Source organism: Coffea arabica, chromosome 10c (assembly GCF_036785885.1).
Source record: "Coffea arabica cultivar ET-39 chromosome 10c, Coffea Arabica ET-39 HiFi, whole genome shotgun sequence".
NCBI classification, from domain to species: Eukaryota; Viridiplantae; Streptophyta; class Magnoliopsida; order Gentianales; family Rubiaceae; genus Coffea; species Coffea arabica.
In genome coordinates this window covers 38,264,489-38,336,577 of record NC_092329.1, presented here as the reverse complement: position 1 = coordinate 38,336,577, position 72,089 = coordinate 38,264,489, and the positions used below count along the sequence as shown (strand labels likewise).

General features: G+C 38.2%; 1 protein-coding gene and 1 long non-coding RNA gene across 3 annotated transcripts; both read right to left on the bottom strand.

The window, feature by feature from the left end:
- Positions 1 to 17,594: 17,594 nt before the first annotated feature.
- On the bottom strand, positions 17,595 to 20,295 carry LOC140016206 (uncharacterized). 2 transcript variants are annotated; one of them, XR_011822549.1, is made up of 2 exons: positions 19,936 to 20,295; positions 17,595 to 18,705 (listed from the first exon to the last, which is right to left on the bottom strand). It is a non-coding gene; the product is annotated as an uncharacterized lncRNA (long non-coding RNA). The 2 variants fall into 2 exon arrangements; XR_011822548.1 differs by having other exon boundaries at positions 17,595 to 18,694.
- A 14,342-nt stretch (positions 20,296 to 34,637) lies between these two features.
- On the bottom strand, positions 34,638 to 36,351 carry LOC140015921 (uncharacterized mitochondrial protein AtMg00310-like). Its single transcript, XM_072068754.1, has 3 exons — positions 36,136 to 36,351; positions 35,896 to 36,014; positions 34,638 to 34,713 (listed from the first exon to the last, which is right to left on the bottom strand). The coding sequence occupies exons 1-3, from the start codon at positions 36,349 to 36,351 to the stop codon at positions 34,638 to 34,640; spliced, it is 411 nt and encodes a 136-aa protein (XP_071924855.1).
- Between the last annotated feature and the right edge of the window lie 35,738 nt (positions 36,352 to 72,089).

Here is a 72,089-nt window from a genome sequence, read left to right as displayed (position 1 = left end):
TTGCCAGGCGCACAAGGAGACCTTCAAGAGGATCTCACAGTGGACACTTGAACTCCCAGAAAATAATTCTTATTGAATTGCTCGGTGAGTGTCAAGTGTGTGAATTTTTGATACTTGCTTATTGTGGTATTTGTTGAAGTTTTAAAAATAAGGGCGGTGTGTACTTTATCGCACTCGTTCTAATTTTAAATGAATGAATGAAATGTATTGAATGAATGAATGAAATGCAATGTTATGTCATGAATGCTTGTGTCGTTGGAGTGAACCTCCTCGACTTTCAAATGAATGGGGGACGCCCAAACTCATAGGCCGTCCTTAGACTTGAGCCAGCAATGGGCTTGGTCGGGGATCTGGGCGAGCCATGAGATACATATAAGCTCGACCTAATAAGAGGTCTTGCTTGGCATACTCGTCGAGTATCGCCTTATACTAGACTTGTGGGCCCTTGGGGTGTACGGTGGACGGAGGGAAGTAAATGGTGATCTACGGAAATGAAAATATCGACCCGGTTGACAGGAGAGTTAATGCGGGAAGGTATACGAATGTCATCGGCAGAGCGAGTGGAATTTAGCTCCTGAGAGCTACGATATTCTTGAATTGTTTCTGATTACTTTTCCTGTATGAATAATTGATTGTTGAAAAGACGTGATTTTATTTATTAAATTTGGGATTGTTATTTGACTAAGTGCTTGCATGTGTGTTCTTGGCCTCACGAGCGTTCAGCTCACCCTATAGTTTTGTTTTCCTTAACAGGACCGAATCTTGGAGAAATATGAAGGAACCATCCGTTGTACTTTTGTTAAGACTCCTGTTATATATTTTGACTAGGCCCTGGTTTGGGTTGTACTTTTGGATATTGTAAACTTGAAAAGTTTGGGCCCTGGTGTGTACTTTGAATTTAAGTCGTTTCATGATTACCCGATGTACTGGTGATACATTAAGTGACTTGTTAAGTTTGAACGCTTCCGCATTATTGTATTCGTGTTGCTCTCATCGAAGTGTTTAGTTCGTTTTTAAATTGAATGGAATTGCTTGAGTCCTAGCGTGAGCTAGGCAGGCGTCCGCGGATACCCTTTGGTCCGCCTTAGGGAGATGTGGGGCGTCACAGTTGGTATCAGAGCACTAGGATAGAGGTCTATATGGGAGACATATTAGATACTCTACCTTTAAGACTCGATATGGGATGACTTAATCCTACCCTAAGTGATACTTGAGGCGAGCTAGCAACTAAGTTAGTCCTACCTCAGGTGACGAATGGGATGAACCAACGATTAAGATAGGCATGCATTACAGGATATTGGAACTGAGTAGTGATTTAAGTTTCTAACTTGAAAAATATTATTATTGTTATTATTTTTGCAGGGATGGCTGATGGAAACGGAGCCCCGGCAGCTAATGGGAATGGCCATGCGAATGGTCATTACGAGCCTCTTAGGACTATCTTCTACCGAGCTCTAGCGGGAGGAGATCGATTACGCTACTCACCGTATGATAGATACCCTCGATGTTCATGTAGGTTGACTTTCGCCTACCCGAACCACTTGGTGCTTGCTTTGGACGACGAGCGTCGTCAGTTGGTGAATGCCAACCGCGATCTACAGGCTGAGGTAGACGCGCTTAGGCAGATGGTTAGCGCTCAGGGTGAGCGGATTGCTGAGCTTGAGGAGGTGCTAGAGGGTGAGGTAGCCACATCTGCAGTGGTTAATGAGGAGCTTCGGGATACTAGGGCTCGACTCATTAGGTTAGGACGGGATGTCCGTACTCGGGCTTCCGAGATCCTGGTTGATGCTACTAGTTTGGTTGAGGACGCTACTGCGGTGATTCCTGATGATGAGGAGGAGGATTCGGAGGAGGTTCCTCCTGATAGCTCTGCTATGGACTAGGATCTTGGTCGTTGACCTCTTTTGACTTTTGACTGGTACAGTTAGGACTAGTTAGGGTGACGCGAGTGCTGAGGCCATTGTATTTTGCATGCTTGTGTGGCCTACTTTTGGCACTTGTTCTTACTTTAGTCTTCTGTGACTAAAAGTATACTTTTAAGCACCTGTGTGCTATATTTTTGTGGATTGTCCCTAACTTGCTCATTGTACGAACTTGACATGCTTATGAATGTAAATTATTGCTAATTTTAATGCTTTCTTGGTTAGTTCTAAATTCGATATATTTCTTGTTTTCTGCTTAAATTAATCTATTTCTTGCACTAGGCACATTTAGACTAATGGAAGGATTAAGGAGTGGTTGAGGCCGTGGGCGAGCGTCTAGACAGGCCCAACCTCAGGGGGATGACCAGGGATCGGCAACTGGACCGACCCAGGGACAGGAAAACGTTGAGGGTAACCAAGTGGCTACTGCCATCAATAGGATGGCTGATATCCTAGAACGTCTAGCGGAGAGACAGGGTCCTGGACCATTTAACCAACCTGGGGGCCAGGATAGAGGAGAGGATAGAGCCTTGGAAAGATTCCTAAAGTTTAACCCGCCTAAGTTTATGGGTGAACCTGACCCCGAAATAGCGGAGAATTGGTTAGAAAGGATGACCAATATATTCACCGCCCTAGACTATACTGAGGATAGGAGAGTGAACTTTGCTGCTTTCCAATTTGAGGGAATAGCCCGTTCTTGGTGGGATTTAATAAAAGGAAAATGGGAAAGAGCTCGAACCCCTTGGACTTGGGAGAATTTCACAAGGGAGTTTAACGAAAAGTTTCTTCCGCCCTTGATCCAAGAGAAAATGGAGGACGAATTTATTAAGTTGAAACAAGGAACCCTTACTGTAGCAGAGTATGAAGGGAAGTTCACTAAACTTTCCAAATACGCTTCTGAGTTAGTAGCCGATGAACGGAGGAGGATTAGAAGGTTCATACAGGGACTTAATGTGGAACTTCAGGAGGGCCTGGCTGCAGCCCAAATCTCTACTTTTACTGAGGCTTTAGAGAAAGCGCAAAGGGTTGAGAATGCAAGATCTCAAGTGAGGGATTTTCACAACAGAAAAAGGAATTTTCCTAGTCGCACTACTGGGCAAACCAGTAAGTTTGTACACCCTTCTAAAAAGGGAAGAGGGGAAGGAGGAACGAGAACTACTGGAGCTTCTAGGGGAGCTCTATCGAGGGGAGGTCGTAGCGGAACGACTCAAGTTAGGGGGGCACCATCTGTTGGATCGACTGTGACCCCTCAAGTTACTTGTGGGTACTGTGGTAAATCCAACCACTCTGAGGATGACTGCTGGAGAAAGCTGGGAAAATGCTTGCTGTGTGGGAGCACTGAGCATCAGATCGCAAATTGTCCGAAATCGTCGAAGTCAGGGGGAAGCCTGCAGAGGCCTGAAAAATCGACGTCTAAGCAGACCAGTGCCGGAGGGAGTCGACCGAAAGTACCGGCTAGGGTCTACGCATTGGACTATCCACAAGTTCCAGAGGCGACCGAAGTGGTCGAAGGTACAATTCCAATCTTTCACCGCCTAGCTAGGGTTTTAATTGATCCGAGTGCAACGCACTCTTTTGTAAACCCTGATTTCATGAGTGGAATAGACTTGAAGCCAATTAAGTTACCATATGACTTGGAGGTTAAGACACCCACTGGGGACAAAAGTCTAATTGCTAATCTGGTGTATAAGAATAGTGAAATCTGCGTGAAGGAAAGAAAATTGCTGGCCGATTTGATAGGCCTGGCGATTAAAGGATATGATGTGATCCTAGGGATGGATTGGTTAGCCCGATATAATGCTCAGTTAAATTGTAGGACGAAAATTGTAGAATTGTGTATTCCATGGGAGGCAACCTTGAAATTGGATGTGAGGGGTAAGTTAGCCTCGTCTGCACTTATTTCGGGAATTCGGGCTAGAAAATTGTTAAGTAAAGGAGCTCAAGGGTATTTGGCTTTTCTTATTAATACCCCTAGCGATAAGGTGAATCTGGAGGACACACTGGTAGTGAAAGAATTTTCTGATGTTTTTCCTGAAGAATTGGAGTCTCTACCCCCGGAACGGGAAATAGCTTTTAAAATTGATTTAGCTCCGGGAATAGCACCTATATCAAGGACACCATACAGGATGGCTCCGGCTGAGTTGAAGGAGTTGAAGTTACAATTACAGGATTTGTTGGAACGGGGTTTTATACGAGAGAGTGATTCCCCGTGGGGAGCCCCAGTTTTGTTTGTAAAGAAGAAAGATGGGAGTTTGAGGTTATGTATAGATTATCGAGGCTTAAATGATGTTACGGTTAAGAATAAATACCCACTACCCCACATTGATGAACTGTTTGACCAACTGCAAGGGGCGGTAGTATTTTCAAAGTTGGATCTAAGGCAAGGTTACTATCAATTGAGGATTTTGGAGAAAAACATACCTAAGACTGCTTTTAACTCGAGGTATGGGCACTTCGAGTTTGCAGTAATGCCTTTCGGGTTAACCAATGCACCTGCCGCTTTCATGGATTTAATGCATAGGGTTTTTAAGCCTTACTTGGATCAATTTGTAGTGATCTTCATTGATGATATTTTGGTGTATTCTAAGAATGTGAAAGATCATGAGAAACATTTGAGAATTGTTTTACAAATCCTGAGGGAACATCAGTTATATGCTAAGTTTAGCAAGTGTGATTTCTGGCTAAAAGAAGTGACTTTCCTAGGGCATATAATTTCTAAGGATGGGATTAAAGTGGATCCAGCTAAAGTGGAAGCTGTTTCGAAATGGAAACGACCGGAAAACCCAACGGAAGTTCGGAGTTTTATAGGATTGGCAGGGTATTACCGGAGATTCATCCAGGATTTTTCGAAAATTGCTGGACCTATGACTGAGTTGACCAAGAAAAATGGAAAATTTATTTGGAGTTCTAAGTGTGAAGGAAGTTTTCAGGAGTTGAAAAGACGGTTGACTAGAGCGCCTGTTCTAGCTCTACCAAATGGACATGATAGTTTTGTGGTTTACACAGATGCATCTAAGGAAGGTTTGGGATGTGTTTTGATGCAAAATGATAAAGTGATAGCTTATGCCTCTAGAAAATTGAAGCCGCATGAGGGAAATTATCCGACCCATGATTTGGAGTTAGCGGCTGTGGTCTTTGCCTTGAAGAAATGGAGACATTATTTGTACGGAGTAACATTTGAGGTTTTTACAGATCACAAAAGCCTTAAGTACTTATTTTCTCAGAAGGAGCTGAATTTGAGGCAACGCAGATGGATGGAATTTCTGGAAGATTATGACTGCATTATTAAGTACCATCCTGGAAAGGCCAATGTAGTGGCCGATGCTTTGAGCCGTCAGGTACAAATGGCTGGATTGATGGTTAAGGAATTTCGATTGTTGGACGAAGTTAGTTATTGGAATCCTCGATTAGAACCAAGGAAAGTGATTTTGGGGAATATTGTGATAACCTCCACTTTATTGGAACGTATTAAGGAATCTCAGGAAAAGGACCCTGAAATGCAGAAGTTGGTGGAGAAAGTCAAGATGGGAGACCAGACCGATTTCACTTTGGGATCAGATGGAATATTGAGATTTCGAAATCGGGTGGTTATGCCAAAGAATGAAGAGCTTGGAAAAGAAATTTTGGAAGAGGCACACCGATCAAAGTTTACAGTACATCCAGGAGGGAATAAAATGTACCAACACTTGAAAAATCTATATTGGTGGAAAAATATGAAGAAGGAAATTGCCCAATTTGTTCAGACATGCTTGGTTTGTCAACAGGTTAAAGCTGAACATCAGAAACCATCTGGACTTTTGCTACCTCTAGAAATACCTGAGTGGAAATGGGAAAATATTACCATGGATTTTGTATCAGGCTTACCAAGGACACAGAGAGGCCATGATGCCATTTGGGTGATAGTGGATGGGTTGACTAAATCGGCTCACTTTCTGCCGATTAACATGAAATACCCGTTAGAAAAGCTGGCCAGGTTGTACTTGGATGAGATCATTAGACTACATGGTATACCTGTGAGTATTGTGTCGGATAGGGATCCAAGATTTGTTTCGAGGTTTTGGCAAAAGATGCAAGAAGTGTTGGGGACTAAGTTGAACTTTAGTACCACCTATCATCCCCAGACTGATGGACAATCTGAAAGAACAATTCAAACTCTTGAGGACATGTTGAGGACTTGTGTACTGGATTTTGGAGAGAATTGGAGTAAGTTTTTGACTTTAGTGAAATTTGCCTACAATAATAGTTTTCACTCTTCTATTCAGATGGCTCCATACGAAGCACTTTATGGTCGGAAGTGTAGATCCCCAATTTGTTGGGACGAAATAGGTGAACGGAAAATTTTAGACCCGACAACCGTATCTTGGATTGAGGAGGCTAATGAAAAGGTGAAATTGGTACGGCAAAGAATTCAAACCGCTCAGAGTAGACAAAAAAGTTATGCCGACAATCGGAGAAAGGATTTGGAATTCACTGTTGGAGATATGGTATTTCTCAAGATTACGCCTTTAAAAGCAAGTTTGATGTCCGAAAAAGGGAAGAAACTACAACCATGGTTTGTAGGGCCTTATAAGATTATTCAGCGAGTTGGGAATGTAGCCTATAAGTTGGAATTACCACCGAGCTTATCTCGTATTCATAACATGTTTTCATGTGTCCATGCTTAAGAAATATCATCCAAACTCCTCTCATGTTTTACAACCGAAGAATATTGAGATTGATGAAACCCTGACTTATGAGGAGAGACCGGTAAAACTTCTGGATCGAAAAGTGAAGGAATTGAGGAACAAGCAGATACCACTAGTGAAAGTTTTATGGAAGAACCATGGAGTAGAGGAGGCAACATGGGAGGTTGAAGAGACAATCAGAGAGAAGTACCCAGACTTGTTCATCAACCAAGGTAAATTTCGAGGACGAAATTTTCTTAAGGGGGAGAGGATGTGAGGACTCGTAAAAACTATTATTTTATGCCTAATTTATGGTTTAATAAATTATTTAATTGGATTTTATTTTCAAGGAATATTTTCTAGTCTTATTAGACCTAAATACATGGTAATATAACTTCGTTATATTTTTAAAATGATTCGTTTCGAAAATTAATTTCCTAGAGCGCGTTTAGTAAAAATAGTGAATAGTACTTGGAGATTTTATCCGCGTAGTAGCACAATAAGCTTGGAATATTGGAGACTTGTACCATGGTCCTAAAATAGGTAATCTTATGAAAAAAAAAAATTTCAAATGATAGTTAATAGTGCAATCGTTATAAGAATTTCTCGGAAGTTTCGCGTTATAGCGTTAAATTTGACGGTACGCGTTTTCACACGCGCGACTTCAATTGAGGGACTTTAGACCCTTATTTCAGGACAATTAAGAGTGGATAATGTTTACATGAATATATATGCCTTGGAGGTTTAGTGCACTAGTGAACCAAACGCGCGAGAAAATCGAGCCGTAATCGCACCAAATGGCCCCTAATGAGAGTTGACTTTTGGGTGAATTACCACCACTTATTTCACCTTCTCTTGGAAGCTAAAGCAAATCAGATTTCCCTCCACCTTCTCTCTCCTCATTGCCGACCAGCTCCCTCCTCTCTCTAACTCATTTGCAACAAAATTTCTGCTCACTAATCTCACTCAAAACCACCCCAAATCATCTCCAAATTTAACCAAACTTGCACCACACCTAGCTTGACACTTGAGGATCATTTTGAGCTGCAAACAAGGGCTGGAAATCACGGTTTTTCTGGGGTAATAGAGGGCCAAAAATTCTGCTAAACATCAACCCAAAGTAAGTGATGATCCACTCTTGAAAACTTGAAGTTTGGAAGCTATCTTACCTTGTTAAGTTCATGCATGCATTTGGTTAGCTTGTGTATGGTGTAAAAATGTGATAGTGGGCTCTTGGAATTCCCACACTTGGGTTGTTGTTGCTGATGTGATGATTGATGGTGATTATATTGTTGGTTTAGTGGTTATAATGATGCATTAGTGGTGGGTAATTAGTAGAAACTTCATTGGGTGTAAGAAGCAAAAACTTCCGATTTTGCCCCTGTCATGTTCGGCCATTTCCAGGCCAATTTTTTAATGGTTTAATGGCTTGAATTGGATGTTTATAGGATGTATTAGATGTGTGAAAAATTTCATTGGAAAATATTGAGGTTTGATTGAGCAAATGAATTTTTCTTGAGAAACTAGCAATCTGGAAAACTGTTCGCGTATGATTCTGACCAGTGGTAGTATTTTGGCTATAACTCTGTCCTCGGATGTCAAAATCATGTGCCGTTGGTGGCGTTGGAAACTAGACATTCCTGGCTTTAATTTGGTATATAATGTATGTTCTGATTCTTTGTGAGCAAGCCGAACCAAATGTTTTAAGTTCGCTGTCCTGTTGCTCTGTTTGTCTGGAATGAAGTGTTCAGGCAGCAATTTGATGCCCGATTTTGAACCAGATTGGTGCCGAATTTGGGAACGATTTCTTCTGTGATATTTTAACCCTATGAAGTTATTTTCCAACGGCATAAGCCATGCTCGATTTCGAGTTAAATTGACTGAATTGTGACCAAAACAAGTGGACTGCTCTGTTTTGGAAAAACCCTAATGTTGGACTGGTTTGGAACAAGATATTGGAGTGAACTTGTTAATTGATGTTCTTGATACTAAACACTTACCAAAGGCATTATGAATGTTTCTTAGGCCTTTATTTCACAAATGAACCATGATTGGATAGTTTGCTTGATTAAACGTTTTGAAATGGGTAATGAAAGTCTCAAGGCAGATTGCCTTATAATTTTCTCGAACTTTGGTTGACTAATTAACTATCTTACCGAAGGTATTTTTCCCTGAAATTTGGTAGAGTGGTACCTTTCATATGGGAGTAAAATACTGCCAATTTTGGTACCAATCCAAGTCCTTTTCGATAACCAATTAAATTCCTCATGTTGGAGGTTCAAATCTGGAAATTCTTCTCCAGTCTTGAATTTCCCTATCTTCGGGCTACCGTATCTCGGTACTCGAAACTCCGATTCTTCATCCGCTTGTTTTGTTATAAACCTCACTTGTAACACTAATTGAGCTACAAATTTCAGAGGCCGGTTTGCAACGTGTGAATCGTGCCGAATTTCCAAAGTTGGCCGAAATCCAACTTAATTCTGCCATAAAAAAAAAACCAACCCTGCGTCTTCAAGCTCATTTTTGACCACTTTTCACTTCGATTCATGGAAAAGTGTCTTCTAGGAACTTATAGTACTTTCTAAGAGGTTTCCAACGGTATAAAGTTTTCCAATTCTCGACTTATACCGAGCGGGTTACGATTTTACAAAGATTCATCGTAAAACTGAAAATTTTCCAATCTCAAAGAAATAGAGTTTTCTCAAGAACTCTTTATTCTTTTAATATTTTTAAACGTTTTGCTCACGATTTTCATGATACAAACTCAAATAATATTGTACATAATAAAAGACAAGTTGAACCTCGATTTACGTGTAATTGAGGTTCCTTTTTGCAAAATAATCCTTAGATTGTACTAGTGTACAATCTTCTTGATGAGTGGATTAATTGTGTGATTATCCACTGTTAATTGCCAGGCGCACAAGGAGACCTTCAAGAGGATCTCACAGTGGACACTTGAACTCCCAGAAAATAATTCTTATTGAATTGCTCGGTGAGTGTCAAGTGTGTGAATTTTTGATACTTGCTTATTGTGGTATTTGTTGAAGTTTTAAAAATAAGGGCGGTGCGTACTTTATCGCACTCGTTCTAATTTTAAATGAATGAATGAAATGTATTGAATGAATGAATGAAATGCAATGTTATGTCATGAATGCTTGTGTCGTTGGAGTGAACCTCCTCGACTTTCAAATGAATGGGGGACGCCCAAACTCATAGGCCGTCCTTAGACTTGAGCCAGCAATGGGCTTGGTCGGGGATCTGGGCGAGCCATGAGATACATATAAGCTCGACCTAATAAGAGGTCTTGCTTGGCATACTCGTCGAGTATCGCCTTATACTAGACTTGTGGGCCCTTGGGGTGTACGGTGGACGGAGGGAAGTAAATGGTGATCTACGGAAATGGAAATACCGACCCGGTTGACAGGAGGGTTAATGCGGGAAGGTATACGAATGTCATCGGCAGAGCGAGTGGAATTTAGCTCCTGAGAGCTACGATATCCTTGAATTGTTTCTGATTACTTTTCCTGTATGAAAAATTGATTGTTGAAAAGACGTGATTTTATTTATTAAATTTGGGATTGTTATTTGACTAAGTGCTTGCATGTGTGTTCTTGGCCTCACGAGCGTTCAGCTCACCCTATAGTTTTGTTTTCCTTAACAGGACCGAATCTTGGAGAAATATGAAGGAACCATCCGTTGTACTTTTGTTAAGACTCCTGTTATATATTTTGACTAGGCCCTGGTTTGGGTTGTACTTTTGGATATTGTAAACTTGAAAAGTTTGGGCCCTGGTGTGTACTTTGAATTTAAGTCGTTTCATGATTACCCGATGTACTGGTGATACATTAAGTGACTTGTTAAGCTTGAACGCTTCCGCATTATTGTATTCGTGTTGCTCTCATCGAAGTGTTTAGTTCGTTTTTAAATTGAATGGAATTGCTTGAGTCCTGGCGTGAGCTGGGCAGGCGTCCGCGGATACCCTTTGGTCCGCCTTAGGGAGATGTGGGGCGTCACACTTCTTAATTAATACTCCTGGAGATAAAGTGAAGCTGGAGGATGTTTTAGTAGTGAATGAATTTCCTGATGTCTTTCCCGATGAGTTGAAATCGATGCCACCAGAAAGGGAAATAGAATTTAAGATCGATTTAGTACCTGGAACTGCTCCTATTGCAAAAACGCCATACCGAATGGCCCCCGCCGAACTTAAGGAGTTGAAACTGCAGTTGCAAGATCTGTTAGAGCGAGGGTTTGTTCGAGAAAGTGAGTCACCGTGGGGAGCACCGGTATTATTTGTTAAGAAAAAGGATGGTAGTTTAAGACTGTGCATTGACTATCGTGGCTTAAACGATGTTACGGTGAAAAATAAATATCCCTTGCCACACATTGAAGAATTGTTTGACCAACTACAAGGAGCAGTAGTTTTCTCTAAGTTGGACTTGAGGCAATGTTACTACCAGTTACGAATTAGGCAAGAGGATATACCGAAGACTGCCTTTAATTCCAGATATGGTCATTTTGAGTTCGCAGTGATGCCCTTTGGTTTAACAAATGCCCCTGCTGCATTTATGGATTTAATGCATCGAGTCTTTAAACCCTACTTGGATCAATTTGTTGTAGTATTTATCGATGATATTTTGGTGTATTCCAAGACTCGAGAGGAACATGAACGGCATTTGAGGATAGTTTTGCAGACTTTAAGGGAACATCAGTTATTTGCCAAGTTTAGCAAATGCGAGTTTTGGTTGGAGCAAGTTTCTTTTCTAGGACATATAATATCTAAAGATGGAATTTCTGTGGATCCAGTAAAGGTGGAAGCTGTAGCTGAGTGGAAGCACCCGGAAACCCCGACTGAGGTCCGTAGTTTTCTAGGTTTAGCCGGGTATTACCGTCGATTTATCAAAGACTTCTCCAAGTTAGCCGGTCCTTTAACCGACTTGACCAAGAAGCATGGTCAATTTGTCTGGAATTCTAAGTGTGAATCTAGTTTTTGGGAGTTGAAGAAACGGTTAACGTCGGCACCTGTTTTAGCTTTACCAAATGGGAGAGATAGTTTTACTGTATATACGGATGCCTCAAGGGAAGGTTTGGGATGTGTTCTAATGCAAAATGGGAGTGTAATTGCCTATGCCTCTAGGAAATTAAAACCCCACTCATGATTTAGAATTGGCCGCTGTAGTTTTTGCATTAAAGAAGTGGAGGCATTACTTGTATGGAGTGACTTTTGAGGTGTATACCGACCATAAGAGTTTGAAATACCTATTCTCTCAGAAGGAGTTAAACTTGAGACAGCGTCGATGGGTGGAATTTCTTGAGGATTATGACTGTACAATTAACTATCACCCAGGCAAGGCTAATGTTGTAGCGGACGCTTTAAGCCGACAAGTGCAAATAGCTGGATTGATGGCTAAGGAATGGAATTTGCTGGAGGAAGTGAGTGAATGGAACCCGCGATTAGACCGACAGAGGGTAATTTTCTGCAATATTACAGTAAGATCTGAATTGTTGGACCGCATTAAAAAGGCTCAAAGGAATGACGGGATGGTGCAAAAGTGGATAGGAGAAGTACAAAAAAAGGAGTTACAAGACTTTAACATAAGCTCTGAAGGTATCTTGAAATTTCAAGATCGAATAGTGGTACCACAAGATGAGGTGATAAAAAGGGATATTTTGGAAGAGGCACATCGGTCCAAGTATACAGTACATCCTGGAAGTAATAAAATGTACCAAGATTTGAAAAGGTTGTATTGGTGGGATAAGATGAAGAAAGAAATTGCTCAGTTTGTCCAAAAATGTTTGGTGTGCCAACAAGTGAAAGCTGAGCATCAAAAGCCTTCAGGTCTTCTACAACCTCTGGAGATCCCTGAGTGGAAATGGGAACATATTACTAAGGATTTTGTATCAGGATTACCCCATACCCAGAAAGGTCACGACGCCGTTTGGGTAATAGTAGACAGGTTGACCAAGTCTGCTCATTTCTTACCCATAAATATGAAATATTCTATGGAGAAATTGGCCCAACTTTACATGGATGAGATAGTGAGGTTACATGGGATCCCTGTAAGCATTGTGTCTGATAGAGACCCACGATTTGTGTCTCGTTTTTGGCAACAATTACAAGGAACTTTAGGGACCAAGCTGAATTTTAGTACTACCTATCATCCCCAAACTGATGGACAATCGGAGAGGACCATTCAAACACTTGAAGATATGTTGAGGACCTGTATTCTAGATTTTGGTGGAAGTTGGGGACAATACATGGCTCTGGTTGAATTTGCATACAATAATAGTTACCATTCTTTAATACAAATGGCACCGTATGAACCTCTCTATGGAAGAAAGTGCCGATCACCAATATTTTGGGATGAAGTAGGAGAGAGAAGAGTTTTAGACCCAGTTGCAGTACCATGGATCGAGGATGCGTATGAGAAAATGAAAGTGATACGTCAGAGGCTTCAGACAGCGCAAAGTCGACAAAAGAGTTACGCTGATAATCGACGAAAGGACTTGGAGTTTGAGGTTGGGGACAAGGTATTCTTGAAGGTTATGCCACTTCGAAGTCTCACGGCAGGAAAAGGAAAGAAGCTTCATCCAAGATACGTAGGACCCTTCAAAATCCTTCAACGAGTTGGAAACGTGGCATATCGATTGGAGTTACCAACAAGTCTATCCAGGGTTCATGATGTATTTCACGTGTCCATGTTGAAAAAGTACCATCCAGATCCCACTCATATACTGAAACCAGACGAAATTGACATTGATGAATCTCTAACCTACGAGGAAAGACCAGTGCAAATCTTAGATCGAAAAGTGAAGGAATTGAGGACTAAGCAAATACCCTTGGTAAAGGTCTTGTGGAGAAACCATGAGATGGAGGAAGCTACTTGGGAAGTGGAAGAGGACATTCGCGCCAAATACCCTAAGCTATTCAATGATAAAGGTGAGAATTTCGAGGACGAAATTCTTTAAGGGGGAGAGAGTGTGAGAACCCTCATTTTTAAAACACAATTTCCTCAAATTAATTGCCTTATTCTAGAATTTAAATCATATATTATATGCCATTACATTTGCTTTTCTAGGTGTTACAATAATTTTCATGCACTACACTTCATTCCTTTTACTTGTAGTAAAGCATTTTTTTTAGAGTTAATTTTAAATATACACCACTTACATTTTACCAAGTGTCTTTATATTAGTGGTAGAAATCTTACATGTAGGATTATAGGTGTTAAAATATGATTGGTGCACTTGGAAAGATTAGTTAGAAGTGTTAAAATATGATTGGTGCACTTGGAAAGATTAGTTAGGAGTGTTAAAGTATTATTGGTGCACTTGGAAAGGTTAGTTAGAGGTGTTAAAATATTATTGGTGCATTTGGAAAGGTTAGTTAGAGGTGTTCAAATATTATTGGTGCATTTGGAAAGATTAGTTAGAGGTGTTAAAGAATGATTAGTGCATTTGGAAAGGTTAAGACACCATTAGTCAAAGATTAAGAAAGAATTGGACAAGTAAGTGGACATGTGGCTAAACTTTAGCCAAGTATCTTATTGGAACCAAGATTAGAAGACTATATAAACTAGCCAAAGCCTTCCTTTTTCTTGAGTGCTGGCCGAAATTCTGGTTCAAGAGAGAGAGAAAAAAGTGAGCCACATAATCTTGTTTTCTTACTCTAGCAAACCAAGAACAACAATCAAGAGAGAAAAATCTGAATTAGTGAGAGAGTTCCTTCAACTCCAAGTGTTTGATCCAAGCTTGAAGACTTACTTTGGTGAAGTGATTTTGGTGGTGCAAGCTCACTATAAGAGAGGTATATGTCCTTTAAATCTTGGTTTTTGATGATAGAACATGCACTTGAATTGTTAATAGCAAAGATATAAGTTGTTTGGTTGAGATGTTGAGTTTGTTTCTTGAAGTAAACAAGTAGTAGCTAGGTTTCTTAGTATGTATACCAAGTGTTTGATGAAATGTTTGATTCTTATTCATGTTTGTTTATGAGGTATTATTATGTTTTAAACCTCTTTTGAGCTAGAACTACCACTTGATATGATGATTGAGTAGAAAACATGTAAGGATGAAGATTGAACAAATGTTGAAAAGGGTGGGCTGGTTGCTTTGTCTAGGCTGGCCGGTTCTTGTAGGAGGGATTTTCCCTCAATCTTGTTGTTAAATTTTGTCCTCATCAAGCCTAATAAACTAGGTTAACTATTGGTTAAGCCTATGAGCAAGTTGGAATGGAGTTGAAGCAAGTAAAGTGGTGATTTTGAACCATTAGTAGACTGTTTTAGGACTCTTGTAGTTATGAGATCATTATGATTACCTTAAATAATGTTGTATGTTATGTTGTGAACTCCATTGATTCTAAGTAACTTGAATCCTTGTATATGATCACTTGAGGAGTGAATTGGGTGAATTTGAATCAAAACTAATGAAGTTAGCCCTAAAACTAGAGTAGTTTGGTATAGGATTAATGTTGATCCAGGGTTGGAAAAACAGCCACCTTGTCTGAATTACTGTCGTTGATAGGAGACGAACCACGGTGTGAGCTTGGTACCATTGGAAAGCCCTTCAAGTCTAGTTTCCAACACCACTGACGGCACCTAATTTTGACTTTTCTACAGTGAGTTATGACCGTTTTCCTAAGACTGCCAGGGCATGACTGTGCAACCCGAGAAGAAATCCTTAAGCATAATTGGAACTTTTCTTTTGCCAAACTTTCATGCACCTACTAAACTTGTTTTCTCATTAACTTTTACCATGGATTGGGCCTTGTTTGCATGATGGATTAAGTAGCTTAGACTACTCACTTGGTCTCTTATTGAGCCTAACCTAGTGGGACATGAATGTATGTGTTAACGATTTCACTCGTTGCCCTAGGTTTGGGAAACGAAGGTGACCATAACTAAGACGTTTGACATCGATCGCTACTTTTAATTGACAGGTGAGTGTTCCACTACCTGCTACCTACTTATGTGAAACACCTGAATATTTGATTTACGACTGTTTGAGCCAAACCCTAATTTGATAAAAGTGGAGGCGAGCGTGTACTTTATCGCACTCGTCCTCCTTTATTTCCACTGAGGCCCTGTATATTGTTATTGTGAAGTGTGAATTCTCTATATGTGACTGTGCTTGAGTTGTTTGGGTGATATCCCATCAACTACTACTACTGTTTGGGTGCCCAACCTCATAGGTGAGTCGGTTCTATCGAGCCGGCCAGGGCTTGGTCGAGAAGGCCGATAAACCTTGAGGACTGTTTACTGTTCACTGAAACCGGTATACTCGAGTATTACCTAACTACTGTTTATGAAGTGCGGGCCCGGTGGGGGGTTGATTGGTGGACGGAGGCAGGTGAAAGTGGTGTTCTACGGACTTAATATTCTGTGTATACAAGTGTTGACGGAGTGTCAACAGAGACATTTATGATCAAGCTCAAGGGGATTTTGGCTTTTGAAAGCCACCCGTATCCTTGAATTGAATTGTGGTTAATTGTTATTGTGTCATACGGTATTTATTTGAATTATTATATGCCTTAATTTGGCTATGTGTTTACTTGCTTTACTTGGAACCTCACTGAGCTTTAGCTCACCCCACTCCCTTTGTTTTCCTTAACAGATCGGGGATGGACTAACGATCAAGAGCTTTCTTAGCTTTGTTTTGCTTGAACTTGTAACTTTTGTTAAGATGACTTTACTTTGTCGCGCCCCATTTTTTGATGAAATAAATAAATGGTTTGAAAAATGGATTTTGTGATGATTGAAAAATGAATTGAGATTTAAAAGAAAAATGGGTCTAAATAGGGTTTTGAGAATGCGACGATTTGACCCAAAATGTAGTTTAAAAAGGGTTTTTGAAATCAAAATCGGAGTCGCCACTTGGTAATGAGTTAAGGTGTACCAAGTCACCTAAAAAAATGTATTTTTTAAGAAAAATAGGAAAAAGTAGTGAGAAACCCTTTTTAAACGACTCCTAGTCTACGTAAACCAAAGAAAAAGGTTCGGGAGTCACATTTGACAAAGGGGAAGGCAAGGATAAAATCCAAGGCACCCCTTTGACCTAGCCAAGGCTAGTTGCATGATTTAATCAAAGATTTTCTTGTTTTAACCAAAGAATTTATTACATTTGGATGCACTACATGAATGCAAAATGAAGGAAAAATGCAAACCTAAATTCTAAAATGTCTCTTGTAAGGTTTTTGGTCCCAACCACATGAATTGTGGCGGCCAATAAAGGAAAACCTTATAGAGGTCGATTAATGCAAATGATGGCTAAAGTGCAAGTGTGCAAGTGTATAAAAAGGTGAACGTGTGAAATTGTATGAAAAATCCAAGTGTTTGTGTGCAAGTGTATGAAAAGGTGCATGTGTGAAATTGTATGAAAAATCCAAGTGTTTGTGTGCAAGTGTGTGAAAATAGAATAATAGATATATAAGGTAAAGTGGAATTCCATTTGTGAGGTGAAAATGAGCGCGTGATAGGAAAAATGTAGTGAGAAAGTATGGTTTTGAGAAATGTGAAAAAAATGTGGTTAAAAGAGTATGTAGATGATAAAAATGAAAGTATGACCCTAGAGGAATGCAACAAGTCAGGTACGGGGGGTTGACTCCTAACTTTTCGACTTCTATTTTCCCTTTGATTAGAAGGCGAAACTAGCGTGCTAAGGCTATCGAGTAGTCACACTCGCTCGTTTCCCTTATCAAGAGGGGATTTTCACGCAAATGAACCCTAACTAGCATGAGATGCAAGTCCTAAAGTGAAGGGGAAGGGGTTTGAGGAACATACCAAATGATAAACTAAGGAAAAATGCGTGATATGTGGTGATCATGCACTTCATGAAAAAGGAAAAAAAACCTATTGGCTCTAGCATTGGACTAGCCCCTCCTATGAATTCCGACTAGCGTTGGACTAGTGGAAACGATAAAAGAAGCCACAACTAGCGTTGGACTAGTGTGGTGACGTACATTCATCCATTCCATTCATCCACACTACAAAAAACGAGTAGACATGCGAATCACTTATAAACACGTAGCACATAACATTTAGTATGCTTGACTAGATGCAAAATCCTAATAAAGCATTTAACATATAACACATAGGCATGCAACCATTACATTTGCTAACTAAAACAAAAGGGAAAGGGAAAATGGACCAAATTACTTGCTACGCCCTATCTATTACAAGCCAAGAGGTGTACACATACCCCATTAATAAAAATCAAAAGTAAATGAAATAACTGAAAGGAAATAAGGAGAGGCTAGGAAAGCAAGTACACATGCAGATTTCAATTAGCACATTAGTCCACATAGGAGAGAAACAAAAGGGGTAAAAGAGATTATACCTCCCCGTTGGTGATACTAAGGAAGTAAACAAACTCAACTTGGCTAGAGTCACCCAAGAAAAGACTAACTTAGGCTAAAATCACCAAAAACAAAAGATTAATGCACCAATTTAGTGATAAGATATAAACTAAACAATTTGAATCCACCAAACATCAAACTTTCCCTCAATTGCAACTCAATGAAGTCAAAACTACTTAAAGACCAAGGCAAAAAGCATGATCATCCAATCCCCAAGCATAACATCTACTAAAAACCCAAATGCAAGCACTACTCAAATCATTTGAACCTAATTGAAGCATTTAAAAACTCAAAGGTCCCCCAAGTAAAAATTAAAATCCAAGCAAACATCATATCTCAAGAATCCAAGAGTGAATGAAAGTCCATGAATGGTTTAAACTTGCATTTCTAGGACCCAATAACGACCACTAATCAATCACAATCAACGTCAAAATGAATCATCAAAGAGCTTCAAAGGTCCCAAAAATAATAAAGATCAATTAATGATTCAAATGCAAACACCTTAGAACCTAATTGCAAGACATTGGAATGTAATTGGGCCATAATGCATTGCTGCAAAAATCACAGGGACCCAATTGATTAGCTTTCTCAAATTTGTGGGTCATAGTAGAACAAGGGGAGACTTGGGGGGGTTAAGAGACAATTCTGAAATTATCCATGCATGCAAAACACGTAGAAGCCTTTCATTTCTGCGCCAATTCAGCTGCATTTCCTTCATGTTTCACTCCCAAATGCCAACTCCACATCCAATCACATACCTTAACCAAAGCTAACATCCAAAACTTTAAACTTAGACAGTAAAAACATAAGTTTAACATCCCAAATCAGCAAAGACAAAGGTGGAAATCATTCAAACATTGAAGAATGAACATGCAAACATTGAAGAATGAAAACTGCTATAGCTGAAAGTGAAATCTGCTGCATTTTTACTTGCAAACTAACTCAAATTTTCTGGTTCAAATACATAACTTCGACCAAGATTAAGCAACAAACAACTTTGGCTTGAGCAACCATGATCCAAGCAAGCAAACAACCCAGAAAAACATTATATTCAGGTCTGAAATAACATGCAAGCAACAATAAAAGGTTTCAGCTTCAGCAATGTTTCCGGCCAAACAACTTTGCAGCAATTTTCTTATAAACTCAGATTCTTATCACAACCTTGATTAGATGTAATTAAACTCAACGTCACAACTTTAGACCAAGCCCACAACTAACCACCATCATAATCCAAACAAACAAGAAACCCAAGAAGATATCATGCAAATTTCTGGATTAAACATGCGTGCAACACTGGTTTGACAACTTCAATCATTCATTTTCCAGCAAGCATTGGATCCCAATTCAGGTATTTCAGCCAAAGTAGCACAAGACTAGACATTACCTAGACTGAACAGCCACAGCTACGGTAAAAACAAACAAAGGCAAAAAGAAGGAAAACGCAATCTGGCCGAAAAGATGAAATTGCAGCAGAAATTCTGCTGTGAACTGCGCAGCTCATTCCATGCAATTTAGGTCCGTATGAAAACTCTAACAATTTGTTATCTCATCAGCCCCAACCCACATAATCCTCACTCATTGATCGATCTGGGAGAAACCAGGCCAAACCAACGCACTCCTCAACCAAAACAGAAATAAAAACCCAACCTTCCTCAAATATCAAAACCCAACCATGAAACGAAAAGTGTTAGATGGAATGCCAAAAGAAAACGGACAAAGTTGGCTTCAGATTTTGGAAACAAAATGGTTGGTAAGAAAAACAAAACGTTATCAGGCCTGGCTATACTTAAAACACAGAAAAACATCGAAGGAAGGGAACAACTTTACTTGCAAACCCCAATGAACACAAGAAAACAGCATGCTGTCACGCAAAAATCATCCAAAACACCAAGCTTTACTTTAGCGATCAAGAACTCAGTGCAAGACTCCAGGAACTCTAATTACGCAGACCAGATTTCATAGGAAATGGAAATAGACACAGAAACGGGTGGAAAGCTACCTGTTGACCACCTTTGGGTTTGAAGCTTCAGCTTGGGTGATGAAGAAATCGATTGCAGAGTCTGATGAAGTCGCTGCTTGGGGTTTCTTTCGGTCTCCTTCTGGTTTCAGCCGTCCAACCAACTTCCCAACCGTCACTAGCCTTTCCAAATCTTTGCCGCAGTCACTCGATGCCCCCTCTTTGCTATTTCCCTTTCCTCTCACCAAGCTGTCAAGCTCTCCGCCGCCACCCCAAACTCTCTTTCGGACTTTTCCCAGATTTCTTTCCTTTCTCCAGATCCTTGCAGCCGTCCGTCTCTCTATGATGTTTTCTTTTGCCGTTTACTCTTTCTCCCCCTAGATTTTCAGCCGTTCCTTTCTCTCTAAAACCCCCCCTTTCTCCAAAACTCTCCTTCCTTCTCCAAAAAATCTCCCCCTTGCGGCTGGCTTTCTCCTTTGCTTTTTATACCAGAAACCTCACAACCCTAAACACTCCCAGCCATCTTCTGTATTTGCAGCCCAAGGAGCCGTCCCAAAACTTTCCTTGCAAGCTGCTACAAATGCAGCTTGCCGCGGCTATCCTTCCTTTTTTTTTTTTTTTAAAAAAAAAACAACTTGATAATTACAAAAATGATAAAATAAAAATAAAAATAATAAATTGACAAAAACCAGGTAATAATAATAATAATGAAAATAATTTAAAAACTAAACAACTAGAAACAACAAAAATGGCCATTTTTCCATCTTTTTTCTACATTTTTCTTTTTCATAGTTTTTTTTTCATTTTTCACCTTTTCTCTTTTTTCTAAATGAATCAAACAACAATAAAAGATAAATTAAGTAGAAATGACTAAAATAAAGCTAAATAAAACAAAATTGCTATTTTTCTTTTCTTTTTCCTTTTTTTTTCCTTTTTTATGATTTTTCTTTTTTTCTCTTTTTTCATGATTTTTCCTTTTTCTCTTTTTTTCATTTCAAGAAATTCTATGCTAAAAACTTACAAATAAAAATAAAACTATAAACTAAAAACTAAAAATCGAATAAAACTAACACGACAAATAAAAAACTAAAAATAAACAGTAAATGAAATTACACCAAAAATTTGGTGTCTACAAAGTTTATACCTTGAATGCTTTGAATTCCAGCTTTAAATCCTTAAGATGCCCTATTCTGACCAGTTTCATTCGGCCATGATGGAGGCCGAATTGGGCTTAGTTTAAAACATGAAAGTTGTAGAAAATGATGATTTATATATTCCTGTAAAATTTCAGCTCAATCCGAGTATTGTATCACATGAAATGATGAAAATACCCTTGACTGCCATAGGTAGAGTTCTGTGGACAGTTTTGACATTTCATCAGTCTGGCCTCATTTTTTCACCTTGATCCGTATCAAATTAGCATTTGACCAAAACTCAAAAGTTGTATTCCTATGTTGTATCTTTCGAAAGCATCAGAAAATGCCTCAATCGGACTTTTTTAACCAGAGTTATTGTCATTTGAACCCAGTGCTGTTAACCAGCCTGACAGTGAAATTATGGTTCGGTAATCTGTAACTTTAACCTAGATACACTATGAACTGGGTTGAGTTGTCTTCATCAAAGTTGTAGCCCTTCGTCTTAGCTTCGAAATGACATAAATTTTACCCCAATCTGATAGGTGTAGCTTCAGTTGTAACCAATATGCTAAAAGACGTCAAACCTGTCATTTTGTTCATTGTCTTAAACCTTATTTCCGGTCACTTTTCTAGTTTGGTTTTGTAATGGAATGACTTTTAGCCTATTGAACAGCTATTGTAATGAGATTATTTGTGGGTAATTTTGGGGGCTGATTGAGGAAAATAATGAAGCCATAAATGACTGGAACATAGGTAAATACAAAGGGCATGCTGCCTAAATTTGCACTCGAGGGCTAAGTAAATGTACTCGCGACTTGAGTAAGGGTTGAGGATGAAACTAACTTGAATCATCTAAGGTATTCAAGTCTTCTTTCTTAGAGGTATATAAGTTAGAATCTGTTTGTTTTTTCTACTCAAATGGAGATTTCAAAGTTTTACGAACGAGCATAAGTTTGACAAATATTTTACTCATGTCATTTGGTTTAAATATACTCTTTTCACTTCCAAAACTATACTTATACTTTGTACTAGTAGTTATTCGGATTTTCTTTGGTTCACCTAAACTTTGGATGGTTTAACTGTAATATTTTCTCTTGGTTATTATTAGGGTTCCTTGATGATTGAGGGTATTATCCGGAAAGAAACTTTGGACGTTATTTTGCTTAAATAGGTGAGTGTTCTTTGTACGTTATGTTTCCAATGACTATGTGGATTTTTGTAACTATGTGACTATTGTGAAAAATGAATTTTGCTAGGGGAGTGTGTACTTTATCACACTCGACCTAAATGAATGTAAAATTTACAATGATTAAATATTTAAATACTACTTGTACATGAATGTAAGCTTTTTGGCTGAACTAGGCCATTGCCCTTCATTGCCGGTCGACTCAAGCCAGAAACAGACTCGGTCGGGCGATTGGTGACCATGGGTTAATGTTTGGTATACTCGAGTATGACCACGAAGTCTGGTGGAGACTGGCCAGTGTCCAGTAGGGGGAACATGAAATGAATGAATGAATGACAAGAACAATAGAGGGGTTTTCACTTACAAATGAAATTATTTTTAATGCCGGAGGAATAAGGAAATGGTTGGTGGAATGAATGAACGAAGGGCTCCATGTGAGCATGTATCCTTTTAATGAATGTATTATCATTACTTTATATTGTAAATGTTTTCTGGATTACTTGTTATTACATGATTAATGTCCTTATTTAATTATTTGGCTATGTGTATGGAACCTCACTGGGCTTTTAACTCATTCCGTTAGTTTTGTTTTCCTTACAGGGGATGCGAGTGAGGGCATGAGTCCTGTGCAGACTAGTTTTGTCTAGTTTTTTGAAATTTTATTTTTTTTATTGTTCTCGCACTAGTGCTTGGATAAGGTTGGATGTAGTAAGAACTAAAACTTTTGTTCTAATTGGGATTGTATTTCTGTTGAGATGGATATGAATATAAGTATATGTTTTAAGTTTGGGAATTGTTTTTCGCTTAGTCTCGAGGTTATATCTTATTTCACTTGATGAGAGCGATCGAGTCCTAGCGAGAGTTGGGCAGGCGATCCGCCAAACCCTTTGGTTCACCTTAGGGGAAAGTGGGGCTGTCACAGGTTGAACAGATGTGAACATCAAACAATATAAGACTTGTTGAGGTATGGGTTCTTTTCTGGAAAAGAAATCAGCAACAATATTTTCTTTCCCTTAATGTGTTTAACATCAAAGGAATATTGTGAAAACCATGCTGACCATCTAAGGAGTTGTGGGTGAGGAACGGATTTTTGTTTGAAATGCAGCATTTTAGGAAATGATCCCATATCCATTTCAACCAAAAAATGATGAGATATAAGAAAGAAAGAGAATTTTTTAATTCCATTTCTTATTGCAAGAATCTCCTTGAAAATGGAATGATAATGTTGTTCAAAAGCTTTGAATTTTCCACTAGAAAATCCACAATAATGTCTGGTACCTTTGTTATCTTCATCAAGAAGTACAGCTCCCCAATATTTGTCACTGGCATCAGTTTGTAATATCTTCTTACCTTCAGTTGGAATGTGTAGAGTAGGAAGATTGACCAGTTCTTGTTTGAGCTTTTGAATTGCTTGAGTCTGAGATGAACCCCATGAGGGTGGTGCCTTTTTAAGCATTTTAGTCAATGGACTAATATGCTTTGCTGCCTTGGGAATAAATTCCCGGACATAATTAACAAGTCCAAGAAATTGTTGCACCTGTGTTTTTGTCAAATTTTCTTCTGGAAAATCTTTAACAGATTGTCCAACTTGTTGTTCAAGTGTACATGTTCCATTGGAAATTTTCATTCCAAGAAATAAAATTTCTTGTTTTGCCAAAATCATTTTCTTTTCAGAAATCATAATTCCATATTGCTTAACAATATTATGAAAATCATTGAGCAATTGGAGATGTTCTTCCCATGTATTACTAAAAAGAAGAATGTCATCAATGTAAACCAAGGCTGAATGTAAGATAGGCTGAAAATTTTTAATCATGGCTTTTTGGAAAAGTGAAGGTGCCGTTTTGAGGCCAAAGGGCATAACCTTCCATTGATAATGATGATTTGGAATACAAAAGCCAGTTTTGTGCCTATCTTCAGGATGTATTCCCAACTGCCAGAATCCAGATTTTAAATCAAATTTTGAAAACCATTTTGCTTCGGAGTTCTGGGCAAAAAGTGTAAATCTGTTGGGAATAGGAAATTTGTCATCAAGAAGAAAAATATTAAGAGGCTGGTAATTGATTACCAATCTCATCTTACCTCTTACTTGTTCAAATCTCTTGTTGACATAGAATGCTTGACATGCCCATTGAGAATCAGATAGTTCAATGAGACCATATTTCAAAAGTTCTTCACATTCTTGTTCTGCAAGTTTAGCATCCTCAGGATTCATTCCTGAATGACTAGCTTTTGTGGGATTAATATCCTCATTCTTTTTAAAAGGAAGTCGGATATAAAAATCAGAATTTTCCCACAAAGGATGATTGCATCTTTGTAAGAACTCTTGATGGTTTAAAGCACAAGATTCTTAAATGATTTTTTCTTGAAAATCCTTGAGTTGGGCTTCTATCAACAATACTTGTTCTTCTTGAAACAGGTATAATTTTGGGATATCAATAAAGGGTTTAAAATATTTTTTTGATTTAATCCCTTTTTATGTAATAAGATATTTATCTTCTCGATAAACATCAAATCCTAGCAAAGATCCTTAGTAACAAAGGTTGCACGAAGAAATTGTGAACTCACATAACAATCTGGAAGGAGTATGAGTGAAATAGGAATTTTAGTAATAAACTCAGTATAAAAAGGTTTCCCATCAGCTCTTCTGAATTCATGAACATATGGAGTCCAATACTTATCTAGTAAAACATCCTTTTTCATGATGGAAAGTGCAATTCCAGTATCAAAAAATGCAATAAGAGGAATGGGTTGAGAATACTTATCCAAAAGAATATAAGAGCTTGAGGATAAGTTTTCTTATCAATTTGTACTAGAGTTGTAGCAAAAACTTCATCAGGGACCTGTAAAGCCAAAAAAGTAGAATAAGTTCGTTCTTCTTGTTCAGAAAATTCAGATTGTAAATCAAAAATATGAAAATAAAGTTCATTCTGAACCTTTGAGATAAGATGCACTCCCTTTTGGTTTTGAGGACAATTTTTTGCAAAATGTCCCGGCTTTCCACATATGAAACATTTGTTTCCTTTCTTTCCTCAAAACTGCTTACCTTTCCTTTTAAAATATCTCCATTTTTTTATAAAAGGTCTCTTAGGAAAATCTTTATAACTTTTGCTGAATCTTTTGAACTTCCTTCTTCTTTTGTAAGGGACACATGCCTGACATTTTCCTTTGGTAATTAATTCAGGTTTTTTGTAGGCTTGATCCAGGCAAACATCTCCTTTGAGATATTCACAAATAATCTTTCTTTTGTTACAGAGGTCGTCAAGAGATAAGAAAACTGCTTGTTTGATCTATCCAGTAGAGAAATTGAGAATAGATCCATATTTATTATGGATAAACATTTCTGCACCATCTGAAAGAGACTTTGGAAGAGAGCTGATAAAGGCTTGTTTGAGATTTATATCTGCACCAAGAGCAAAAAATAACTTAGTCATCTTTTTTAAATGCTTATTCAGATCTTTTCGATCATAAGATAAACACTTCATTTGGAAGAATTCTTTTCTCTTTGTTTCTCTGCTTGCTTTGACATCACCAATAAACATCAAATGAAGGATGTTTATGTTCTCAGCAAAATCTTGTCTTGGTTAAGAAAAACAGTTTGTCCTGTTCTCCTAAACTAGTCCACCAATCTTTAAGAATTACTACAAAATGAGCAGTGAAAATAGATAAGATTTCAAAATGAGATTCTTCAGTTAAGTTGTGGACAATCATCCAAGCATGAAATTCTTGGAATTTTCCTTCACATTGTTCAAAAGGAATATTATCAATTGTAAAAATTTGTACTCCCTTTGCTTTAGGAAAATTTGTTCGTTGTGTCCTTGATGTACCAAAAGTTTCTCCTTCTCCTTCTTTATTTGTATCATCTGGATGTACAACTTCAGCTTCAGTTGCCATATTAATTATAGGGATTTGGTCATCAGAAGAAGTTTGATCATGAGAAGAATTTTGAGAAGGGTTTCCTGCTTCTTCTTCAGATGTTTGACTTTCTACTGATAAGTCTTCTTTATCAAACACTTGAAAGTCTGATGAATTTGCTTAGTCTGATTCAGAGAAATCAGATACTTGGGAATATGTTGATATATATGGAACTGAATCATCATGAAGATCTTTTAGCATAGATGAAAGGGGATTGTCATAGATCTTTGTAGCTTCATTTTTTTTTCCTTTCCTGTTCAAGACAGAAGATAGGATTAGTATATACAGTATACATTAATGAGGAGTCAGGTTCTTGTACAACTTCCTTTGCCTTTCTTTTTCTTGCTTCCTCAACTCATTTTTGTTCTTTCTCAGCTTTTCTTTTCTGTTGTTCTTCTTCCTTTTGCTTTTGTTGTTTGTTTTTGCGATATTCTCGCAAAACCTGTGCAATATCAAAAGGTTTAGAAGATTGCTGTGGTTGGTCAGGGAAAAACACTTAAGGATTAGGAGTAGTAATTCCTCCAAAATAAAAAGGTATTGGCCAGTTTCTGATGGGTGTAGCACCAAATCCTGAACTTACCTTTGTGACTGGTTCACTTGGTCCAATATCAAATTTAGGAACTTCTCCTGTAGTTCTTAAAGTAGCAATTTGGTTCTAAATAAATTGAGTTTCTTTTTCTTTATTCAGGACGAAATTGGCTAAGGAAGATGAATTAGATGGTAATTCATACCTGAGTCCTTCAAGTCTTCGTTCAAGAACTTCAATCATATGAGACACCTGAGAATTCTGAGTCTTGACTGTAGTGTCAATATGATCAACTCTGCCTCTTACTTCTGTAACATATTTGTGAATAGAAGTAAGTGCAGAATTCTGAACCAAAAAGTTCTCTGTCTGCCAATTTAGGACTTCTTCAGTAGGGTTGGGACCTACTGTTTCTCCTGATGGTAGAACCATAGGAGCAGCATTTTGAATCTTTGGGATATACCTAGAACCATTTTTAACAAATGATTCCAGCTTTGGGAAATCTTCCTCTTTGAACATAAAACATTCATCAACTGGATTGAGAGAAGATTCAAGCTTTTGATTCAAGCATCTAGTTGGTTGGACCAGTTTGGGTTTCCATTCTTGTTTCTTTGTTTGATCCCTAGCTTCCTTTTCTAAAATATCAAGGCATTTTTTATAGTAAGGATGAAGGGATTTTTGGTCCTTTATTGGTGGTTGGTAAACCCATGAGGATGGAATTTGGTAACCATTAAACCAGCTTCTGATTGATGTAAAATTGTCAGTATCTGGCTCATGTGGTTTAGGACCTGGTTTACAAGGTGAAGGATGATCAAGTGGTTGAGGATCAATTGCAGTATTTTTTCTTTTTTGAGGTTATTGAATCAGATGTTCCATATGTATGTTCCCACCAACAATCATCACACTTTGTACAAACATCAAAATATATATGGCCGGAGATGGAATCCTGGAAATGATAAACAGCTTCTCTATCTTTATTAAAATGGGCAATAATATCTTGGAGAAAACTTGTTTCAATATTATAATCATACCGACCCCATAATTTCCCTTCTTCACTAGGTAACCCCATTGAGACATCTGCAATCATTATAGAGGGTATATTAGCCTTTGAAGGTTTCAGATGAGAGTGATCAAATGAAATCGAAATTCTTCCTTCTGTAGTTTGAGAAATTCTTGAATTTGAAGATTCAAGAGGTTCATTGGCCTGAGTATGAAGAGATTCATAGTAAGTAATCCAACTATGGGGTAATAGTGAGATTAGATCTAACTTAGAAATCTGTCTTGGAACATGAGTGCCTGTATTCTTTTCATCTACTCGGATAAGAAGACCATCTTCTCCCCCAGGTATAGTAAGATCAAGAGCATGATTTTGGACTCGATACACCATTTGATAGTGTAAAGTTGCTGCAATAGCATCTATAACTTGATCTACACCAATAATTTGAACCTGTACTTTCAAAGCATCAAGTAAGTGAGGATCTGCTAAAGACATATTAAAATTAGGGAAAAGGGTCACAAATACAGTTCCAACATTGAGAGTTGTTTCAACGATTGCAATACAAACATGCTGATATTTTGTGAATCTAGTGTCAAGTAGAGCTACTCGAGCTACTACTGGTAATCCATTTCTCCCATGAAATGATAAGGAAAACCCGATGGCTCCAAAATGAATATGGGTATACCCTTGTTGCTTCCACTGTGAAGAAAAATCATTAGGAATATGAAGTGTTATAAATTGTTCCTTCTTGGTGGCAGGAATAGGATGCTGATCAACCTTAGAGGCTTGGATATATTCTTTAACTCCTTTAGGATGATATTTAATTAAAGATTTGATTTGTCTTAAAGGAGAGAAAGATTGTTTGCCAAAAATAGTATAAGGATTAATAACAGGCAAAGAGGTAGGATTAACCACCTCTGGTTCAACAGAAACTTCATACAAATAATCTAGTTTATTACTATTAATTTTATTTAACACAAGACCACTAGAAATAGTAATACTGGAAGAAGTAGATGAAGACATATTATAACAAATAGATTACTTTTTTAGAGCTTCTTTTGAGAGGTTTTCAAAATTAATCATACAAATACGAACATACAGAAGATCAATTGCAAGTTGTCTACTAACTATGGCATAGGACATAGGATGCAAATATTCTAAATATTGCTTCTTTTCATCTTCATACATATCTATGACAATCCCCTTCATTGTATTCTTCAAATGCACACCAGAGATTAACCTGAAAATGACAATCACGAATATGTTTATACCAAGCATCATAACTACCATAAAGATTTAACCATTGCATATTTTCACAATATTTATTGACAATATTCATAACATTGACTAGTGAATATGAGGAAAAATAGAGAATAGGGACTTATTTCCTTCAAACATTGGGCTCTGATAATCCCTCAAGGTATTCCCGATCAAACACAACCATCTCTTCTGCTTTTCAAAGATTAAGGGACTTTTATGAAGCGACTTTGGATACCCTTCTAGCCATGTATCATTGCCTTGTTTGAAGGAAATAAAAGAAACTTAGGCTGAGAAGTTCATATTCTCAGTTACTTTTCAGCTGACCTCCGTTGCAATCTTCATAGGTGCCTTATGGTTACCATTGACTTTTTATTGTTGAGTTTTGAAGGAGATTTGCCCCCTTTCTTGTTCTATTGTTCTCATTGCTTTGACGAAAAGCTTAAACATAGGGAATTTGGACAAGCAGACCATCAGTTGCATTAGATGCGATGCTCAACTTCATGTCATGAGCTCAAGTAGTTATTTCTTCAAAAGTAATTAGATAGATGCCTTGCAAAATGTAGTTCAAACTCCAATGCGTACCTCAAATGCATACTTCTATTGTAGAAGGTTCAGAAAGTTTATTCTTACAATTTAAACTTAAACTTCTCCACCTATCATTGTGGTTGACCACGGGCTCATTTTTCTATTGAGCACATTAGTCAACTTCAACATGCTAATAGTTTTCTGAGCTATAGAAGTGATCGAAAAACTCTTGCTCAAGCTGCTACTAGATATCAATGGATTTAAGCTCAAATCAGTGTACCAATCAAATGCATTACCTTTCAAAGATCGAACAAATTATTTGATGAGAAAATCATCATAAGTTCCAACATTGTTGCATATTTCGATAAAGTAGGTTGCAAGCTGTTTTGGGTTGTTGTTTCCATTGAATTGGCGAAACTTAGGTGGTTAATATCTAGCAAGCATAATGAGGTTGTCAATTCTCACAGTATAAGGTTTGAAATAAGTGAAACTTGACTTTTAGCCATTTTATTTCTTAGTTTTGATCACATCTTCAACAAACTCCTTTAATTATTCCATAGGAATTGTTCCTTCGGAGGTCACGTGTACTTCCTGTGATACCCCGACTTTTAGGAGAATGTTTTGTTTAGTCTCAAAAAGGATATTACGGTTTATTTATTTTATTTTTATTTTAAGACATTGTTTTGTTTTAAAGACTCGAAACACTACTTGAACTCAAAACCCTAGTTTTACTTTTTTCTTAAATCCCTCATATTTTACTCAAAACCCTAATTTTAATCTATGGAGTTGTAAAATCCCTCATATTTTTCTTAAAATTTCCTTTTATTTGGAATCCATTACATTATAATAGCTATACTATTCATTTACATCCCCAATGATTGGAATAAAGACTCGAAATTAAGAGTTTTCCTTTTTTATTCATCGTTAGGGTAAACTAAAGTTTTTACGTCTTTTCGTAGTATGAATAATCGGTACGGAGTGTGTACTAAATTTGGTTGTTAAGAGTGAGTTTTCGCTGAGAAAAAGTGTGTGATTAGAAGTAATAATAATAAGTTAGTGAATTATAAGTTAAAACCCTAGTACGTGCGAAATAAGGAAAATCGATTTGAACCGATGTGTACCGTTCGTTATCGATTGAGTGCACCACTTGACCACCACTTTATTACCTTAACTTTATTACCTTAATATTCTTGTTATTATTACACAAATATCAGCCCTACATCAGCCTCAAGAGGGCCGAAAATATTGACTAGGAAAAGGGGGAAAAAGAAAAAAAATTGAGATTGAATCCTACGGTGACACTTGGTGGTAATCCACTTAATTTTGACACAAACTAATTACTATCTTCTTAACCTTCTTGAAGCTTCATTTTCTCCTCATTTCCATCAGCTTGGCCGAGCTTAAAGGAGAGAAAACAACCAAGTGAGCAAACTCCAAGTTTCATCTTGAATCATCTTTCTTTGAGTGAAAATCCAAAATCCAAACCGATTAAATTTTCATTTTAGTGCTTAGATAGTTGTGTGTGGTAAAAGTTTAGGAAGAAAGTGTTTGGTTTCACACCTACAAGGAGCTTTTGGAAGGTACCATGGCTGCCTATCCCTTTTACTCTTCCTTAATCTTGTTTATGTTTGGATAGAAACTCATATTCTTGCCTTTTGACAGTTAATTGGTTAGTTTTGATTGATTTGTTGGAATATGGAGCTAGGGTTTACATTTTCAGCTTTGATTATAGTTATCTACCTCTTAATTGATGTTATTGAGCTAGTAGTTGATGGTTTTGATGATAGAGTACTTGTTAGATATGAATTTCTAGAGGAAAAGTTCAAATTCCAGAATTTGGAAACCAATTTGTCCTGTTCTAACCAGTTTCATTTGGCCATGATGGAGGCTGAATTGGGCTTAACTTAAAACATGAAAATTGTAGGAAATGATGATTTATAACTGTCTATAATATTTCAGCTCAATCCGAACCCTTTAGCATATGAAATGATAACAATACCCTTGACCGCCAAATGTATTGTTTTGCGGACAATTTCTGTTTTCCTCTGAGATGTCACATTTTGACCTTGAAAATGGATGAACTGATTGTTTATGTCTTCATGAAACATGTATTTCTCTGTCTTAGCTTCAAAATGGTATAAAGTTTACCCCAAACTGATAGGCGTAGCTTTAGTTACGGCCGAAATGCCATGAGACGTCAAATCTGCCATTTAGCTATTTGCCTTTAAACTTGATTTCCGGTTGCCTTGTTAAGACTTGTGTTGTAATTGGATTATTTTGAGCCTAGTTGAAGGGCTATTGTGGTAACATTGCCTATGTGTGACATTGGGGCTGATTTGAGAAAAATAATGAGGCCATAAATGGCTGAAAAATAGGTAAACACAAGGGGCATGCCGCCCAAATTTTCACTAGAGGTATAAACCAGCCTTTGGAATTCTGGTTCTGTAATCTGCAAATTCGACCTAGATTAACTGAAAATTGGGATGAGTTGTCTTCATGAAAGTTGTAAACCTTTGTCTTAGGTTCGAGACACTACCTAGTACACCTTGATCCAATAACCACAGCTCTAGTTGTGGTCAAAACCGTGCAACCCATTTCCATACCATTTTCATTTCCGCGCACGCGCACATGCATTTCTTGGCTGTTTTTGCCGTTTTGGCCATTTTAGTTCTTATTTCCATTTGTGATGGTTGTTTGACTAATGGTTGAGTATAATCTTCTGTCATAGGCGGTGATGAATCGGACGGAGTCGGTGGACCCGTATAAAGTGTCTTGATTTGCATGCTAACTATTTTGAGTGAGTAATTGGGTTTATTTATGTGATAAATTGTCAAGGTGACTTATATATGTTAAATGGGTACTTTGGCGAGGGTGTACTTTATCTCACTTGACCTAAACCCATCCTTTGTTCTTGATTTAATATGTGAGAATACATATTTTGTGTTGAGTATCACCCTTTTGCTATGTGCTGTTAGGGTAATTACATGACTTGACACTACAAGAAAATTGGTCATCAGTGACAACTTTTCTTTGTGACGAAAAAAAGTTGTCACAAAAGTCTATCCTTTATTGACGACTTTCTAACTCGTCACAAACCTTTAATGAGAGCCAACTCATTTGTGACGACTTTCTAAGTCGTCACTAGTAAATTCCCGCCAAGATTTAGCAAGAAGGCGGGAGTGTTTAGAACACACAATAGTGACGACATTAAGAATATCATCACTATTGCTTGGCCTATTTACGGACGACTTTTTGTTGTCGTCACTGATCACTAAAAAAAAGTTATTAGTGACAACATTTTTTAGTGATGACAATATTTCGTCACAAAAGGGGATTCTTTAGTCGCGACACCTAAAGTTGTCACAATTCCATCAAAGCAACTAAATGTTTATTGACGACAAGGAGAGTTGTCATAATTGCTCAAAGCAACAGAGTCTTCAGTGACGACCTTGAAAAATGTTGTCACTAAAATGATTTATTCAGTGACAACTTCTAATATCGTCACTGTCACTCTACTGATTCGGATTTAGTGACAAGAATTAATCGTCACTATTTATAGTACTTATTTCTAAGTCACTTTCATTAATTCTACTGTGCCACCCTAACTTTTGCGATTTAGCCCCAAATGTTGTAAAAAATTCCATTAATTCCATTATGATACCTTAAGTTTTACAATTTAGCCCCATATGTAGTACACCGATTTCTTTAATTCTATTATTACTCCCTAACTTTTATAATTTAGCCCCATATGTAATTCACCAATTTCATTAATTCTACTATGGCACTCTAACTTTTGCAATTTAACCCCCATATGTAATACACCAATTTTATTATTTCTATTATGGCACCCTAACTTTTACAATTTAGCCCCTATTTTTTTATTAGGAAATTGCGAATGGTATCTTGATAAACTATGCATAAATATTTTATAATTTTCTCAAACTTAAGTAATAATTTGTTATAAACTCTAAAGATATATCTTTCATTACAATAGTTATAAGGCAGGCAGGTCTTTTTATCAATGGAATAAGAAATTTATGTCAGATTTATCCTTTGTACTACATGCCAAGTAGTATTAGCAAAGGAATAACAAAGTACTACAAAGTAATTAACAAGATAGCCTTCAGGGAGTGTAGTTTATGGGCAAATGAGCATTATCTATTCAAAGTACCAACTTTTTATGGGCATTTTACTCTCAAACATATAATTTATGATAAATTTATAAATGTTTGTAAGTAAAATTCAAAAAGTGTTACACTGATTTCTTACAAAACGAAAACTGGCAGGTTATCTCTTCAACATAAATTAAATTTTTTTAAAAAAAGAAATGGCCCATAAAGTACCAACTCTTTGTGGGTTTCCTTTACATGAACAAATATTTTGCTCTTTATGGGCATTTCACTCTGAATCATTTAATTTATGTTAAATACATAAATGTTTGTAAGTAAAATTCAAAAAGTGTTGCACTAATATTTTTATGAAAGGGAAACTGGTAGGTTTTGTATTTAACATAAATTAAATATGTGAAAGCAAAAAAAAAAAGAAATTACCCATAAATCTATATCTTGCAAATGTATTACAAGAAATTTGGTCATTAGTGACAACCAATTGTTATTCTGTTTTTGCTCTCTAATGATTTTTTTAACTATTAGGAACTCAAATTTTGTCATGTAAATTAATATTAGTGCAATAATTTGAAGTGAAATTAACCATTTGAAACAAATCATCTCTCCTTATTATAAAATAAAAAAAATTCTGGAGTTTTGGGCAAAAATAATGAAAAGAAAGATAAGTAAGTTGTAATTTAGTTCACAATTTTGAGAAAGTGATATCAATATTAATATGGGATCAACTGTTTGATGTCATAAAAAAATTACCTATTATGAATATTTTTACAAAAATATTTAAAAGTTGCAAGTAATAATATATTAGTAAAATGTTAATTCAAAACTAAAAAACTTGGGTTGAAATTTTGGTACGAGTAGGGGGGGAAATGTAAGGAATTGAAATTTCATTCAAAGTCAATAGTTTGAGGAGAAGCGCGGAATTGACTTGAACACTTAGTGAAACCAACAACTCGCGGTCATGTTTAGTCATTCACCGAACAAAACGCTACCAGCCATGAGCCAACAACCAACAAGCAACACTTAGAACCAAAAAACACACTCTGCTCCTCATCTCTGCCGAGAACCAAAAAACACACTACTCATCTCTGCCGGAAACATCTCCTTGCCGAGAACCAAGAAACATCTCCTCGCCATCTGCTAATCGATCTTGGCTAGGAAATGATGAAATAGAAGACCACATTTAGCAGCAACTGTCTACAAAAAAAGGTATGCTGATTCTCTTTTGCCTCCCTAATTTTCCCCCAAATGGTTTGCCCCTAATGAATTCCCCCGTTTAGATTTAAATTCCATTCAGACTCGAGAATGACAAGTTTGATATTTTATCCAAAAACTGCGATAGAACTGAAATCTGAGTTAGGAAACGGTCGTCGTCAACTATAGCTGATCAATTAGGTTTAATTTGACACGTACATTTGGCAAAATTTTCTTCTTTTTGATCTAGAGACTGACAAAATAAAACCTTCCGCTGCTAAAAAAACTTAGTTGTTTGATTGGTTATTCATTGAAAACTTTACAAGATTTCGATCTGCTATATGTTTTTGTAGTATGATAAACAGATTATTTATGGGGTTTAAAATAGAAAGGTCAACTTTAGCTTCTCCAACTGCTATATATTTGCATCTCGCCTTGTGTGTGTGTGTGTGTTCCCCTTGTTTTGGCTAATTTCTTGGTATTCTGGTGCATTTCACTTTGTCATTCTTCTCAGTCTATTCTTGTTTAGAGGCTTGCGAAGTACTTGTTAAATGTTGTCGAGTCGAAGGAGGCAGGGACCTAGATTGAATAGGTACTATTATGGAATAAGATTAATATGCCATGAGTTAATTCTTTGGTGCGGATAAGGGATTTACATATCAGTATGCACGTGACAATGACTGTTCCTGGATGGACTAATAATAGTGACCGGAAAAATTGATAAGTTTTTTATCAGCCATTGGCACAATCATCCGATATTTTCAATGTCCGCCAGGCCCGGCAATCAGAATCTCTTGTCCAGGTCTCTTGCGAGAGTCAATTAATACTGCTGATATCTTATTGACAAGCAAAGGATATACTTAAAACCATTGTCAGATTTTGGAGAGAACTTGAAGCTAGTATCAGCCATTAGCTAGCCATGTTGATTCTAATCAAGCTTATACTGCTTGTGGTTTCCACTCTATCTGGCTTTGCATCTTCCCAGGACCTTAGTATCACCTACAACGGATTCCGGTCGTCAAACTTGAGCCTGGATGGCATAGCTGAAACCACACCAAATGGCCTCTTGAAGCTAACCAATGCCACCAGGCAAGAGAAAGGTCATGCCTTCTTTCCTAATCCTGTCAGCTTCAAGAATTCACCTAATGCTTCTGCTTTCTCCTTTTCCACCACCTTTGTCGTCCCATACCATTGTGCTCCTCCCATTTCCTATCTTCCTCCTTATACCTTCCTCCACCTCCTCTCTTGCTCCCATAATGCTCTGCCAGATCCAGGAGGCTATTTTAGGTACTTTGCTTCTGAGTAGTGACTCGTTGGGGTAATACTTAGCTTTGAGAACCTTACTCACTAAAAGAGAAAGAATTGGTTAAGAGTCTCCACACCTGTTTCCCCAGCAATGCTCTGTTAAATCTCAGCAGGTCTTTGAAACCCAACCCTCCATTCTCCTTTTCTTGAGCCAACTTCTTCCAGGAACACCAATGCAGTTTGCTTTTTCCATCTTTCTCACCCCACCAGAATCTAGCCATCCTGGAACTAATGTATTTACACAGCTTAGATGACAATTTAAAACATGACATAGCATAGGTGGTCATCGCCATAGTCACTGCCTTAAGTAGCACCTCCTTCCCAGCAGCACTCAAAAATTTGTTTTTCTAGGAGTTTATTCTTTTCTGGCAATTATCCTTCACAAAACCAAACACCTGTTCCTTAGTTCTGGTGACCACCATTGGTAGACCCAGGTACTTCGCTTGACTGACTTTTTGTATTTTCCCCAGCTCCTTACATATATCATCTTGCTTAACACTGGACATATTTTTGCTAAAAAATACAGATGACTTCTCCAAAATGATAATTTGACCTGAGCCTTCCTCGTATCTCTTCAGCAAGTACATTAGCTCCTTAGCCTGACTGGGCTCAGCTTTACAAAATATTAGAGAATCATCAGCAAAAAATAAATGAGAGATTGATGGTCCTCTTCTGCTGATCGTCATTCCAGTGATTTTCTTGCCATCTTCTGCTCTCTTAAGTAGATTTGACAGCCCTGCAGAGCACAAAAGGAATAGATAAGGTGACAAAAGAACATACATACAAACAATATGCATACAAAAGAACATCAATGGCGGCACATTATCAGAAACTAGTCATATATCTATATGTATTTTTTTTAAACCTGTAACTGTAGGGTTCTAGATAGCAGTGCAATCACCGCGCCAACACAAATATTTAATGTCCAAAACTGTAACTAAACAAGACAAATAAAACATTAAACCCAACTCAAAAATTGCAACATCTTAATACTAGTTTTGCAAGTAAAATGTTACCCTCCCAAAGACGCTAATAGTAGAAAAATTAGGCAGTAGTAGCCGCCTGGGCAGCAATCCTTTTCCTTTGTTCCTCTATAACTGACAACTTGATACCTTTGCCCTTTGGGGGAGACACCCAGGGCTTTGCACCTTTTCCAATGTTGTGTCTTCTAACTTTTGTCAGATACAAGTTTGGCTGAACTTTTGCCTCTGAGTCTCTAACAATTCAGAAACAACTTCATATTTTTTATTTAATATACTTTTCTGATTGAAATCACAAAATATGATCGGAAACAGATAGAATCTGAATCTTGGCATTGTTACTTTACATAAAGATGATATCTTATCCACTATAACATTGCCATGTTTTCTTTGATGAGAAGTGGTGCCTTTTGATGATTTCCTTTGCCTTGGCAAAAACTGACTGCAGAACTTCCCTTGTCAAGAAGTTGAAAGACATAACAAACCTGAAGTTGAACTGAAGTATGTTGCTCTTTACTGTTGTCACATTAGTTAGTTTCAATCGCTATGCTTATTAAATTCTAAACTTTCAATTTTGTGATAATTGACAAATATAGCATGCGAGTTAGATTACAAAAAGGTTAAGTTCTTGCATGCTGGTCCGGTTTGTAGTGATCTTGTATGTTCTTCATAGTTAGGATTGGCAGCAGTCTCTTTTTTCTAATCGAGTGCTATATTTCTGATAGAGTTGAAACTTATAAAATATCTGGGTTTGTATACTCTTGTAATTCCTAGAGTTGATATGACTTGAAAATTCTTGTGAATCTTTTGATGGTCTCAAGATGCTTCAGATATGCTTTTCTTTTATTTGAGTTTGAAAAAAAAATGTGGCCCATATGACATGGGTGTTTGCACTTTGAGTAGGAGGTTAAGTCAACATGTTGATGCCATTCTTAAGTGCCAAGGATTGCAATTGCATCTTATAGAAATATTAACTATATTCTTTGGATTCTATTCTGACTCTGGCTGGAGCATGGGATGTAAAACATATAGTTTTGCTGGTTTGGTCCATTAGTGAAATTCTTAATTAGTAGTATAATCCTCACTTCAGGTCCTTCTATGGTGAAGGGTGAGCATTATGGTGAAGGGTGAGCATGCTGATGTAGAAATAAACTTCTATGATGCTATTACAGATATCTTAGAGGTTGAATACTCCTTCAGTCAAAGCCGAGTAGTTCTGTTCAAGTGTGATTGGTGGGACTTGAAAAATAGCTCATGTCTTAAAATAGACAAACAGAGTAATCTAAGCAGCGTCAATTTGTCAAAAAAATGGTATATAGACCAGCCATTTGTATTCGCTTCCCAAGCCGAACAGGTCTTTTACGTAAAGGATATGAGGCTTGGAGGTGATTGGCATGTTGTCGAGTCAGTCTGTCCACGTTCATCATATGCTGTTCTTGAAAAGGATGAGGATAAATCATGTGAAGAAGAACAAGTTTACCAAGAAGATTATCTTGAAGACCTAATTGGGGTTCAAGAGAATGTCGATTTGTCTAACTTGAAAAGAGGTGATATGCTAGCTGATGAAGCTGTAGAAACTGGCATCCTAAATTCTGATTCTTCAGCTAAACATGCCAGGAAAATGGATGATTTTTTTGTTGATGATGATGAGATTCAGCAATTGAGCTCGAGTGAAGATGAAAGTGAAAAATTTGTAGAAAGTGATGACTATGAGTCTGACTAAACGATGTTGTAAATAACATTTTCAGTTTCTATTTATAGTTACAATGTAACTTTTGGTTCAAATCAAGTGTATTTCTTATCTTGAATTATTTTTAGTCACTCTTATCTTCTAATTTGCAATATCTATTGTAAAATACAAGGCATATTAATTAAGTTCCTCCTTCGGGTGAGCATGCTGGTAATTGTACCTTATCCTGGCATTTTAGACATATTTAGTCTAAATGCATGGCTGATTGATATCTTTTTATCATGTAGTTACATGGCTGGGCTAGGGAAGAAAGGAAAATGTCCTATGCGACCAACTCGAGGTGCTGAAATACCTAATGCAGCAGAAGCTAGAGAAAAAATAGGTGAACAGGTGATGAAAATTGACTTTGCTATGTACTTGTACCTTCACTTCTTTATACCATTGGTTTTAAACAATTAAGCATCTAAACCTGCTGTGTATTTCTTACTTCACTATAGCAAGTTGGTGGCCCAAAAGGTAGTCTGGCTAGCAATGCCAATAATGGTGCTGAATTCAGCCTATCTAGAAAGTCAGTTCAAATTCGCCTATTTGAAGAGACTGAGGTTAGTTCTTACTTTTGGTAGTTGGCAATATTTGAAAAATACATTTCTAATGTGTAGTTGGCTGGATTTTAGGATCCTACTACCTCAAATGGTCGCAAAACTGCTACAGGATCATAAAGACATGAGTTGACAACTCCTACATCTATTGAGCAGCAAAATACTACTCCTACTTCAGTACAAGTCGGATCTAACCAGTCCATTGGTTGTGGAAGTGACCGGATTAATGAGAGCGATGATGTTCAACAGAATGATACCGGTATATGAGATTTACTTGTAATTTATATTACACAGCTAATTTCATTTCAGATTTTTCCACTCACATTCATAACTGTGAACTATGTTTTGGGTAGGTGGTATCAATGTAACTAGGAAAAGAGGATATACTCGCAATATTGCACTGTCCAAGGAAAAGAAGGCCGGCAAAAAGGTAAAAGTCCAGGTCTCTGAAGTTAGTGGAAGAGTAATTGGAGAAGGGGCACAACAGTACATCTCAGAGGCAAGTTGTGTCATTCATAAATATGGCAAATGGAAAGCAGAAAAATGGTCCAAACTGGCCAGCTCTGATAGGGAAGGAATGCTAAAACTTGTTAATGTAAGTGAAATTGTTTTGAAGGCTTGTTTTTCTTCTTGACTTGGTAACAACTAGTTCTGCAACAGGACATTTATGCACTTTTTCTGACATTTACAATAAATTTTTCACTCATATTTCAGAATAGTTTTGCTTATGATGAAGGAGAACATGTTAAGCCAGCACTTCTTAAGCAGTTAAATACACAGTACATAAGTCGACGATACAATTTTCACAAGATCTTCAAGAAATTTAGTACAAAAGAGGAAGCACTTGCAAATCGTCCACAATATGTTGAAGAATCTGATTGGATTTACCTTTGTGACTATTTCTGTAGTCTAAATTTTATGGTATAGACCCCGACTTTTGATCATTTACTATTGTTCTTTCTCATGCTTTTTGTGTGTTAAATTTTGATCACGGCTGAACTTGATAAGTGCAGAAGATAAGTGAGAGGAACAAGATCAATAGATCAAAGCAAAAAACTGCTCATACAGCTGGAACAAAATCCTTTCTTCGTCATAAAGCTGACCGGGTATTTGATTATCTTGAAGACATGTCTTTTGGATTGTTTAGGCAGGTTATTTAACTTCTTATTGTAACAGGAAGCACAAGAAGGGAGGGAAGTTGGACCAATAGAACTTTATGACATCACCCATTACAGCAAGAAGAAGAATGCAATGGTTGACGAAACATCTGCTATGAACTTAGTAAGAAAAATGGAATTGGTACTCTAATATTGTTGTACAACTCTTATGAAAGTCTAACTTCAGAATTTACCTTTGTGACAGAGCATGATGAAGGAGAAAAAGTTGGAATCTGAATCCAGTGGTGCAAATAGGACTGAAGAAGACATTTCCATTGAAGTAACTGGACGTGTAACCGGATACGTACATGGCCGTGGTGTGAGGCCCCAGTTCGTTCTACGTTGATATATTCATTAATTGGGCGGTAACGTTTGGTTTTGGGAGTATTTCGAAAACCCTATGTAGGGATTAAGATTTAAACCCTAAGTTCCGGTTAAGATTGAAAACCCGTTTTTCCTACATTTTCTTTATTAGAAAATTCCCCAGATAATTTTTATGAGTAAATATAGTTTTTAGATGATTTTTCTAGTATCGGTTAGATTTTGAGAAAATAAGAATATATATTGGACGTGGGACCCACTAGTGCGAAAAGTTCGGAAAAATTCGGCCAATTAGGTTAAATTCCGGATACTGTTTAAAATTTATCGGGTGTTAAGAGATAAGTAGTGTGTGTGAAGTGATTGATGTGAGAGAGAAAAGAAAGATAGGAATGCATTAATAGTGGTGACAAGTGTCACCATTTCATTGGAGAAGACTTAAGAATTACTATTCATATTTTTGACTTTTTTGACCAAAGGTTAAATATCTTCAAAATTCATTAAAATTTCCTCATTCTTTCTTCACCATGGCCGGCTCTCTCCTCTCTCTCTTTCTCTCTCTCTTGCTCCAAGTACAAAGAAGAAACACTTCAATCTTGTTCCAAATCATCAAACCAACCATCCAACCTTGATTTTGCTCCATAAAACATCTTCAAGTGGTGGTTGTGAGTTGTTTTGTGGATTTGTTTGGAAGAGCTAAGGTGGTCTACAACTCCTCTTCTCTTGTATACTAGGTAAGTGATGATTTAACATACTCTTGCACTTAATGAAGCTTAAGTTATGCTTATTAGTGATTAAAGTGCTGAAATTTCTGGTTTTTATCTTGGTTTGGAGTGATTTGGTGAAGTTTTCCATTTTATGATGATTTTTCTGGTTTAATTGGATTATGATGGTGTGGTTGTTTGTGATGATTGGCAATGGACTATAATGGCTCTAGTGGATGTGAAATGTGGATAAATGCAACCAATTTTGGATTTGGTGTAAAAATTGCAAAGCTAGGGTTCTTAAATCCCCAATTCTGTCCGGTTTTGGATCATAGGGTTAGAGGCCGAATTTGACTTTGCTCAAAACATTAAAGTTGTAGGTATTGATGTGATTGAGATGCCTGCAAAATTTCAGGTCATTTAGATTAATGTATAATGAGTTATGATGAAATTACTGTAGCTGTTCTGCTTTGGACAGAATGCGAAAACTGCGATAGTAATTGGCCATTTTGACTGGTTTTGGTTTGGATTTTGAAGTTGGTGTCTTCTGATGAAATGTATCAGGATGTCTTAGATAACATATGCCTTTGGAATTTCGGCATTTGGACTTGTATAGACTAAGTTATGGTAATTACAGTTTTGTGTGATTTGCAAACCTGTTTTGGTAATTCTGGTATAGTATTTGGCATTTTCGACCTAGTTAAGCTAGGAACTGGATTGAGTGACCTTCTACATTGTTGTACTCCTGTTTCTTAGCTTCGAAACGGTGGGTCTTACACCCCCATCCGATAACCGTAGTGAATTTGGTGCCATTACCGCATATTGAGGTCAAATACGGTTTGTGATTCTAGTACGTTTTTGGAAAGTTTATGGCTGGAACTTTGGCTTCACATTTGACTGAGTTACAAGCTGTTTAGGCTTCCGACCAAAACACCAAACTTATAGCCCTATATCAGAGCTTTCTAACGCCCTTGGAATTTCATGAATCGGATTTATAAAACCTGAGATATAGCCGAGCAAACAAGGCCTGCCCGTGAAAATGACCAGAAATCTGTTTTGGTCCTGATGACCAATTTCCGTTCCGAATTTGGATTGCCGACCTTCATGAAAGTTGTTCCATTTGGAATGAACTATCTAACTGCCAATTTTCAGCTCTTTTGACCATGTGTAGCATAGAAAACAGTTAGCACTCAAAACTGACCATTTGTGCATTGGCCAGATTTCGTAAGTGATTGTGTTTGGTTCATTTGGGACTAAAGCCTCCAGTTTCAGTTCTGGATGTCTTCATAACAGTTGTTTTTCATCCTTTAAGCTTCGATATGGCGTCTCATACGCCTTAATCCGATATTCGTAGCTCAACTTATGAGTAAACTAGAAACGAGTGTCAAATCTGCCGTTTCCGTCTCCGTCTGTCATATTTACGTGCGCGCGTGTTGTTTTGCCGTTTTGCTTGTTTTGGGCATGTTAGTGGCCGTTTGTGATAAAATCTTCTATTTCAGACAGCGGTGAGCTAGGCGGAGCCGGTGGGGCCCACTACTAGCGAACGCGCGAAGCGATTTTGCTTCCGTACTACTTTTGGTATTTTGAGTAAGTATTCAGGCCGGTTTGGTGTGTTTTCTTTGCTATGTGTTTGAGATATGTGAAAAGGGCACTTAGGCGAGGGTGTACTTTATCGCACTCGACCTAAACCCTAATTTGAATGTATAAATGTACTTGGCATATGTATATGAACCTTTTGGAACCAAAACCCTTGAGCTTGTGGCTCGGGGCGACTTTCGAATAAAGTTTGTGAAGTTTGCAAAGTTTGTGATTTTGAATAATTTTGTGAAGTTTGTGAGTTTGGGACGAACTCTTGACCTGGTTGGACTATTCGAGCCGGTTAGGGCTTGGTCGAAGGCAGTCCAACTTAGTCTGAGGTCACCAAGTTTGTAGGTTCATTTTATGAACCAATTTTGTGAATCCGGTTCACCGAGAAGGTGACCAAGTTTGTGACCCGAGCTTGTGACTCAAGCTCAAGTTTGTGATTTCGTTCGCCCGGGCAAGTTTGTGAGGTGACTGGCCAGTGAGGGTGATAAGGTGTCGGTGGGTGTACAAGTGAAGTTCTACGGACTATTAATTGCAGTCGACGGAGTGTCGGCAGGAGATCACGCATGGCACATGAGTTGGCTTTGGAGCCACCTGTATCCTTATTATGTGATGTTACTTTTCTGCTTTTGCTTTACTCTTATTGTGTAACTGTTACGTGAAATTTATGCTTTCGCCCCTGTTTACTTACTAAGCATATAGCTTACCCCATTCCTTTTGTTTTCCTTAGCAGGGGCCGACGCGGGGACTTTTGGCTCGTATACTAGTATAGTAAGATTGGCTTGTAATAGTTGAACAGTTAGGATGTTTGTTTTTGTTTTGGTGGTTTGACTCGATACTTTTGGAGAATGTAATTATAACTCTTTTGGGATTGTATATAGAACTCTTTTGAATTTTCTGGCTTTGATTGTTTTAAGTTTTGAGTCCTGGCGCGAGCTAGGCAGGCGGCCCGCCGATACCCTTGGGTTCGCCCTTGGGAGAAGTGGGGTCGTCACAGTTGGTATCAGAGCTTAGGCTTCAGATTCCTGTAGTGTATCCTAGGCTTGAAGTTTAGGATGCCGGACTGTGGGATTCGATTTGATTTGAAAGTTAAGCAATTGAGGGATAAAACCTAGAGCCTGCTTCGCGTGGTCTCCGCGCGGAGTGAGCTTGGGCTGAGTGGTGAATGGGTATGAAGGATTAAGTGCTCGTTCGAGCATAAGCTATGAACTCTGAAGTGTTATAGGTCTTCAATCTTTCTCATGGTATCTAAGAACCATAGATAGGTATGTCGGGTAGGAAGTTCGATTTGTAGATGGTTTACTCTTGGGACTGGCCAGCTCGAGATGTGAACTATCTTATTTCGGATTCTTGTGCCCGAATACTCCAGAATTGAGGCGATGCAAGCTACTAGATACTTGAGACTTGTATTTTGGAAACATGAACAGGCTTTGCCTGACTAGAATGCGTACAAAAGGTCAACGGACGTCTAGTTTGGATAGTAAGGGACGTGAGAGATCAGACGGTCTGATACTGGGACGACTTCACCTTTTCTTTTGGTTCGCCCGTATATTATGACCACCTAAAGTTAGTATATGTGTTTGTGTACATGCTTATCTGTCCAACTTGATATGTATTTGTATACTTGCTTGTCCGTCTTTTGATATGGCGTGTTATGTGTGATATGTTATTTGTGTAATTGGTATGTTGGATTTTGTATTGTAGTCAATTTACTGCATTCATTCATTAAAGTACCTTTTTGGAAAGAAAAGAGAGAGAAGGGAAAACTATATATATATGTGTGTGTATATATGTGGAAGGAAGACATAGTCGGGGACATGGTCATAACTGTGGAACAAAACGAGGCCGAGAGTCAAGAGAAGAAAGGGAGGAAACAATAGCTGAACAAAACATGGACCGAGAATGCCACTTGTGTTCAAGAATTGATTATGACCCATTGTTTTGCCCGACAGGCTACCATCTGAGTTCCAGCAATTTTGTGAGATGGCACATTGGGTTGAGGTGTATAAGGAAATTACGGTTCTTCGAGACGAAATAGAAGTCCAAAAGAAACTAGTCGCATACTGGGAAGGGCGATGGAAGCACGAGTATTCAAAGAAAATTGAGCTCTTGCACAAGAACTTAGAGCTAAAAAGGAAATACGAAGGGATTTCCGGGAAGGCCTTAGCAATGGCACAGAGCACTACTTCTATGGGGGTTCCGGAGAAAACTCAAAGGACAGAAATATCAAGGCCGCAAGTGAAGACCTTCCATGCAAAGAAAAGGAGCGCATCTCTTGAGAATCAAAGGCCAGAACCGAGTAAGCGAGGTAGGTCATCTGCTAAGAAGGGTCGTGGAGCGGGTGGTGTGACAATTTGTGGTTATTGTAGAAAATCCAATCACATTGAAGTGAATTGTTGGAGAAAGGGGAGGAGATGTCTGCGCTGTGGGAGCGCCAAGCATCAAATTGCTAATTGCTCGGGTTTATTGCACGAAAAGAAAGGAACTCAGCAACTAACCCAGACCGACCCTGGACCGTCAACTAGAGAAGGGACTGGAATGAAGAGCCTCGTTTCTTTTAAGAACGTGGAAGGTACAGGCTACTGGTTACTTTAGATTTGATAGATTCCGTTCATAGAAATTTCGAGGACGAAATTGTCCTAAGTGGGGGAGATTGTGAGGCCCCAGTTCGTTCTACGTTGATATATTCATTAATTGGGCGGTAACGTTTGGTTTTGGGAGTATTTCGAAAACCCTATGTAGGGATTAAGATTTAAACCCTAAGTTCCGGTTAAGATTGAAAACCCGTTTTTCCTACATTTTCTTTATTAGAAAATTCCCCAGATAATTTTTATGAGTAAATATAGTTTTTAGATGATTTTTCTAGTATCGGTTAGATTTTGAGAAAATAAGAATATATATTGGACGTGGGACCCACTAGTGCGAAAAGTTCGGAAAAATTCGGCCAATTAGGTTAAATTCCGGATACTGTTTAAAATTTATCGGGTGTTAAGAGATAAGTAGTGTGTGTGAAGTGATTGATGTGAGAGAGAAAAGAAAGATAGGAATGCATTAATAGTGGTGACAAGTGTCACCATTTCATTGGAGAAGACTTAAGAATTACTATTCATATTTTTGACTTTTTTGACCAAAGGTTAAATATCTTCAAAATTCATTAAAATTTCCTCATTCTTTCTTCACCATGGCCGGCTCTCTCCTCTCTCTCTTTCTCTCTCTCTTGCTCCAAGTACAAAGAAGAAACACTTCAATCTTGTTCCAAATCATCAAACCAACCATCCAACCTTGATTTTGCTCCATAAAACATCTTCAAGTGGTGGTTGTGAGTTGTTTTGTGGATTTGTTTGGAAGAGCTAAGGTGGTCTACAACTCCTCTTCTCTTGTATACTAGGTAAGTGATGATTTAACATACTCTTGCACTTAATGAAGCTTAAGTTATGCTTATTAGTGATTAAAGTGCTGAAATTTCTGGTTTTTATCTTGGTTTGGAGTGATTTGGTGAAGTTTTCCATTTTATGATGATTTTTCTGGTTTAATTGGATTATGATGGTGTGGTTGTTTGTGATGATTGGCAATGGACTATAATGGCTCTAGTGGATGTGAAATGTGGATAAATGCAACCAATTTTGGATTTGGTGTAAAAATTGCAAAGCTAGGGTTCTTAAATCCCCAATTCTGTCCGGTTTTGGATCATAGGGTTAGAGGCCGAATTTGACTTTGCTCAAAACATTAAAGTTGTAGGTATTGATGTGATTGAGATGCCTGCAAAATTTCAGGTCATTTAGATTAATGTAGAATGAGTTATGATGAAATTACTGTAGCTGTTCTGCTTTGGACAGAATGCGAAAACTGAGATAGTAATTGGCCATTTTGACTGGTTTTGGTTTGGATTTTGAAGTTGGTGTCTTCTGATGAAATGTATCAGGATGTCTTAGATAACATATGCCTTTGGAATTTCGGCATTTGGACTTGTATAGACTAAGTTATGGTAATTACAGTTTTGTGTGATTTGCAAACCTGTTTTGGTAATTCTGGTATAGTATTTGGCATTTTCGACCTAGTTAAGCTAGGAACTGGATTGAGTGACCTTCTACATTGTTGTACTCCTGTTTCTTAGCTTCGAAATGGTGGGTCTTACACCACCATCCGATAACCGTAGTGAATTTGGTGCCATTACCGCATATTGAGGTCAAATACGGTTTGTGATTCTAGTACGTTTTTGGAAAGTTTATGGCTGGAACTTTGGCTTCACATTTGACTGAGTTACAAGCTGTTTAGGCTTCCGACCAAAACACCAAACTTATAGCCCTATATCAGAGCTTTCTAACGCCCTTGGAATTTCATGAATCGGATTTATAAAACCTGAGATATAGCCGAGCAAACAAGGCCTGCCCGTGAAAATGACCAGAAATCTGTTTTGGTCCTGATGACCAATTTCCGTTCCGAATTTGGATTGCCGACCTTCATGAAAGTTGTTCCATTTGGAATGAACTATCTAACTGCCAATTTTCAGCTCTTTTGACCATGTGTAGCATAGAAAACAGTTAGCACTCAAAACTGACCATTTGTGCATTGGCCAGATTTCGTAAGTGATTGTGTTTGGTTCATTTGGGACTAAAGCCTCCAGTTTCAGTTCTGGATGTCTTCATAACAGTTGTTTTTCATCCTTTAAGCTTCGATATGGCGTCTCATACGCCTTAATCCGATATTCGTAGCTCAACTTATGAGTAAACTAGAAACGAGTGTCAAATCTGCCGTTTCCGTCTCCGTCTGTCATATTTACGTGCGCGCGTGTTGTTTTGCCGTTTTGCTTGTTTTGGGCATGTTAGTGGCCGTTTGTGATAAAATCTTCTATTTCAGACAGCGGTGAGCTAGGCGGAGCCGGTGGGGCCCACTACTAGCGAACGCGCGAAGCGATTTTGCTTCCGTACTACTTTTGGTATTTTGAGTAAGTATTCAGGCCGGTTTGGTGTGTTTTCTTTGCTATGTGTTTGAGATATGTGAAAAGGGCACTTAGGCGAGGGTGTACTTTATCGCACTCGACCTAAACCCTAATTTGAATGTATAAATGTACTTGGCATATGTATATGAACCTTTTGGAACCAAAACCCTTGAGCTTGTGGCTCGGGGCGACTTTCGAATAAAGTTTGTGAAGTTTGCAAAGTTTGTGATTTTGAATAATTTTGTGAAGTTTGTGAGTTTGGGACGAACTCTTGACCTGGTTGGACTATTCGAGCCGGTTAGGGCTTGGTCGAAGGCAGTCCAACTTAGTCTGAGGTCACCAAGTTTGTAGGTTCATTTTATGAACCAATTTTGTGAATCCGGTTCACCGAGAAGGTGACCAAGTTTGTGACCCGAGCTTGTGACTCAAGCTCAAGTTTGTGATTTCGTTCGCCCGGGCAAGTTTGTGAGGTGACTGGCCAGTGAGGGTGATAAGGTGTCGGTGGGTGTACAAGTGAAGTTCTACGGACTATTAATTGCAGTCGACGGAGTGTCGGCAGGAGATCACGCATGGCACATGAGTTGGCTTTGGAGCCACCTGTATCCTTATTATGTGATGTTACTTTTCTGCTTTTGCTTTACTCTTATTGTGTAACTGTTACGTGAAATTTATGCTTTCGCCCCTGTTTACTTACTAAGCATATAGCTTACCCCATTCCTTTTGTTTTCCTTAGCAGGGGCCGACGCGGGGACTTTTGGCTCGTATACTAGTATAGTAAGATTGGCTTGTAATAGTTGAACAGTTAGGATGTTTGTTTTTGTTTTGGTGGTTTGACTCGATACTTTTGGAGAATGTAATTATAACTCTTTTGGGATTGTATATAGAACTCTTTTGAATTTTCTGGCTTTGATTGTTTTAAGTTTTGAGTCCTGGCGCGAGCTAGGCAGGCGGCCCGCCGATACCCTTGGGTTCGCCCTTGGGAGAAGTGGGGTCGTCACAGTTGGTATCAGAGCTTAGGCTTCAGATTCCTGTAGTGTATCCTAGGCTTGAAGTTTAGGATGCCGGACTGTGGGATTCGATTTGATTTGAAAGTTAAGCAATTGAGGGATAAAACCTAGAGCCTGCTTCGCGTGGTCTCCGCGCGGAGTGAGCTTGGGCTGAGTGGTGAATGGGTATGAAGGATTAAGTGCTCGTTCGAGCATAAGCTATGAACTCTGAAGTGTTATAGGTCTTCAATCTTTCTCATGGTATCTAAGAACCATAGATAGGTATGTCGGGTAGGAAGTTCGATTTGTAGATGGTTTACTCTTGGGACTGGCCAGCTCGAGATGTGAACTATCTTATTTCGGATTCTTGTGCCCGAATACTCCAGAATTGAGGCGATGCAAGCTACTAGATACTTGAGACTTGTATTTTGGAAACATGAACAGGCTTTGCCTGACTAGAATGCGTACAAAAGGTCAACGGACGTCTAGTTTGGATAGTAAGGGACGTGAGAGATCAGACGGTCTGATACTGGGACGACTTCACCTTTTCTTTTGGTTCGCCCGTATATTATGACCACCTAAAGTTAGTATATGTGTTTGTGTACATGCTTATCTGTCCAACTTGATATGTATTTGTATACTTGCTTGTCCGTCTTTTGATATGGCGTGTTATGTGTGATATGTTATTTGTGTAATTGGTATGTTGGATTTTGTATTGTAGTCAATTTACTGCATTCATTCATTAAAGTACCTTTTTGGAAAGAAAAGAGAGAGAAGGGAAAACTATATATATATGTGTGTGTATATATGTGGAAGGAAGACATAGTCGGGGACATGGTCATAACTGTGGAACAAAACGAGGCCGAGAGTCAAGAGAAGAAAGGGAGGAAACAATAGCTGAACAAAACATGGACCGAGAATGCCACTTGTGTTCAAGAATTGATTATGACCCATTGTTTTGCCCGACAGGCTACCATCTGAGTTCCAGCAATTTTGTGAGATGGCACATTGGGTTGAGGTGTATAAGGAAATTACGGTTCTTCGAGACGAAATAGAAGTCCAAAAGAAACTAGTCGCATACTGGGAAGGGCGATGGAAGCACGAGTATTCAAAGAAAATTGAGCTCTTGCACAAGAACTTAGAGCTAAAAAGGAAATACGAAGGGATTTCCGGGAAGGCCTTAGCAATGGCACAGAGCACTACTTCTATGGGGGTTCCGGAGAAAACTCAAAGGACAGAAATATCAAGGCCGCAAGTGAAGACCTTCCATGCAAAGAAAAGGAGCGCATCTCTTGAGAATCAAAGGCCAGAACCGAGTAAGCGAGGTAGGTCATCTGCTAAGAAGGGTCGTGGAGCGGGTGGTGTGACAATTTGTGGTTATTGTAGAAAATCCAATCACATTGAAGTGAATTGTTGGAGAAAGGGGAGGAGATGTCTGCGCTGTGGGAGCGCCAAGCATCAAATTGCTAATTGCTCGGGTTTATTGCACGAAAAGAAAGGAACTCAGCAACTAACCCAGACCGACCCTGGACCGTCAACTAGAGAAGGGACTGGAATGAAGAGCCTCGTTTCTTTTAAGAACGTGGAAGGTACAGGCTACTGGTTACTTTAGATTTGATAGATTCCGTTCATAGAAATTTCGAGGACGAAATTGTCCTAAGTGGGGGAGATTGTGAGGCCCCAGTTCGTTCTACGTTGATATATTCATTAATTGGGCGGTAACGTTTGGTTTTGGGAGTATTTCGAAAACCCTATGTAGGGATTAAGATTTAAACCCTAAGTTCCGGTTAAGATTGAAAACCCGTTTTTCCTACATTTTCTTTATTAGAAAATTCCCCAGATAATTTTTATGAGTAAATATAGTTTTTAGATGATTTTTCTAGTATCGGTTAGATTTTGAGAAAATAAGAATATATATTGGACGTGGGACCCACTAGTGCGAAAAGTTCGGAAAAATTCGGCCAATTAGGTTAAATTCCGGATACTGTTTAAAATTTATCGGGTGTTAAGAGATAAGTAGTGTGTGTGAAGTGATTGATGTGAGAGAGAAAAGAAAGATAGGAATGCATTAATAGTGGTGACAAGTGTCACCATTTCATTGGAGAAGACTTAAGAATTACTATTCATATTTTTGACTTTTTTGACCAAAGGTTAAATATCTTCAAAATTCATTAAAATTTCCTCATTCTTTCTTCACCATGGCCGGCTCTCTCCTCTCTCTCTTTCTCTCTCTCTTGCTCCAAGTACAAAGAAGAAACACTTCAATCTTGTTCCAAATCATCAAACCAACCATCCAACCTTGATTTTGCTCCATAAAACATCTTCAAGTGGTGGTTGTGAGTTGTTTTGTGGATTTGTTTGGAAGAGCTAAGGTGGTCTACAACTCCTCTTCTCTTGTATACTAGGTAAGTGATGATTTAACATACTCTTGCACTTAATGAAGCTTAAGTTATGCTTATTAGTGATTAAAGTGCTGAAATTTCTGGTTTTTATCTTGGTTTGGAGTGATTTGGTGAAGTTTTCCATTTTATGATGATTTTTCTGGTTTAATTGGATTATGATGGTGTGGTTGTTTGTGATGATTGGCAATGGACTATAATGGCTCTAGTGGATGTGAAATGTGGATAAATGCAACCAATTTTGGATTTGGTGTAAAAATTGCAAAGCTAGGGTTCTTAAATCCCCAATTCTGTCCGGTTTTGGATCATAGGGTTAGAGGCCGAATTTGACTTTGCTCAAAACATTAAAGTTGTAGGTATTGATGTGATTGAGATGCCTGCAAAATTTCAGGTCATTTAGATTAATGTAGAATGAGTTATGATGAAATTACTGTAGCTGTTCTGCTTTGGACAGAATGCGAAAACTGAGATAGTAATTGGCCATTTTGACTGGTTTTGGTTTGGATTTTGAAGTTGGTGTCTTCTGATGAAATGTATCAGGATGTCTTAGATAACATATGCCTTTGGAATTTCGGCATTTGGACTTGTATAGACTAAGTTATGGTAATTACAGTTTTGTGTGATTTGCAAACCTGTTTTGGTAATTCTGGTATAGTATTTGGCATTTTCGACCTAGTTAAGCTAGGAACTGGATTGAGTGACCTTCTACATTGTTGTACTCCTGTTTCTTAGCTTCGAAATGGTGGGTCTTACACCACCATCCGATAACCGTAGTGAATTTGGTGCCATTACCGCATATTGAGGTCAAATACGGTTTGTGATTCTAGTACGTTTTTGGAAAGTTTATGGCTGGAACTTTGGCTTCACATTTGACTGAGTTACAAGCTGTTTAGGCTTCCGACCAAAACACCAAACTTATAGCCCTATATCAGAGCTTTCTAACGCCCTTGGAATTTCATGAATCGGATTTATAAAACCTGAGATATAGCCGAGCAAACAAGGCCTGCCCGTGAAAATGACCAGAAATCTGTTTTGGTCCTGATGACCAATTTCCGTTCCGAATTTGGATTGCCGACCTTCATGAAAGTTGTTCCATTTGGAATGAACTATCTAACTGCCAATTTTCAGCTCTTTTGACCATGTGTAGCATAGAAAACAGTTAGCACTCAAAACTGACCATTTGTGCATTGGCCAGATTTCGTAAGTGATTGTGTTTGGTTCATTTGGGACTAAAGCCTCCAGTTTCAGTTCTGGATGTCTTCATAACAGTTGTTGTTCATCCTTTAAGCTTCGATATGGCGTCTCATACGCCTTAATCCGATATTCGTAGCTCAACTTATGAGTAAACTAGAAACGAGTGTCAAATCTGCCGTTTCCGTCTCCGTCTGTCATATTTACGTGCGCGCGTGTTGTTTTGCCGTTTTGCTTGTTTTGGGCATGTTAGTGGCCGTTTGTGATAAAATCTTCTATTTCAGACAGCGGTGAGCTAGGCGGAGCCGGTGGGGCCCACTACTAGCGAACGCGCGAAGCGATTTTGCTTCCGTACTACTTTTGGTATTTTGAGTAAGTATTCAGGCCGGTTTGGTGTGTTTTCTTTGCTATGTGTTTGAGATATGTGAAAAGGGCACTTAGGCGAGGGTGTACTTTATCGCACTCGACCTAAACCCTAATTTGAATGTATAAATGTACTTGGCATATGTATATGAACCTTTTGGAACCAAAACCCTTGAGCTTGTGGCTCGGGGCGACTTTCGAATAAAGTTTGTGAAGTTTGCAAAGTTTGTGATTTTGAATAATTTTGTGAAGTTTGTGAGTTTGGGACGAACTCTTGACCTGGTTGGACTATTCGAGCCGGTTAGGGCTTGGTCGAAGGCAGTCCAACTTAGTCTGAGGTCACCAAGTTTGTAGGTTCATTTTATGAACCAATTTTGTGAATCCGGTTCACCGAGAAGGTGACCAAGTTTGTGACCCGAGCTTGTGACTCAAGCTCAAGTTTGTGATTTCGTTCGCCCGGGCAAGTTTGTGAGGTGACTGGCCAGTGAGGGTGATAAGGTGTCGGTGGGTGTACAAGTGAAGTTCTACGGACTATTAATTGCAGTCGACGGAGTGTCGGCAGGAGATCACGCATGGCACATGAGTTGGCTTTGGAGCCACCTGTATCCTTATTATGTGATGTTACTTTTCTGCTTTTGCTTTACTCTTATTGTGTAACTGTTACGTGAAATTTATGCTTTCGCCCCTGTTTACTTACTAAGCATATAGCTTACCCCATTCCTTTTGTTTTCCTTAGCAGGGGCCGACGCGGGGACTTTTGGCTCGTATACTAGTATAGTAAGATTGGCTTGTAATAGTTGAACAGTTAGGATGTTTGTTTTTGTTTTGGTGGTTTGACTCGATACTTTTGGAGAATGTAATTATAACTCTTTTGGGATTGTATATAGAACTCTTTTGAATTTTCTGGCTTTGATTGTTTTAAGTTTTGAGTCCTGGCGCGAGCTAGGCAGGCGGCCCGCCGATACCCTTGGGTTCGCCCTTGGGAGAAGTGGGGTCGTCACACGTGGTCCCTCCAAAGCTGGAATAATTGCCCAAAAGCTTGCAGAGATAGATGATTTCAAGAAAAAGCAGAACAAGCGGAGAAGCGCTCAGCTGAGTTGGAAATAACAGTCCAATCTCAACAACAACTTATGGAGAAGCTTGTGAACCAGCAAAGTGAAATGCAGAACCAACAAAGTGAAATGCAAGATCTCCTTAAATCTTTGAAAGCACAGCTGCAAGGCAACAAGTAAGACGATGAAGGCACATCTGAACGAACTGATTGGTAAGCAATTTTCAACTATATATACTTGTCTAAATAGATATAATGGCTGCTATGGTTTAAAGTTAACATAAGTTATTGCAATTTAGTTATTGGTAGGTGACAATATTAACTTGTAATATCAAGACTGAGGAGGGACATCTAAAAATTACTTCTGTCAACACAAGGTTCTAATCAGATGGTGTTTTGATCTTGGGAGTACATTTGTGGCTTTATCATAGCTTTGTTATCATGAAACAATAACATTACACAAAAAAAAAGCTTCAATAGTGTTTATGTTTCATGATATTAATTTGAGGAGCACAGAAGGGCTAAAGAATAGAGACTGTTTTGCAGTAGATAAATATGATAAATATAGGATCTCCTCTGTCCTGCACAGGGCAGAGTGTGTTTGGTCTGTGGTCTTGGCAGTTATAGAACATTATAGTTTTGCAAGGTTCGTAGTTGTTCCTGGGGCCAATTAATATTGAGTTTTCTGTGAACTTGCTGAGTGCCTACAGTTAATGCAGGAGAAATTACTTAGTTGACTTATTTAAAGAACTAGGTGATGGATTTAGAAGGACAGGTGCATTTCTCTGACTAAGGACTTTGTTTTCTTGGTTTCAGGATTGAAGTGGATGAAATCAGCTAACTCCCTTCCTTCCTCTCAAAACTTGGAAAATACTTTTTTGGATTTTGCCAAGTCTTATTTAGCCTTGAATCTGTGCATATTTGTTATATTACATGACTGAAGTTGATTGATAACAAAGATATTGCTTTGAGGCTGAAGTGCTAGGAAAGTGAATATGTCCCATCAACTTTAAGTGTCATACATCACGGAATGCCACTATCCCAAGAAAATGAAAAATGGAATGCTACTGCATATTTATCTCTTACATTGATGTATTTATTATATATTCATGATATTCAACTTTTGTTGTTTATTTAGCAATTAGAGACTGTTTTGCTTTTGTCACCTGATAACTTTACTAATAACTTTACTACTTTATTGCAGATACATTGCTCATTTTGGAGGTTTCGAAGAAGATTAGCAGTACGGCTGCTCAAAAACTGTGGTTATAGTGCTGTCTTAAGTTTAGAAAATGTTTTAGAAGCGCAGGATATGTTTTGGGACTTGGAATATGTTTTTTAATGCAGCCTTGACTTATATGAGTAGTATTTGTTCTACTCAAACTTATGAAACTATTTGTACTATGATGTTGCACTTATTTATGACATTTGAATATTTAATATATTATTTTGGCATATTCTATTGTAACGGGTGCCTACATTTGTTATTTATTAAACATTGCTGATATTTTCATTTTTTAGATATTATTGTAGTAGGAAAGTCATGTGTAAGGTGCTGTAAATGAGTAGTATTTTTCTAGGCAGGATGTCTTTATTGACAATTGTTATTGTCACTCAATCAAAACTGTCTATTGATAAGGGATTGTTGCCACAGTTGATCAGGGGTTTATTGACAACAAAGTTGTCACTAATTCCCCTATGCCTTCACTATCGTGCGTTCATGCATCACTTGCATCACTGACAAGAGAAGGTGTTGTCACTAGATTTATAGCTTTTACTGATGACATATGTTGTCATTAAAATTTTCATTCAGTGACGACCTTAGAGTGACGACCTTAGAGTCGTCACTGTATACTTTCATTTTTTACTGACAACATAGATTGTCATAAAAAAGGTTCTATTTACTGACGACTTTAAAGTCGTCACTGTATACTTTTACCGACGGAGATTCAATGACGACCTTGCGACAACTGAAATGTTGTCAATAATGGTCATCAGTGACGACTTTTTGATTATTTGTGACGAAAAGTAGTTATCACTGATGACAAAAATTCTTGTAGTGTGAGTTGAACCCTTTGTACTGTGTGCTGTTGGGATGAGTACTTTTTTGAGGGACAGAGCTCGAGGAGCGATACACCATCTAAGATGGGTCGAGGAGTAGGTGGTTCATGATCAATAGGGACCCCGAATCAAGGAAATTTTGAGAAAGGTCAGGCAGGGAGGGAGACCCAAAAGGGTACCTCACGTGGGGGTCCAACATCAGGACCTAGAATGACATGTGGGTTTTGTGGGGCTGCTAACTACATGGAAGATAATTGTTAGAAGAAAGGGCAATTTTGAAAATGCTACCGATGTGGTAGTGTTGAGCACCTGATTGTTCAGTGTCCTCACTTGCCAAAAGAAGGAAATTTACTAAGGGCAGAAGGGAACACTTCTAAGCCGACCAATGCAACGGGTAATCGACCGAAAGTGCCGGCAAGAACCTATGCAATGGGACATCAAGAAATGACAGACCCATTAGCAATCATCAAAGGTACCCTCCCTATCTTCCATCGTCTTGAGGTTTCCTTCTATTCGCTCTAAAAGATTACGGCCGAGTACAGTGGAATTATTATGTTGTTAAGATTTTATGGAATTCGATCTATGAGATGTTCAGCATTCATTAAGAATATGTAAAGACCATTGAGACCTTGAGTTAAGGATTACACGGTTGGTTCTTGGATTGGACTACATAGAGGGACAAACTTTTGAGGTGAATTTTATTGTCAATGATGAACTCGTTAATGAGGTATTAGAGTATTCCAACCCTTAATTCGTGAAAAGATTAAGAAGATTTGGCTTATAGGTTGCAATTTTGAGGATGAAATTCTTTTAAGGATGGGAGATTGTGATACCCCGACTTTTAGGAGAATGTTTTGTTTAGTTTCAAAGAGGATATTATGGTTTCTTTATTTTATTTTTATTTTAAGACATTGTTTTGTTTTAAAGACTCGAAACACTACTTGAACTCAAAACCCTAGTTTTACTTTTTTCTTAAATCCCTCATATTTTACTCAAACCCCTACTTTTAATCTATGGAGTTGTAAAATCCCTCATATTTTTCTTAAATTACCTTTTATTTGGAATCCATTACCTTATAATAGTTATACTACTCATTTACATCCCCAATGGTTGGAATAAAGACTCGGAATTAAGAGTTTTCTCTTTTCATTCATCATTAGGGTAAACTAAGGTTTTTACGTCTTTTCATAGTGTGAGTAATCGGTACGGATTGTGTATTAAATTTGGTTCTTAAGAGTGAGTTTTAGATAAGAAAAAATGTGTGATTAGAAGTAATAATAATAAGTTAGTGAATTATAAGTTAAAACCCTAGTACGTGCGAAATAAAGAAAATTGGGTTGAACCGATGTGTACCGTTCGTTATCGATTGAGTGCACCACTTGACCACCACTTTATTACCTTAATATTCTTTTTATTATTACACAAATATCAGCCCTACATCAGCCTCAAGAGGGCCGAAAATATTGACTAGGAAAAGGGGGAAAAAGAAAAAAATTGAGATTAAATCCTACGGTGACACTGGGCGGTAATCCACTTAACTTTGACCCAAACTAATTACTATCTTTTTAACCTTCTTGAAGCTTCATTTTCTCCTCATTTCCATCAGCTTGGATGAGCTTAAGGGAGAGAAAACAACCAATTGAGCAAACTCCAAGTTTCACCTTGAATCATCTTCCTTTGAGTGAAAATCCAAAATCCAAACCGATTAAACTTTCATTTTAGTGCTTAGATAGTTATGTGTGGTAAAAGTTTGGGAAGAAAGTGTTTGGTTTCACACCTACAAGGAGCTTTTGGAAGGTACCATGGCTGCCTATCCCTTTTGCTCTTCCTTAATCTTATTTAAGTTTGGATAGAAACTCATATTCTTGCCATATGACGGTTAATCGGTTAGTTTTGATTGATTTTTTGGAATATGGAGCTAGGGTTTACATTTTCAGCTTTGATTATAATTATCTACCTCTTAATTGATGTTATTGAGCTAGTAGTTGATGGTTTTGATGATAGAGTACTTGTTAGATATGAATTTCTAGAGGAAAAGTTCAAATTCCAGAATTTGGAAACCAATTTGTCCTGTTCTGACCAATTTCAGTCGGCCATGATGGAGGCCGAATTGGGCTTATCTTAAAACATAAAAGTTGTAGAAAATGATGATTTATAGCTTCCTATAAAATTTCAGCTCAATCCGAGTACTGTATCATATGAAATGACAAATATACCCTTGACTGCCAAATGTACTGTTTTGCGGACAGTTTCTGTTTTCCTCTGAGATGTCACATTTTGACCTTGAAAATGGATGAACTGGTTGTTTATGTCTTCATGAAACATGTATTTCTCTGTCTTAGCTTCAAAACGGTATAAAGTTTACCCCAAACCGATAGGCGTAGCTTTAGTTACGGCCGAAATGCCATGAGACATCAAATCTGCCATTTAGCTATTTGCCTTTAAACTTGATTTCCGGTTGCCTTGTTAAGACTTGTGTTGTAATTGGATTATTTTGAGCCTAGTTGAAGGGCTATTGTGGTAACATTGCCTATGTGTGACATTGGGGCTGATTTGAGAAAAATAATGAGGCCATAAATGGCTGAAAAATAGGTAAACACAAGGGGCATGCCGCCCAAATTTTCACTAGAGGTATAAACCAGCCTTTGGAATTCTGGTTCTGTCATCTGCAAATTCGACCTAGATTAACTGAAAATTGGGATGAGTTGTCTTCATGAAAGTTGTAAACCTTTGTCTTAGGTTCGAGACACTACCTAGTACACCTTGATCCAATAACCACAGCTCTGGTTGTGGTCAAAACCGTGCAACCCGTTTTCATACCATTTTCATTTCCGCGCACGCGCACATGCATTTCTTGGCCATTTTTGCCGTTTTGGCCATTTTTGTGACGACCCCACCTTCCCCTAAGGCGAACCAGAGGGTTCGGCGGACCGCCTGCCCAACTCTCGCCGGGACTCAGTCGCACACTACAGTCCTCAACCCAATTACAATATAAATCTCAAAATTACATCAAATTCTCCAATGATTACATATCACAAATGCAGCGGAAACTGATTCCAATCGTGGAACGTATACTTACATCCATATCAATTTCAAATATTTATACAAGACCAACTCGTACATAAAATAGATCCAAACTTAAACTGTACACGATATAAGCCATCCAGTCACGTGAATAAGCACTCCAAGCTTTTCTTCGCCTTGAGCCCTGGGGGGGGAATAAAACATTTTTTTGGGGTGAGCTAGAAGCTCAGCGAGTAACCATTAAAATCAGTAATCAAATCGGTTTCACAATAGTTCATTTCAATGATGTCATATAGCAATGATAAATCCGGAAACAACTACAACATTTGCAAAACAGTAAATATGGATTATCAATAATTCAAGAAACATTTACAATGGAAAGCGATAGTAACATTCATGAAAGGATACATTCATTCTCCTGACATTTCCTCGCTCATTTGGTCATTCATTTTATTTCATTCACCCCATCCCTGGCTTTTGGCCAGGCTCCACCAACCTACATAGGTAATACTCGAGTATACCAAACGTTCACCCAAGTTCCTAATCGCCTGACCGAGTCCGCTTCTGGCTCAAGACGACCGGTAACAAGGGGCAATGGCCAGTTCAGCCCAAAAGGCTTACATCATGCGCAACTAGCATTTCAATAATTAAATCCTTGAAAATTGCACAGCTATTTAGGTCGAGTGCTATAAAGTACACACTCGCCTCGAAAACTCGTTTTGGAAATCATTATAAGCGCTTAACACGTTATCAACCAAAATACAAGTCATGAAGTCAAGAAACATAGCAAACAAGGCACACTCAAATGCTAGCACACATGATATGCAAGAAAACATTTCAAAAGTAACTTTGGAAACAGTTCAAAAGTAAATAATGTAAGAAACGGTTCATAAATAACTTTAGAAGTAGTTTGAGGTCACTCACCTCCACGGCTCAGAAACCATCCATCATATATCATTACCTTGCCCGAGTCCAAGCTCTAAATCACAAACTCAAAGCAATCATACATTCTCAAAGTTCGGACAACATTTCCCCATAAATGCTTCATTTCCAACCTACAATATATTACCGATCACACATACGGTTAATAAGCAATAAAATATATCTAATTAGGCCACAATATCCCTCAATCAAAGCTAATTAGAAGCTTAAAAGCCACCATTAGAAAAACCCCCAATTAAACCCTAGAAACCGGAATTCATTCCCTCAAGCGTAAATTTGGGCAGCATGCCCTTTGTGTTTACCTAATTTTCCAGCCATTTAGGCTTCATTATTTTTCCTCAGCCAATCCCAAAGTCATATATATCATAATGCAAGTCAATAGCCGTTCCATAGGCTCATAACAATACAAGGACAAAATTTAAGCTAACAACAAGTGTGGAAACGAAGTTTACAAAAGACAGTTTTGATGGGTTTTTGCGGAATGGGTACATCTGAGGCTACGCTTATCGGATTGAGGTGAAACATATACCTTTTTGAAGCTAAGACACAAGGCTACAATGTTCATGAAAATCACTTAGTCCAGTTTCCAATGCAACATAGTCAAATCCTCAATTTACAGAACCAAAATCTCACTCGTTGGCTGTCTAACCGCATTGTACTGTAATGGTCATATCTCAGGTTACAAAAGTCCGATTCAGTTGTTCTTAGAGGCGTTTGAAAGCTAAGTAAGAATACTACAACTTTCATGTTTCAGCAAAAAGCTAAATCAGAATGGATCCTAGTCGAAAAACGTGATAAACTGGACTTAACTGATCACACGGACTGCTTGGGAAATACTTAAAACAGTAAGGGTATTTTGGACTTTTCATGTCCTACGTTGCTCCGATTGAGCTGAAATTTTGTAGGCACCTATAAAATACCATTATATACAACTTTCATGTTTCATGCCAAGCCAAATTCGGCCTCTAACTAGGTGATACAGAAACGGGCAGAACTGAATTTTCAAGTTCCTGAAATCTGGAAATTCTTGAAATCAAATGCTAATTTCTTTATTTTTGGCTTGCTTCACCATCTTAACTTCCCATATTAAACTTTAAACATCAAAGCCCCAAATGGTAAGCACTAGAAGAATCATAGGGAAACTGTAAAAATTCCAATAAAATGGAAAATCATGATCCAAGCCTCTATTTCACCACATACATCAATAATTCAACCATATGTGACATATTTAGCAACTAATCACGCATTTAATCGGAGAATCAAGGTTCTAGCATGTATACCTTTCCAAGGAAACTAGAAACAAGTGTTCAAGGCCTTTGCTCCTCAAGAAAATTACACCGGTAGGTAGCCTTTCTGCTAGATAACAACTTAATCGGAGTAGATTTGCGCGAATAGAAGAAACTTTTCAAGATTTGGAGAAGAACAAGATGAACTCTCTTTGTCTTTCTCTCTCTCTCTAATTTCGGTTATGGGGCAGAAAAATGAAGAAGAAAGGCTGTTCTTGAGTAGTTAAGAAGACAAGAGATTAGGAGTAATCTAAGCCACAAGTTTGGCCAACACTTGGTTTAATTACAACCACAAGAATTTCTCTTTCTTCTCCTTGCATTTTGGCCACAAATTTTTGGTCAAGAAGTCATCATGAGAGAGGAGATATTTTGCTCAAATATCAATAAACTTATATGGTAAGAAAGTGGTGGTCAATTGGTGCGTTCAATCGGTAATGCGCGGGTCCCGCCGGTTCGCGCCGTTTTTCTTAAAAACACACGTACTAGGGTTTTTACTTCCTATTCACTAACCTCATCTCATTGCTCCTAATCACATATTATTTATCACTTACGAGTCACTTTTAATCACCAAATTGATCCTTGGTCAGTACCGAAAATTCATCCGGTGGAAAATCACGAAAACCCTAATTTGCCCAATCTTGAAAATGAAGAGTGAAACCCTACTTTCTAGGCTCATTTGCACTTATTATGGAATAATTGGATAGTAGGGCTTTAATAAATAATAATTTCCAAATAAAAGGGAATTTTTAAGAAAACGTGAGGAATTTTCCAATTCCAGTGATTAAAATTAGGGTTTCAATTAAAATGTGAGAGATTTAAGAAAACCGGTTAGTCACAAGTAAACTAGGGTTTTTGACTAAAATATTGGGGTTTCTAGTCTTTTAAAACAAAATAAGGTTTTAAATCAAACCCGAAAAAATATACTTTAATATTTTCTTCACAAACAACCTCCTAATAATCGGGATGTTACAGTTTTAGTCCTTATTTCCATTTGTGATGGTTGTTTGACTGATGGTTGAGTATAATCTTCTGTTACAGACAATGATGAACCGGACGAAGTCGGTGGACCCGTATAAAGTGCCTTGATTTACTTGCTAACTATTTTGAGTGAGTAATTGGATTTATTTATGTGATAAATTGTCAAGGTGACTTATATATGTTAAATGGGTACTTAGACAAGGGTGTACTTTATCTCACTCGATCTAAGCCCATCTTTTGTTCTTGATTTAATATGTGAGAATGCATACTTTGTGTTGAGTATCACCCTTTTGCTATGTGGTGTTAGGGTGATTGCATGATTTGAGTTGAACCCCTTGTGCTGTGTAGACACCAAATTTTAAATAATTTGTATGTTGCATCAAATTCATGATTTTGTTTTAGATTGTCTGCATTTTAGTTGTTATTTTATTTTTATTCATTTTACCTTTTTATTTATCTTTTATTTGCTAATTATTTTTAGTTTTATTTGTCATATTAATTTTGTTCATGTTTTAGCTTTTAGTTTTAGTTTTAAGTTTTAACGTAAAATTTGTGAAAAAAAAGAGAAGAAAAAAAAAAGAAAAAAAGAAAATGATGCAAAATGAGAAAAATGAAAAAGGAAAAATGGAAAGTTGCATTTTGTTGTTTCTAGTTTATGTATTGTTATCCAATGTTAATTAAGTTGTTTTTGTTATTATTATTATTGTTATTATTATTATCAATTTTGTTTAATTAATTAATTAGTTGAAAAAAAAAAAAGAAACGCGGCATGAAGCTGCGTATATGCCGCAGCTTACAAGGACAGCCACGGAGGGCTGGATGTGAAGGCAAGGGAGGTTTTGCATCCTCACCATTGGGGTGAGGGTTTAGGAACCTTGTGTTCCATATAAAAGGTAAGAACACAGCAGCCGCAAGAGAGGTTTTTGTTGGGGGGGATAGCATACAAAGAGTCTGACGGCTAAGCAAAACGACCGAGAGCAAGGGAAAAATCTGGGCAAAAGTCTGAGAGAGAGAGGAGAAAAGAAACAACGGCTTAGAGGGTTTTTGGGGGTAACAATTGAGAGAAACCAGAAAGAAGTTAACGGCAAAAAGAAGAAAGCTTTCGGCTGAGGAAAGGCAGAGATTCAGGAGGCAACGGCGGAGGAAAGCTAGAGAAGCTGATTGCCGGGAAGGAAGGAGAGCAAAGCCTTCATTTTTGGTTACATCGAAGCTTCGGTTAAAGCAAAAGGTAACACTTTTCAACCTGGAAGTTGTTTATGCGTTACTCGATCATGTTAGATTGCTGCCATTCTTTTCCTTTTACACTTGTTTCACCTTCCATGCGTGTACATCTGGAAGGCCGTGAATAGGGTTGGGTTCAGGGGAGTAGAAGGGCTGTGTTCCATGAGGTTTGAGTTAGGCTAGATTTGTCATTGCTGTTTTCTTGATTAAGTTTGCTCTCATTTTTCTGAAGTTCCTTTGGATTTCCCATTGTTTTCTGCTCCCGTTGTTCTGGGTGATGTTTGTTTTACCAGATTTGCATGACTGTTGTTTTCTATTTCATATGATTCGCCTTTGTTCATGTTGAAGTCTGCCTTTGGGTTGATGGCTGCTTCATCATATTATTTCCCTAGGCTCACGAAGTAGAAAAATGACCCGAAAGAATTTTTTTTCTCTTCCCTGTTGTTTCCTTGCATTTCGTGGGCATCTTCGCTTTCCCAAAGTCATGTCTATAACCTTTTGGTGGGAATTAGAGACATGAGTTATTGGCCCCCTTTCATGCGCACTTGCTGATTCACTGTCTTTGTTATTCCTGAAATTTTGAGTTGAAGTTAGGTGAAGGGTCAGTTTGTCGTCGTGCATTGGAGTTCAAAAGCTTACATGGCGTCTCCCCTTTCCTTTATTTCGCGTTTGTGCCTCTTAGATACATTGAGTCTTTTTCTAGTCATAGCATCTGGATTTGTTTAAGAATATCAGTAGAACCTGTTTGATTCATTTCATATAGGCATCCTAGCTGCAATGATGAAGCTGCGGCAATGTTACAATTAGAAAATGCAGAAATGTTTTAATGTTTGCGACTTGTTCCTGGTTTGTTTGGGTCAGAGTTTAGCATGAATATGTGTCATTTCTGATGTATTTTGAATCTGAAAGTTTGTTGGAAACTCATGGTGTGAAATTGCTGGAGTTACCAAGTTATTTAAAAGCTCCTCCTTTCAAAAACACAGCAAGCAAAAGCTGCTGCATTTTCTCTTTCTTTTCTCTGCCGCGTTTCTTTTCCCTCGGTTACTAGTTGAGTTTTGCACTTCAGTTTCATATTTGATCTTGTGTTGGAGGGAAGCAATGGAGGGTTGGGTGTTGATTCTGCATATTTGCATGTTTGGATCATGATTGAACACTTTGCTGAAAAGCAAACAAGCAGGCTGCCGAAACCATTTCTGCATAAATTTTAGAATTTTGGCATGATATATTTCCATGTTTTCTAGTCATCTGGATTGTGATCATTATGTAGCCGGTTACTTGGCTTAAGTTGTGATGTTGGATAGGAACATATCTAGTCAAAGCTGTGAGTTTTAAATCAAAATCTGGTTTGCATGATAAAAATGAAAAGGAATGCCGTGGCTAGAATCTGCTGAATGCATGTTTTTTTTTAGAATTTTGCATCAGTTTCCTGCTATATTTTGGGTTGTTTGAATCTTGAATTTGTATGTCATGAGGCTTAGACTAGTTTTGGGTGTTTGGTTGAAAGGTCTTGATCAAATTTGGTGCTTTTGAAATATGAAATCCAAGTTTGGAAGTAAAATGCAGCGCACATTCATGTTGTTTGTAGAAGGTTTCTGCTGCAGAAATTGTTTTCCTACGTAGGCTGCATGCTCATGCATGGAAAATTTTCAGAAAAATTACATTCCAACCTCCCAAGTCTTTCTTTGTTGCATTATGGCCCAACTACATTCCAATCTCTTGCAATTGAGTCCTAAAGTATTTGCATTTGAGCCATTACTTGCCTTTCTCTTTGCTCTTAGACCCTTGAAGTTCCTAAAAATGTTTAATTAGGCTTGAATGCTTGGTTAATGTTCGCAATTTGGTCCTTGGCAACCTTAATTTTTCCACTCGATTGTTTGTTTGCTTTCATTTGTTTAGGTGGTACTTAATGCAAGAGTTTAAGAACTTTGTGTCCAAATGAGCTTGTGTTCGCCTATCTTCTTGAATTTTCTGAAATAAATTGGCTTTGGCCTTTTTCTTGCTCTTGAACTTTCAAAGTTTCTAAAATGTTTCAATTGGCTTTGAATGGTTGATTAATGCTTGCATTTGAGTCCTTGGTGGATCCCTTTATCGGAAACTATGTATTGTTTGATTTCATTTAAATTGCAATTAGGAGAGATTTGGTGACTTCGTTATACTTTACTATTTGAGGTACCGTGACATTTTTATTGTTTTGAAGCCATTTTTCTTTCATTCAGACATCATTCAAAGGGGGCGGTATAATTTCTTTTATCCCTTTTTGTGTCTCTCCTATGTGAACCAACGTGCTACGTGAGAAATACATGTCTACTTTGCTTTCCTAGCCTTTCTTTAATTTCTTTTATTTATGTCATTTACTTTTACTTTTTATTTAAGTTATTCTTTATGGGGTATGTGTACACCTCTTGGCTTGTAATAGTTAGGGATTTAATTATTTTATTCCTTTTCCCCCTTTTAGATTGTAGTAGGGTCTCCCTAATGTAATAGATAGGGCTTGGAGGAGCATTCAATGAAAACCTATTGAAGTCATGTGCCTAGCTAGCAAATGTAATAGTTAGGGCTTTAATTGTCTTATGTGTCTTGCATGCTTAGTTGCTACGTGTTAATTTGCTTTGTTCTGGAATTGCATCTAGTCGAGCATGCTAAATGTTATGTGCTATGTGTTTATGAGTGTTTGGCATGTCTACTCGCTTTCCATAACCATGAATGAATGTGATGGATGAATGTACGTTTCCACTAGTCCAACGCTAGTCGGAATTCATAGAATGGGCTAGTCCAACGCTAGACCCTTAGGGATTTCCCCTCGTTAGTACATGTTTGCATGTTCATTACATGTCATGCATTCTTTTTAGTTTTATCATTTTTCCATGCCCCTCGAACCCCTTTTCCCTCCATTTTAGGATTTTTGCATTTCATGCTAGTTATAGGGTTCATTTACTTGAGAGTCCCCTTAAATATGGGATATAGACGAGTGTGGCTTTTTCTAAGCCTTAGCACGCTTGTATTCCCTCTATAAAAGGGCAAATTGAGTCACGATTTAGGTCTCCCCGTACCCAATATGCATGAATTCCCTAGGCTCATGCATCTTTAAATCCACTCTACCATTTTATACCCTCATCACACTTTCATTTTTCCTCCCATTTTGCACACGTGCACCTTTATGTTTCTTCATTTGCACACGAACACTTTTATCATCGCTTGCACACATGCACTTCATATTATCATTTCACATACCGTACCTTGTCCACTCACGTGCACATTTTCATTTACATATTTATTGTTTTTATTACTTTTTCAAACTCCTGTCCTCACATTGCATACATGCATTCCATTCATTTGCATCCCAATCGCATTATTCGTGACTTCTTCAAAGGATCGTTATTGGGCTTCACAATTAATGTGATTGGCACCACTCAACCTTTGAAGAGAAATTTCCCCCAATACCCCTAGGTCTAGGGTTTGCATTCATGTAGTGCATCCAAATGTAATAAATTCTTTGGTTAAAACAAGAAAATCTTTGATTAAATCATGCAACTAGCCTTGGCTAGGTCAAAGGGGTGCCTTGGATTTTATCCTTGCCTTCCCCTTTGTCAAATGTGACTCCCGAACTTTTTTTCTTTGGTTTACGTGGACTAGGAGTCGTTTAAAAGGGGTTTCTTACTACTTTTTCCTATTTTTTCTTTAAAAATTCATTTTTTAGGTGACTTGGTACACCTTAACTCATTATCAATTGGCGACTCCAATTTTTATTTCAAAAACCCTTTTTAAACTATAATTTTGGGTCAAAATCGTCGCATTCTCAAACCCCCATTTAGACCCATTTTTCTTTTAAATCACAATTCATTTTCCAATCACAAATTGAATCAAAAAATACATTTTTTAAACCATTTATTTATTTATCAAAAAATGGGGCGCGACAGTTGGCGACTCCACTGGGGACATTCGAGAGTCCGAGCAAATTTGATTTAATCAACCTTTTTCTTCTTTTAACCTTATCATATATCACATTTGGGTGTTTTAGGGTTGCATTTTTTCCTTTTTTTAGGATTTTTGCATTTCACGCGTGTCCAACTACTCCCTCGCTCGCGAATATATGATTGGTTGATTGGATGAATGTTTACTTGTTTATCTCGCGCTTACATTGTATTTGGGGGGGTGTGTGTCACCTTTAGAGCCTCGCGTGGTTCTCAACCCCTTCCCTCAAAATAGGGAACACTTCATACGTGCACGTTTACTTATTGTTATCCCATTTAATTTTATTTTTCGTGGGCGCTATCCCACACCGCCTTGTAGGATTAGGATTGATTGCCTTGGGTAGGCGGATGGTGTGCACTGCGCCCATAGCGCTACCTAAGGGATCACTCGAGCCACCGATCGAAGGCCTTGGGAGTGATGACCCTTGGCCTTTAGGTCTGAAGGCTTGGGGACCTTTTAAACCTTATCGAGTCTAGTCGCATTAGTGAACCCCAGCCTCATGCATCCATGTTAGCATTTTCCTAGGTTAGAGTCAGCCTCACCCTCTTTTAAGCACATTAGGCACGAGGGAAGGGGTTCCACCCCTTTTATTTGCTTTTATTTTATTATTTTTTTTAATTGCTCCCAATGTGTTATGTGTACTATCAACTGCACTAACCATTCTTTTGTTTTCTTGGCTTGCATTCATGTGCCTTAGCAATAAGAGGCCATTTTGGCACTCTTTTAGTGGCCTACCCACTAGATAACTCACATGTTTAAATTTTAGTCATTACACTTAATTTTCAATAAGTACATTTCATTTTTTAGACGCTTTCCCCCCGATGCATTATTCATGTCCTTTAGGCCATACTTGTCACATCGTTACATTGCTTTAATAAATGGCATCATGTATTAAACCTTAGAAGGAACGCCAATTAGGCAATTTCCATGTTAGGGAAGCCAACCCTAATCCCATGGGTATTTAACCCTACTTTTGGGGGATTGTGCACGTCTACTTTTTGCAATTTAACCTAAGGGGTAAAATCCCAAGGTAACGGTATTTAAGTGAATTCCTCATCCAGATGACGCAGTATCGAATGCTCAACCAAGTTCCCCGAGAGCTGAATCAGTGGAGGAACAACCTATCCTATGAAATTGGGGGGCTATTTCAATATGTGGGACATTTACCGAGCCTAGTCGATATCATACCCAATGTGTCCGCCATTCAAGCACTAATCAATTATTGGGATCCAGATGTCTCGATTTTCCGATTTGGAATGTGCGAACTCACCCCAACCATAGAAGAGTTAGAAGGATTATTGCAAATGCCGGGAAAGGGTAGTCCTATGGTATACCCGAGCGGAGGAACCAGAGAGCAGTTTTGGCGATTTTTAGGATTAAGGAACAATAGTTTAGATCAACACCCTGATGCTAGATCTTGTCCACTGAGGTTTCTATATGACCGGTTTGGGGAAAAGGAGTCCTTTGAGCGCCATCAGATTGATTTCTTCATAACAAAGGGGCAATGGGAAGAGAAACGTGTACAAGCTTTTGGGTTAGTTTTGATCAATTTATTGCTATTCCCTCAAAGGCATGGAAAGGTGACATTTGCAACCATCAATATGATTCAGAATCTTTTCTTAGGAATTCAGGAAGCAACACCAACTTTGATACCCGTTGTCATAGCAGATATCTTCGCAGCCCTTACTAATTGCCAAAGGAAAGGGGGTTTCTTCTACGCGTCAAATTTGGTACTTCAAATATGGATCATGGAACATTTGGCGAAGAGATCACTTAATCCTATGGGTTCTTGCCTCCCAGTTGAGAATTGGATTGATTCGCATCGAGAGAGAGTCGGTCGCTACTCCCGCGTGATGTCGTCAAGCCAGTTTATTGAAGAGTTCAACAATTTGACACCAGAAAAGGTGCAGTGGGTTTTAGATTGGACCAAAGTTAGGGACCCAGCTTTTAGGACCACTCAACATGATTTCATCCCTTTAGCTGGAGTCAATGGTCTAGTAGCCTATATTCCGCAAAGGGTTATGAGACATTTTGGCTACCCGCAAAGTATTCCTATGGTACAAAGGTTTGAAGATCTCAGATTGGGTACGGTAACTGAGAGTCGAAGCATGGTATTAGAGGCTTGGGGAAATCTGCGAGGACTTGAGAATTTGCAGTTGGAAATGGTAAACAAAATGCCACCTGCGGTTATGCCTGGGTACAACGAGTGGATCAAGCAAAGGGTGGAACATGATAGGGCAAGGCAACAATCAGCATTAGCCAGTCCCGAAGAACGGATGGAGAGGCTAAGGAAAGAATTAGAGGAATCTCAAGCCCAGCTTATAATGGCCAACAGAGTTCTAGAAGATACCCAAGTGCAGCTGAGGAGGGAGAAGAAGAAGAATGAGAAGTTAGAGGAAACCATAGACGTCTTTGATAGGATTAGAGAAGGAGCTCGTAAGCTCAATTTAGGAAGTTCTAGAGAATCACAAAGTACAAGTCTCTCAAGACATAGGGATTTTGTAAACATGGTTACTAAGACCATTGACGAAGTTGTAAAGAAAGTTTGAACCATTCTGCAATATTATGAGAAGCTTTCCATTTTAAAGTTCTAAATTCACTTACAGGTTTGGAAATAGAATTTTACCCCGAAGGCTTGCATCATGCTAGGCCTACCCTTGGCACAAAAAGGGTTCCCCAAATAGGACATGCATCCGAATTGTTCAAATAGTTACTAACTCATGTCTTTTTCTTTTTCTTTTTCTCTTTTGAATAAATGGCAGAAATTCAGTAACGATTGGTTTATCTAAAGCAGTCTTTTGCATTCTCAGGTAAATTTTCAAAATAGCTTTTCGGAAAAGCCCCATTATTACGCGATCCCGAAGTAGAGCCCAAAGGAATTGTGTAGACATGAGTACTCAACCAGAATCATCCGACAAGGCCGTTACAACTACCCAACCAGAGGCCGCAAGTCCTGGGGTTCAGTTGACCGAGTTACTCACAAAATTTGGGGAAATGGCATCAGAAATGGCCGCTCAGAAGAAGTTGATTGACGAGCTCGTTAGTAGCGGAGTGCAACCTGAGCCTGTACCCACTACACAACCACAATCCGAACCATTTGTTATTCCTCCATTTCAAACCACGTTTGAGGGAACTTTCAACCCGCAATATGCTTATACTCAAAATCCTCCTTTCTATCCTCCTTATGGGCAAGGATTTCAGCCTCAAGGCGACCCAAACATGCATCTGAACCCACCAACTTTTTATCAGCCTACCGCAGAGCCTGTGGTACCGGAGCACACTTTTCAAAATAAGCCAGAAATGGGAGAGTCGTCTGCCCAGATTGATATGAAGCTACTTAAACGCTTGGATCGTTTTGATGAATTTATCCGGAAAAGCCAAGGTTTAAGCAAACAAGGGGTGTTGGATTATGATGATTTGTGCCTATTTCCGAACGTGCAACTGCCGGTGGGGTTCAAGACCCCTAAGTTCAACAAATATGATGGAACGGGTAACCCTAAGACACACTTACGCTTGTTTGCCAACAAGTTGGGCAAGCCAGTGGATGATGAGAACTTACCATTGAGATTATTTCCAGAGAGCTTAGAAGGGGATGCCCTCGATTGGTATTCCAACCTAAAGCCAGAGGAAGTGAAGACCTGGCTCGATCTGTCCAATGCCTTCATCAGACAATATGAGTATAACTGTGAGCTGGCACCAACCCGAACTACTTTGGAAGGAACGAAGAGGCGACCGTCTGAAGATCATAAGACATATGCCAAGAGATGGAGAAAGATAGCTGCGAAAGTGGAGCCTCCGATGACTGAGGATGAAATTATTCGCACATTTATAAAGGCACATGACCCTCCGTATTTTGAAGAGATTTTCCGTATGATCGGATGTTCGTTTGCTGCGATTGTAAATAAACTTGAGGAGTTTGATGACTTTGTGAGAGCCGGAAAAATTGTTAATGTCTCTGCTCTCAAATCCCAGTTGGATGCTTTACAAGGTCAAGGAAGCAATGTGAAAAAACCGCAGTTCAAAAAGAAAGAGGGGGATGCAACCTTTATCTGGAACCAAAACCCTTCACCCAGACCCCGATACCAACATAGCCCAATCTACCAACCCCATTACCCTTACTACTCAAATCCGCACCCTGTGTCGCGCCCCATTTTTTGAATAAATAAATAAAATGGTTTAAAAAAATGTTTTTGCGATTGGAAAATGAATTGTGATTTAAAAGAAAATTGGGTCTAAATGGGGGTTTGAGAATGCGACGATTTGACCCAAAATGGAGTTTAAAAAGGGTTTTTGAAATTAAAATCGGAGTCGCCACTTGGTAACGAGTTAAGGTGTACCAAGTCACCTAAAAATGAATTTTTAAAGAAAAATAGGAAAAAGTAGTAAGAAACCCCTTTTAAACGACTCCTAGTCCACGTAAACCAACGAAAAAGGTTCGGGAGTCACATTTGACAAAGGGGAAGGCAAGGATAAAATCCAAGGCACCCCTTTGACCTAGCCAAGGCTAGTTGCATGATTTAATCAAAGATTTTCTTGTTTTAACCAAAGAATTTATTACATTTGGATGCACTACATGAATACAAACC

Excerpts from the sequence above, each read along its gene's own strand:
- LOC140015921 (XM_072068754.1), bottom strand. The coding sequence starts at position 36,351 with ATGGCGATGACCACCTATGCTATGTCATGTTTTAAATTGTCATCTAAG. Across the intron at positions 36,015-36,135 it reads GAGCATTGCTGGGGAAACAG|AGCATTATGGGAGCAAGAGA; the intron begins GTGTGGAGACTC and ends TGGATCTGGCAG. Across the intron at positions 34,714-35,895 it reads GGAGAAAGCAGAAGCATTAG|CCAAGATCGATTAGCAGATG; the intron begins GTGAATTCTTGA and ends ATCATTTCCTAG.